The 54,200-nt window shown below is 40.2% G+C and overlaps 1 protein-coding gene across 1 annotated transcript; it reads left to right on the top strand.

Moving 5' to 3' along the window:
- Nucleotides 1-1,083: 1,083 nt before the first annotated feature.
- On the top strand, nucleotides 1,084-50,360 carry CARF (calcium responsive transcription factor). Its single transcript, XM_058664867.1, is given in 18 exon segments — nucleotides 1,084-1,135; nucleotides 4,448-4,619; nucleotides 9,928-10,046; nucleotides 16,146-16,260; nucleotides 16,717-16,944; nucleotides 22,944-23,064; nucleotides 24,054-24,180; nucleotides 26,437-26,521; nucleotides 33,142-33,331; nucleotides 35,938-36,058; nucleotides 37,436-37,579; nucleotides 39,953-40,186; nucleotides 41,243-41,405; nucleotides 44,059-44,122; nucleotides 46,185-46,315; nucleotides 46,690-47,047; nucleotides 49,961-50,040; nucleotides 50,042-50,360. Coding segments are annotated over 15 exon segments (2,223 nt in total). The 5' UTR covers nucleotides 1,084-1,135; nucleotides 4,448-4,619; nucleotides 9,928-10,046; nucleotides 16,146-16,185; the 3' UTR covers nucleotides 50,144-50,360.
- The last annotated feature ends 3,840 nt before the right edge of the window (nucleotides 50,361-54,200 follow it).

Consider the following 54,200-nt stretch of genomic DNA (forward strand, 5'->3'; position numbering starts at 1 on the left):
AAAGCAGCGCGCGCAACTCCGACGCTGTGATTCCTGGGAGTTGTAGTCTTTGGCCCCACAAGCAGCCCTGTCGATTCATTCATTTGTATTAAACCCGTTGCCTTCAGCTTGCCTGTTTCTCTTTTTGCACAATTATTTCTCAACCAGAATCTCACTGTCAAGACTTCTCCCCGGGCCGTCACCTGCGAGCTTCGGCTTGGAGAGCCTACGGAGAGGGTGCACACAGAAGGCGTCGGGAAGGGGAACGGGCGACGGTGGCCGAGAGGGGTCCCATCTCGTGGGACTGCGCCGCGCGCTCCCGGAGGGCTGCGCCTGCGCATTGTGCTGGTCTCCATGGCGGGGCCTCGGAGCCAAGACGAGGTTGAGTAGACTCGTTTTGAATTTTCTCCCCTCTGCTCGGGCGGACCTCCGTCCTTGCCTTGTGGGGGCTCTCGGCGGCAGCAGGGCGGAGGGAGGCGAAGGTTTGGCAGATTGTCTGAAGGCCCACGAGCCGGACGCTCCGTCCCAGCCTCCCAGCCTCCCCCTGCAGCCGCCTCCCGTCATCTCCCGACCCGCCGGGGCTCGCTGTGGCACCCGGCCGCCGGCCCCCTGCCTCAGTCCGGCCCGAGCGGCGCCTTACGCGGCCCGCAGCCACAGGGCTTTTTTTTTTTTCTTTTTTTTTTTCGGCCCTCCATGGCGAGGCCTACTACGACCCCCGGCCCGGGAGGGGGCACGCGGGGCCTGGGGAGGCAGGCTGGAAAAGGAAGGAGGTTAGGTGTCTTCAAGAGGGTTGCAAAGCCCGACGCTTGGCCATCGCTGCTGAGAAGCACCCTGACCCCTGGGTGGGAGCACCCAAGCTGCCCCGCGACCCGCTTTTTAGTTCCTCCCCTCCTCCCCTTTCATGAGCGCCTTTATCTCCCTTGCTTAGAATGGGGAAAAGCTTCCTTGCAGGCCTCCTCTCCCCCGGGGGTCTCTAGAACTAGCTCTGGCTTGGAATCTTCTCAGAGGGTGCGTGGATGGAGATGCACCATCCAGATTCCAGAGCCATTTTCTAAGACGTTCGCCCGAATACGCCCCAAGAGGGGGGGTCTCCGAAAGACCGCATGTAGAAGGTAGAACTGGATTGCAAAATTTGGGCAGAGCGGTATGTGTGCAGGTGAAGACAAGGAAAGCTTTCGTTCTTAATGTTGCTTGCGCTGCGGTGTTAGCCGTAGAAAATGAGGTCTGACCTACACAATTGGAAGCAAGAAAAAAAACCCAAAACTTTGATTAGAAAGCTGTGACCGTGTAGTAAGACCTTTTGCGATGGGTTTGCCTTTATACACTGTGAGCCCTGCAAGAATGATTCCTGGCGTCAAATGTTGCCATTGTTGCTTCGTTAACCTCACTGCCCATGAGAATTGAATAGCACATAGAAACCCAATAAAGGCTCCTTGTTAGCGTTTATAGTAGTTTTCAATAATTACAGGTTTTGCCCATGCAAGCAGATAAAGGAGATCAGCCATTTCGGTGGATAAATCAAGACCTCTGGGGGAAGTCCCAGAAAATCACCTTTGTTAGGACTAGGCCTGTTTATTTAAACATCTGATTCCCTTGAAAGGACAGGGGGTGGTACCTGAAACTTGAAACACTTTGTTAATCGAAGCATTGGTATTGATTCTGTGTGTTTTGGATAATATGTTGTTGGTTCAGATATCTTTTTGAAAATGTGTATATAATCACGTATTAATAATACATTGGAACTTATTACCATGAAATTTATTAAAATAATATACCTAGAGTCAGTTCTTCAAGCTTGATCGTAGTTTGAAATGTGATGTGGAGATGTAGACGCTGAATACGGTGTTTATGTCAGGGAACTTTGCAAAGGAGAGGCTTGAATTTGTCAAAAGGAATTTTTCACTTTACCAAAACCGTTAGTTGAGGGAAACTTCATTGATGTTCTAAAGTACTGAACACCCAGTATAAAGCTTTGAAAGCTTTTTTGCTACAGTGATTTGTTTGGGATTACCTCGAAGAAATATGTGATAGATAATGCTTTTACTTTCAGCACTTTTCTTAAGTTAGCATATTAACTACAAGGCTTTTGTTCTTGATGGTTTTCTGTAGCATTCATTTGCTACAATCCTCATAAAGACCCCGTGGCCTGAAGGAGTGTAGGAGTGTATTTCACTTACAGGTTGTTTGGTTGCTTGGTTTACAATGGCACAGCATGAGCTTTGGGATCCTGCTTTGTTGCTGTCCTTCCCCTTATTTGGTTTTGATTCTGAGCCTGAGGATCTCTGTGTTCTTAAGCAAGTCACAGTTGCCCGGCCTCATCACCGTTTTGCTCTCCTGGGTTAGTTATGAACAAAGAGTCTGAAAATAGTACAGGAACATTTCAAAGGTAAAGAGAATGGCATAGTGAAATTGTATGCTACCCAGTCAGACTTGAGTCATTCCTTTGTCCAGGAAATCAGCTGTGTTAGCCATCTTGTGGTTATCAGGTCATACGTGAAACTTGATAGTGACCCCACAGCACAAGACCCCAAAGGCATGCCGCTGAAGGACAGCCGCAGGTTCTTCCTTTAATTGGGAAGGTGAAAGTTATCAATGTGAGGAGAAAATAAAGAGCACTCTTTGCTGAAGTTACTAAGATATGAGCTCCGTACAGTAAGAGATTTTGAGAGAGGGACTACATTTGTAAGTTTTATTAAAGTTTATCATTGTCGTTGTCCTACTTTTGAAAAAATGTTGGAGATGCAGAAAGAGAATTGTTTTGTTCTTTTTAATCTCCCACTCTGCCTAATTCATGAATTAGCTTGTGACATCGGGATGCATAGATGGGAGGTAAGGTAGGATACAGAGGTTTGTGCCAGCTGAGGTTTTAGGCCTCCACAGAGGATCTTGGAGTGTGTCCCCTGGGGATGAGGGGAGGACTACTGTGTTTGACAACCTCCGCTGTCTAATCCATCAGCAGTCACAAAGCCTACCATAGCATTATTGGAAAAATTAAAGCCATTTATGGAAAGAGGTTAAAAGCAATGCATGTGCGCAGGGTAGAAAAGGGGTCGAGACTGCTTCTACGGATGTTTTAATTTTGACAGCTTTGATTCATAGTAATTTTGTACTTCCTATAAAAGCATATTATTTACCTACATCTAAAAAATAAATTTTCCCAGTTTTTAAAAAGGTTTAGTTATTAATTGAAAGGCAGAATTAACTGAGAAAGGGAAATACACCCACCCACCCATCTTGTGTCTGCTGTTTCGTGCCCACCCCAGTGGCTGGGCCAGGCTGAAGCCAGGAGCCTCGAGCTCCAACAAGGTCTGCTTTGTGAGTGGCAGGGCCTCAAGGCCTTGAGCCATCTCCTGCGTTCCCAGGTGCTTCAGCAGGGTGCTGGAGTGGAAGGGGTACAGCCAAACACAAACCAACATATTGCCACAATAGTAGCCCAAGAAGTCTTATTTTCTAAAGTATTTTTGAGCAGTATATATACCTGGCATTAAATGACCTCTTCACTTGTATTTGGAGATTTGTTCTCAGATCATGGGTTATTAACAGATACATTTTATCATACAGAAATTTATGGAGGGAATTCAGCATAATCAGATGTTAAGATACTTTTTTTTAGAAATATATTATGTGCGTATGTATATACACATACGTGTGTATGCCTGGGAAGTTACCTCTGAAATTTTTAACAGCTAGAACTGTTAACAAATAAAGCTAAAACAGCAGTAGCCCAAATATGGTCCTTCAGAGAGATGGGAAATTAGTACCTGGGTAGTCTCTTCCCCAGCTTGCATTCAATTTGTGTAAATTAGAAAAGCCCCTTTATTCTCTAAAACAGTGAAGCACGAGTTTTAGATTCTTTCTGATCTTTATTGTTGGTATAAAACCAACTTCGCTTTTGTAATGTGATGCCAAACATTCTAGAAAGCAATTATCTAGTAAATCCAAGCAGCTTAAGATATTTTCTGAAATCTAATTATTATTAATCATTTAAATGATGTTTTCCTGTTTTCTTTCTTTTTACTATTTTTTTTTTGAAATTGTATCCTAGTATTTCTTGTTAAGAAATGCTTGTCAGTTCTAGGATTTGTGAGGAGGTTGCAGAATAGAGTTTTTTATTTTCCAGCTTCTTGTGGATCCAAGAGAGGATAGCATGTTAGCAGATACTTCCAGCAAGTGGGGAAAATGCAGTTTGCCGTAGAGCTCTTTGTTTCAGTGGTAGTTATGGAATGTGAGAACCGAAACAAAGCCTTACTCCAGTTCTCTAATTTTACATTAGGAAACAGGCACAGAAAGGTTAAGTCACTGACCCCAAGACACATGCAGTTACCCATAAAGTTAGTTCTAGGCTTTAGTTCTCTTCAACTAAAGCGATCAGTTAGGTGATCATGAATAATTTTGAATGAAATATGAATAAAGAGATCTCATTTTCTTTATACATAGGAAAAGAAAATGTACATTTTTCTCTTTGCAGAAAAAAAAGGAATGTCGGTGTGAAGACACAGTTGTAGCTCTTGCATAAAAGAAGCTCCAGCTATCATGATTCAGTGCCCCCAACAGGAGGAACTTAAATGGGTAATAAAAGGCATTTAGGGGGCAGAAGAATGCTGTAGGCCTGCCATCTCAACTCAAGCCACTGCCTGAAGGTAATGATGTTGCTTTTAACTTCTTAAAAAGTAACAGCTTCATAAATCTAAGCTATTATCATTTATGAATGCAAAAGTCAAATTACACCTTGTATATGGATGGCTATTTTGTTCTATTTGTCAGTGCTAATTGAAAAGGGATGTATTTAATATTAATGTCTTAATCCTTCAAAACTTTATTTTGACAAAGTGAGTTGTGATTTAGGGATAATAGTTTATCACATGTATTGACATTTGAAGATAGATGAGAAAATTGGTTATCCTTCGTGACCCTGCAGTTACTTATTTGAAAGTGGGAAAGACAGACCTTCCATCTGCTGCTTTGTTCCTTAGATAGCCACAGTGACCAGGGCTGGCCCAGGCCAAAGCCAGGAGCCAGGAACTCCATCCTGGTCTGCCACGTGGGTTTCAGAGGCCCACGTTCTTGAGTCATGTGCTGCTGCTTTCCTAGGCACTTTTGGTTTTTGTTTTTAAAAAATATTATAGAGAATTTTGTATGAAACAGAATGGACCTGATGCTTTCTGATTTGGAATATTATTAATTACTGATTAGTTTATTTGATAGAAAGTCAGATTATGTCTTTCTCCTTGTAGGAATTGTTGGTTTAAGGTAACAATAAAGCTTGATTGCCTCCTTCCTTTTTCTTTAATTGTGCTGGTATGGCATATGGCTGCTTGTGCAGATATATTTTGAGTTTTGCCAGCTAAGTACATTCATAAAAGCAAATTCACATTTATCTAAACCTAAGGCACTCTTTTGGACTTTCTACAAAAGTGTTCTAGAATTCTTCAAATATCTGTAATTGTTTTTAAATGATATGACAAATTTACAGTTGTAAATACTGTAGTCACCACTTTTTTTATTTGCACCAATAGAGTTTTCAGTTCATCTGAATACCTCTTTCTTTGAACCAAATCCACAAGATTTTGCTTTATCCCATTGAGCTTTGAAATTTACTGTTTTAATGTTGTGTTACATCAGTTAAAAAAAGGAATAATCTTGTTACCAGTCTGTAGTCGAAATTGAATTTTTCTTTTTTTAATTCAAATTTTAATTTTTACTATTGCTTACATAGTTGAGAGAGATGTATGCCTATATGGCTCTCTGATTAAGGTGGTGAGGGTCAAGGTATGGAAGAAGGTGGGTGAGACGACTGTTTCTATTTTTTTTCTGCTGTGTCCACCGTGGCGGAATGGAAGAGGGCCACTCCTTGCTGACTACGTCAGCGCCTGGGTGTGGAGGGTGGTCATTTGATGATTCCTTAGAGGCCCTGATGTGGGGAAGAATTTTCTGAGGGTGTTTCTTGAGTAGTTTCAATAGTTCTGAGACATTGTTAGCATTATTGCACCAGCATTGAGGAAATTTTTCGAAGGTCTATTAGCTGACCAAGTCCACCTTAGTGCATCCACAGGCCCAGGCACCTGTTGCAAAACTTGGCCAGGAAAGTGGTCCAACCTATTCTGCTTTCCATCCTCTGATGAGGTACTTGCTAACTTCTGCTGACCTAAATGAGCTGGCTGTCATATCCCCTGTGTACATCTGGGTATGCATTGCATTGGGTGGGCATCAGCAACTGAGGAGGCCCAGTCCCGATACCTGCACTCCAAGTTAGGACCACATAGCTACGGTTTTCCCTGTGGCCAGGGTTTGAGTCTAGCAGTCTAGCGGAGGAGTTCCCCAAGAAACCTTGCCTGGGGTGACCTCAGACTTGACTTGTGTGCTCAAGCCAGTACAGGGCCAGATTTGGTCCATTACTCGTACCACCTGACACTCATACCATTGGATGCAGCTGCCTGGTTAGTTCTGCCCTCAGCTTCATCTCTCACATGAATCTATGGGTGCTGCGTCCTAGCTCAGCCTAGCCCATCACAGACCTGATATTCACACAGATCAGTGGATGCTGTGGCCTAGTTGGGGCAACCCACAGTAACCCCTACCAGCTTTTTGTTTGTTTGTTGTGCCTGTATGTACTGTGGCCTAACCTGGTCCATCCTGCATTCCATCTGTCTCTCATGAAAACCCATGGGTGCTGCAGCTTAGCTCAGCCTGCTCCATCCCTAGACCTAGCCCACACTTCAGATGACAGGTGCTGAGGCCTAACCTGGCTGGCCTGCCCCTATCCCTCGTTCTTGTGCTCACCAGTGGGAGCTGCAGCTCAGCAGTAGTGTCCACTCTCGCTTAGGAAGCCCATTCCCAACCCCAGATCATGTGCCTGCCAAGGGGTACCGTGGTCTAGCCTGACATGACTTGCACCCAGTCCCGGAACGTGCCAGTGGGGCTGCAGCCTTGGTAGCCCACCTTTCTCGTGCCAATGGGTGCAGCAGCCTACCCAGCATGGTCCACTCCCCAGACCCAGCCCACATGCAAGCTGACAGATGATGTAGCCCTGCCTGGACCAGCCTGCCCCTAGTCCCAGCTTTCACACTCACCAGGAGAGGAAGCATCCCAGCAGAGGATTCTCTGAGGTTCCCCTATCAGGCCCACTCCTAACCCTGGGTCTTGCATGTGCCAGTGGGTGCTGTGGCTGAGTCTGAGAAGACCCACGCCCAGTCTTGGCATTTGCCAGCAGATGCTACAACCTGGCTGAGCCCACCCCTCCCCTAGTCCCACCTGTTACTGATAAGTGCAGCAGCCTGGCCCAGCCTGGCCCAGCCTGGCCCAGCCCCAGCCTCAGCCCTCATGTGAATTGGCAGGTGTTGTGGTCCAGCATGTCCTGGCCCGCACCCTGTCTTGACTCTCATTCACACTAATGTGAGCTCTGGACTGGCCCAGCCTGGCCCAGCCTGGCCCACCCCCACACTTATGCAGTCAGGTACTGCAGCCCAGCCTCACCTGGTCAGCCCTCAGCCACAGCTCTTGTGCTTACTGTCAGAATCTGCAGCCTCACAGGGGAGTCCATAAATTCCTACCAGACATACTCCCATCCCTGGATCTTGACTGACTCCCAATGGGTACTGTGGCCTAGCCCAGCTGGCCTGTGCCCATACCGGCTTTCACCAATGGGTGCTAAAGCCTAGCCCAACCTGCCCATCCCCAAACCTGACTCTTATGTGGCCTGGCTGGTACCACAGCCTAGCCCAGCCTGTCCCACATCCGTTCTGGCTCTCATCCTCAGCAGGTACTAGAGCCTATCCCATTCTGGCCTACCAGGAGACTCGGCGCACCCACAAGCTGATGGCTGTTGCAGGCTTACCCAGCCCAGTCAACCCATAGCCCCAGCTCTTATCTCACCAATAGAGCTACAGCCCAGCAGGGGAGTCCCCAAAGTTCCCCTACTATATCTATTCCCAGCCCCTGGTCTTGTGCATGCTGGTGGGTGCTTTGGCTGCCCACTTGCTGTCTCAGCTCTTGCTGGTAGGTATTATACCCTGTCCCTGACTGGCATGGCCCACATGCTTTCCTGGCTCTTGTACATGCCAGTGTGTGCTGTGGACTGGCCCAAACCAACCTGCCCCCAGACTTGGCCCACACAAATGTTGTCAAGTGCTGAAACCTTGCCTGGCCTGGCCCTCCCCCAGTCCCAGCTATTTTGTTCCCCAGTGGTAGCTGTGGCCGAGCAAGGGAGTTCCCAAGCTCCCCTATGAGGCCCACTCCAACCCTGTGTCCCACATGCTCTGGCAGGTGCTGTGACCCTGCTTGGTATGGTCTGCCTCAATCCTGGCAGACCATCTTTTTTTTTAAGATTTATTTATTTTTTATTGCAAAGGCAGATCAGATTTATGGAGAAGGAGAAACAGAGAAAGATCTTTCATTCATTGATTCACTCCTCAAGTACTTGTAACAGCCAGAGCTGAGCCAATCCTATGCCAGGAGCCAGGAGCTTCTTCCAGGCTTTGGGCTGTCCTCTGCTGCTTTCCCAGGCGACAGGCAGGGAGCTGGAAGGGAAATGGAGCAGCCAGGACATGAACTGGCACCCATATGGGATCCCAGCATTTACACGGTGAAGATTTAGCTACTGAGCCGTTGTGCTGGGCCCACATTACTAAAATTTGCATATAAGGCATCTAGTTGTTCCATATCCTTGTCAGCAGTTGTTAAAATATTTTGCAAGTTTTATAAAAAAATTATTTATTAAAGAGTTAGAGAACCAGATACATGGAGAGCTCTCGTTTGCAGGTTCACCTCTTTTTGTTTTGTTTGATCGTATTATCATAAAAGTTTATTTTTTTATTTTTTAATTGTACATTTTTGTTTTATTTTATTTTTAACTTTATGATACAATTCCATGAGCTATGGAAAACAGGTTCACCTCTTAAATCCCACAGTGGAAATGAGGGAGAGGTGTCTGAAGCTTGGAATGTGGAGCTTAACCCAAGTCTCTCACAGGGTAGCAGAGGCCCTTGAACCCTGGCACTCTGAATTACAGGCATCCCAACCAGAAGTTCAGCTGCCAAGGCAAACTTTTTAATTTTAATTTTAATAGTAAGTAGATAGTTTTGCATTATTGTTTTAATTTCATTTCCCTAATGATTAATGCTAGCGTGATGAGGTTGTTTTTGTGTGCCTGTTTGTCATACATCTTTAGTGAAGTGTCTCTTCAAATAGTTTGCGTGTTTTTTTTTTAATTGGAGAGCACTTATTTAAAGTAGAAAAAAATTGGGGTGAGGTTGATGCCATGGTGTTGCAGGCTAAACCGCTATCTGCAGTGCTGGCATCCTGTATGGGCATTGGTTCAAGTCCCAGCTGCTCCACTTCCAATCCAGTTCCCTGTTAATGTAGCTGGAAAAGCAGCACAGGATAGCTGAAGTCCTTGGGCCCCTGCACCCACATGGGAGACCTAGAAGAAGCTCCTGGTTCCTGGTTTTGGAATGGCCTAGTTCCAGCCAGTTATGACCATTCACTTTGGAGAGTGAACTAGTAGATAGAAGATTCATTCTCTCTCTCTCTTTCTCCTCTTCTCTCCTTCCCTTCTACTCTCTTTCTCTCCCTTCCTCCCCCTTTCTCTCCCTCTCCAGAACTCAGTCTTTCAAATAAAAATTAATAAATCTTTTAGAAATCTTGGGTTGCAGAGGCTGGCACTGTGGTGTATAGGATTAAGTAGCTTCCTGCTGCACCACGTGCCATAATGATGTCAGTCCTGGCTCCTCCACTTGTAATCCAACTCCCTAATAGCCTAGAAAAGGAGCAATGGATGGTGGCCATTTGGGGAATAAACAATTGAATGGAAGCTTTCTTTCTCTATCGCTCCCTTTCTCTGTCAAAGCCTTTCAAGTAAATTGAGTTAATATTTCTTTAAAAATATTTAGTTAGGATTTTTGTATTTGTATGCTTATGAATGTTTTACAGGTCAATTTTATTTCTCTTCAGGTATGATGAGGCCTACAGATAAGGAGACGAATGCTATTGGAAAGATAGATTGTTCATCATAGTTCCTGGGAGGCGGGGAACATGCCACCCAATGCAGGGCCACACAAAAGAACCTCAAGGTAGGTGGTAGGCAGAGGGGCTAGGGTGCTGCAAGAGAGCCTTTTTGGTCATTTCCAGGGGAGGAATTGCCAAGACAGGGTAAGCAGGCTAGCAATGTTTAGGATTAGTTGGCTCCAATAATTCCAATGAATTTTTGGGGTGTATTGGCTGCTCTTAGTTGTCTGATACTCAGGAATAGTGGCCAAGGGGGCAAGAGACCTGCCCAGAGGTGATTGGAAAGAGGGGTATGGGGCTTGGATAGGATACTTGCATAAGAAATAAAGTTTCAGAGCATTGTGTCACAGCTAATAAGCTGCTGCCTGCAGCACTGGCATCCTGTATGGGTGCCAGGATATATTCAAGTCCCAGATGCTGCGCTTCGCATCCAGCCCCCAGCTAATGTGTCTGGGAAAGGAGCAGAGGAAGACTCAAGTACTTGGTCCACTTCTCCAACGAGGGAATCCTGGAAAAAGCTCCTGGGTACAAGCATTGGACTGGCCCAGCTCAGGTGATTGTAGTCATCTGGAGAATGAACCAATGGATGAAAATCTGTCTATAACAGAGAAAAGGAGTAAGAAAGAGAAACAGATCTTCCATCCACTGGTTCACTGTCCAAATGGCCACAATGGCTGGAACTGAGCTGATGTAAAGCCAGGCGGCAGGAATTTCTTCTGGGTCTGCCATGTGGGTGTCAAGTCCCAATACCTTGGGCCATCCTCTGCTGCTTTCCTAGGCCACCAGTGGGAGCTAAAAGGGAAGTGGAGCAGGTGGGACACGAATCATCGCCCAAATGAGATACCTGTGTTTGTAGGTGGAGGATTAGCCAATTGAGCTATTGTGCTGGCCTCATAAATAAATAAATAAATCTTAAAAGGAAGGAAAGGGAAGGGAAAAGAAAGGAAGAAAGAAAGGCAAGTCTATTGCAGGGACTTTATCGTCTCTAGGGTTGGTTCGTCTTTGAACATGCGGATGTCAAAGCATCATATACAAAACCTGCAGCATGATCAATATAATGATTATAAATGACCTGTAGTCATCTTTTTTTTTTTAAAGATTTATTTATTGGGCCTGGCGGCATGGCCTAGCGGCTAAAGATTTATTTATTTATTTTTGTTGGAAAGTCAGATATACAGAGAGGAGGAGAGACAGAAAGGATCTTCTGGTTCACTCCCCAAGCAGCAGCAGCGACCGGAGCTCTTCCAGGTCTCCCACATGGGTGCAGGGTCCCAAGGCTTTGGGCCGTCCTTGACTGCTTTCCCAGGCCACAAGCAGGGGGCTGGATGGGAAGCAAGGCTGCCAGGATTAGAATCAGTACCCATATGGGATCTCGGTGTGTGCAAGGTGAGGACTTTAGCCACTAGGCTACCGCAACCGGCCCTGTAGTCATCTTTCTAAAACTGTCCTTGTCAATTTTGGTATTCAACTTATATTTTCTTATAAATGAGTTGGAGTAAATCACAATCAAGAAGTTTATATAAAATGGAAATTTATTTAGTTTTTAAAAACTTGCTTATAACATGTCATGAGGTGGGAAGACTATGGAAAAATCTTTACTTTCCATTCAACTTCTTTAACATATATAGGACTATAGATCAGTTACATTTATTCTTTCATTTGTTTTGTTAGTTTTTAAAAAGATTTTTTTTTTTTAAAAGAAGAGTTACAGGGAGGAGAGACATCTTCTTCCCACTGGTTCACTCCCAGATGGCTCCAACGGCCAGAGCTGAGCTGATCCAAAGCCTTCTCCAGGTCTCCCACACAGGTGCAGGGTGCTAAGGCTTTGCACCATTCTCCACTGCCTTCCCAGGCTTCACGCAGGGAGCTGAATGGGAACTGGAGCATCCAGGATATGAACTGGTACCTGTATGGCATGCTAGGTCTGTACATGGAGGCTTAACTTACTATGCCATGGTGTTGATCATTTTTGTTGTCGTAGTTGTGGTTTGTAATTTTTTTTATTGGAAAAGCAGATATATAGAGAGGAGATACAGTGAGAAAGACCTTCTGTCTCCTGGTTCATGCTCCAAGTGGCTGCAATGGCTGGAGCTAAGCCTATCTGAAGCCAGGAGCTTCTTCTGGGTCTCCCACGTGGGTAGAGAGACCCATGAGTTTAGAGCATCCTCAACTGCTTTCCCAGGCCACAAGCAGTGGCTGGAAGGGAAGTAGAGAAGCTGGGACATGAACTAATGCCTTTATGGGATCCCAACCAATGCAAGGTGAGGGCTTTAGCCATTAGGCTGCTGTGCTAGGCCCGTGTTGGCCCATTTTGAATTTTTTTTTCTATTTTCATAAGTTATTGTTATTAAGAAGTTCTCTTTATTAGCTGGATTTTAAAAATAAGTTATTTACATTTTATTTGAAAGGCAGAGAGATACAGAGAGAAACGGTGGTAGCTATTCCATGCACTGGTTCCAGGATAGAGCAGGGAAATGCCAGGAACTCAGATCTCACTCTGGACCCACCACATGTGTGGCAGAAACCCAAGTATCTTGAGCAACCATTTTCTGCTTTACATGTGTGATTATCAGGAAGAATCTGGACTTGGAAATGGAGCAGGGACTTGAATTCAGTCACTCTGATATGGAATGGCACACGTCACACATGGTATCTTAATCACCATGCCAAATGCCCATCTTCAGTTGAATTGTTGGTAAAATGTGTCTGTCATATTCTTACCTTTTCATGATCTGTTTTTTAGTGAGTTCCATTTTTAATCCTAATATTTACTGTGCCTTTTCTTTTAAGGAAATTTTTAACGTATTTGAAAGGCAGAGTTAAAAAGAAAAAGATATGCTTTCCTTGCTTTGGTTCACTCTCTAAATGCCCGCCACAGCCAGTGCCAGCCCAGGCCAAGCCCAGGAGCCTGCAACTCCATCCACTTGAGCCATCTTCCATTGCTTTCAGAGGCACATTAGCAGGGAATTGGATAGGAAGTAGAGCAGCTGGGACTCAAAGCGATGTTAATGTGGGATGCCTTAATTTAAGTTTTATCTCACAGTTATGTCTGTATAGGAAAAACACACTATAAATATAGCATTTAGTACTATATGAGGTGTCAGACATCCATCTTGGAACGTAGCTTCCAGGGGGTAGCTTACTGTAAACATCACCCTTATATACTCCAAGACATCTTTACTAAAATTCTGTGTTAGGATAGAGAACACTCAACTCATAAATTTAAAGAAAACTTTATTGTATTATATCTTTGTATAATGGATGTTTTGGAAACATGGGATGGACATCGTGGCACTGAGGGTTTAGCTGCTGCTTGAACTACCTACATCCCATAGTGACATTCTGGTTTGAGTCCTGGCTATTCTACTTCCACTCCATCCTCTGGCTAATACAGCCAGGAAAGCAGCAGTTGATGGTACAAGTGCTTGAGTCCCTATGCCCACCTGTGGAAGGACAGGGAAGATTTCATGCCTTCTGGTGTTGGCCTGGCCAGGCCTGTTAGTTTAAGACATTTAAGGACAGAACCAGTGAATGGAAGATCTCTTTCTTTCCTGCCCTTTCTCTATCACTCTGCCTTTCAAGGAAAAGAAAATAAGCAAACATCTGGTCAGCACGGTGGCCTAGTGACTAAAGTCCTTGCCTTGAATGTACCTGGTATCCCATATGGGCGCCAGTTCTAATCCCGGCAGCCCCGCTTCCCATCCGGCTCTCTGCTTGTAGACTGGGAAAGCAGTCGAGGACCTCCCAATGCCTTGGGACCCTGCACCAACATGGGAGACCTGTAGGAAGTTCCCGGCTCCTGGCTTCAGATTGGCGTAGCACCGGCTGTTGCAGCCACTTGGGCAGTGAACCATCGGATGGAAGATCCTCCTCTCTGTCTCTCATCCTCTGTGTAAATCTGCCTTTCCAATAATAATTTTTAAAAAAGAAAATAAATAAACATTAAAATATAGAAATATATGAAAAGGTTTAAGAGTACCTTGTTACATGAAAGCACTTTAAAAAATTATTTGTTTTTTATTTTAAAGGCAGATTTACAGTGAGAAGGAGAGGCAGAGATCTTCCACCCACTGGTTCACTTCCCATATGGCTGCAGCATCTGGAGCTGGGCTGGTCTGAAGCCAGGAACCTGGCGCTTCTTCCAGGTCTCCCATTTGAATGCAGGGATCCAAGGACTTGAACCATCTTTTTGCTGTTTTCCCAGACAAATTAGCATGGAACTAGCTTGGGAGTGCAGTTCCTTGGACTTAAACTGACACCCGTGTGGCATGCTGGGGCCACAGGTAGAGGTTTTACCTATTTTTTTTTTAATTAAATAAAGCAAACATTTATTAAATTGTGATAAAAACATTCCATCAAATTACAAAACCTGAGTAAGAAAAAACAAACGGCACATGCTTAACTGTAGTTGACATTCAAAGAAAATTTGCATTCCCAAAATATTATACAGTAATTAGAAAATACCAGCCAAAGTAATATTAGGATACTTTTACGTGCGGTCTCAACAAATTTGAGTGTAAGTAAGCAAAGGTTTAAGATTTGATATAGTACCTGTCTGTTGAATACTTGAATATACTCTGGTGTTTTGGAAAGTCATGTAAATTTTTATTTTATTTGAAAGGCAGACAGAGGGAGATTCTCTATTTGCTGTTCACTTCCCAAACGCACAGCACAGCCAGGTTTGGGTCATGCCCAAGCTAGGAGCCCCAAAGCTTGTTCGTTCTGGGTAATCTGTCATGGGTGTCAGTGGCATCATCACTGCCTCCCGGAGAGTATATTAGCAGGAAGCTGGGTCAGAAGTAGCTGGGATTCAAGCCAGCACTCTTGAAACACTCCATCATGTGCCCATCCTTGACCAAGACACTTAATAAAAATGTTCATTTTCTTTCCTATGTAGAATAGAAATACTTTACCTAAATGGTACAGTAAGAAACCACATTAGGTGGAGAGATTTCTGTAGCACAAAACATCCCATAAAAATGCTAAGTGGCCTGTGCCAGTGTTGTGGCATAGCAGAGGTAAAGTAGACATCTATAACACTAGCATCCCATATATAGGTGCTAGTTCGTGTCCCAGCTGCTCCACTTATGATCTAGTCCCTTGCTAATGGTCCTGGAAAGCAGCAGCAGATGGCCCGAGTGTTTGGGAACTTGCTACTCATTTGGAAGACCCACATGAAAACCCTTGGTTTTGGGTTGGCCCATCCCTGACTGTTGCAGCCATCTGAGGATTGAACCAGTGAATAGAAGATTCTCTCTTTCTATCTCTCTCTCTCTTTCTCTCTTTCTTTCAGTCTCTGTCATTCTCTGCAACTCTTTCAAATAAATGCAATAAAAATCTTTAAAAAATGCTAAATGCTGGGGCTAGTGTTAAGACATAGCAAGTTTTGCTACTGCTTGGAATTTTTGCCTTCTGTGTTGGAGTGTTGGATTGAATCCTGGAGTCCCCGCCACTCTTCTGCCAATCCTGCATCCTGCTTGCGCACCTAGGAGGCAGCAAATGATGGTCCTGTTACCCACCTGGGAAACCCAGGTGGAGTTCCTGGCTCTTGGGTTTGGCCTGTTCTATCCCCAGCTGGGAAGCCATTTGGGAAGTAAATCAGCAGATGGATAGCCTGCCTCTCTGTCTTGTTTTATCTTTCTTTTCTTTCCTTTCTCCCTCCCTCCTCCTTCCCTTCTTTCCTTCCTTCCTTCTTTTCTCATCCCCTTTGCATTTTCCTTCCTCCCCCCCACTCTTAGTTATTCTACCTTAAATAAATAAATAAATAAATGAATGAATAAATAAATAAATATTTTTAAAAGATGCCACCTGAAGGACTGTGTTGTGGCACAGTGAGTTAAGCTGCATCCTGCAGTCCGAGCATCCATATGGGCACTTGTTCTAGTCTCAGATGCTTTATTTCCAATCAGACTCCCTGCTAATGTGCCTGGGAAAGTAACAGAAGATGACCCACGTGTCTGGGTCCCGGCACCCAAGAGGGAGACCTAGATGGAATTTCTGGCACCTGTCTCCAGCTTGGCCCAGCCCCAGCTGTTGTGGCCATTTGGAAAATGAACCAGCAGATGGAAAATTTGTCTTTCTCTGTAAATCCTTTTTAAGTGAATAAATGACTGCTTTTAGAAATTGTACACTTTTGATTGATCAAGTATTTAAACTCTTTTTAGCTATTAAATAGAAGAAAATGGAATTGAATAAGATGTCAGCATGGAACAGTGTAATGATTCATTACAAGTCAGTAACAATGTTGAAGATGCAAAAACGGATGTTCAAGAATTTGAGGTAGGAATTTGCTTGGGAACCCTTTTTCCATTCTAGAGAAAAGCAGCAAGCCATTCAGTAGCTTTTTGTGCTGTAACAATTGCTTTTATATTTAATGATTTAAGAATTTAATAATCATTTACATGTTCCATCAAATATTTAATTTTATAATACAGAGTTTAAAATAATGCTCAGGTGTATTAACACAAGTTTGCATACAAAGAAAATGTATCCTGAATTATACTTCATTATTTCAGGCTGCATTCTGTAGACAGGTTCGTTTTGATAAAATTAAGATTATAAAATAAAAATCAGTAATGCCACTTAAAAGCCTTCTGAATGAGAAGTGGTGACTCTTAGAAAAAGTGAAATGAATAATTAACTATAAAATAAATATCTTTATAAGTTTATTACACAAGCTCTACTAGAATGTCTTATAAAAACTAAAGTGATTTTTTTTTTTCTTCTTTGCAAAAGCAGCTAGCCTGCATGGACTCTGGGGCCCCTTCCTTTGGACACAATGATCCTCCCACAGCTTTGCCCATCACCACTCCTGAGACAAGTGGTTCTCCTGCACCACAGCCCGTCCCTGGGCCCCTGGCCCAGACTCAGGCTCTCTGTGCAGATGACTTCCATCTAGTGGACCAAAATGGTCAACCTGTTCAGTACGAACTTCAGTCATCAGGGGATTCTAATGCACAAATGGTGAGTACATTTTATGAAATAACCAATTTTATGCTATTTTTAGCATAACATATTTTAGCTTTTGTAGACGACCTTAACTTCTTGACACCAATTATTGCATTAATTATTGGCTTCCAGTGTGTTGAAAATATTGTTTCCATGACCTTTACATAAAGGTTTTAAAAGATTTATCTATTAGAAATACAAATAATAATATTCTTAGCCACTTATGCTTAGGTAGCATTAGTGTCTTGAGATCAGTTGAAGCTATGGCATAATCTCCAGTGCTCACGTGTGGAACTTTACATGTAAGTTAGATTGAATGATGTAAGTTGCTGGTTTATCAACATATCAGTCCTGACTTGTCTGTGAAATGCTAGTATGTCTTCTTAAATAAAAAGCAAAAGGGTACTCCTGGTATACTGGGAATTAGACATACCCTTCTTGTTCTTTGTAGTGGATATGCCTGTATCATATGAAAACAATGCATGAAGATGAGAAAAGAATGCTGCTTGAAACTGTAGGCTAAAAATGTTTTTGTCCAAGTTTATGGACTAGATGGGTGTTGTTTAAGTCTCTGCCTTTTGACATCAGCATTTGTATTGGAGTGCTCATTCAAATCCTGGCTCTGCACTTTCAATCCAGCTTCCTTCCAGTGTGCCTGGAAAAGCAGTAGAGAGTGGTCCAGTTCACAGGCCCTTGCCGCCTGCTGAGATGAACCAGATATACTTCCAGACTCGACTTTGGCAGGGTCCAGCCCCAGTTGTTATGGCCATTTATGAAGTGAACCTATGGACAGAAAATCTCTCTCTCTTTATGACTCTCCCCTTAACCCTTTGTCACTGTGCCTTTCAAATAAAGGAATAAAGTTAAAATCTTCTTAAAAATAATGAAAATTACTTGTTAATAATAATATACCTATAAAAGTATGTATAACAATCATATTTAAGTAATACCATAGAAAATTATTTTAGTTTTAAAATTTCTATTTGTCATAGATAAGTAACTGTTTCTCCTGGGGAAAAAAATCTTTGTTTCTATTTCCAGTCTGAAGTGTTCTAGAATTCCCCTGTGCTATGTTGCTGCATTATGATACGGTTGTTTTGAGTTACCAAGATTCTGGGCTTCAGTGTGATTGGATGAGAGGTGACTAAGTGTAGAGCAGTCTCTTCTGTTTATATTCAGGCTCAACATATTTCTGGGTCTGGATTGAAAAACAAGAAAAACGGTAAGCTACTGTGACCATGTTGCACCAACAGAGGTTACTGTGCAATAGAAAATCTAGATGTGAACAAACGGAATCTTCTTTTGAATGTCCAAGATTAAATGCTCCTGTAGTTTTTCCTAATAAGTGGCATTTGTTATGGATTCTTGACAGAACAGTGTGAGTATCTCCATTGGGGCTGCCACTGCAGCATAGCTGGTGAAACCACCTGCAACACTAGCATCCCATTTGAGCAACAGTCTGTGTCCCAGCCATTCTACTTTTAATCCAGCTCCCTTCTGATGGTCTGGGAAAAGCAGTGCAGGGATGGCCCAAGCGCTTGGCACCTGCTACCCATACTGGAGGCCTGAATAAAGCTCCTAGCTCCAGCCTATCCCAGCCCCAGCCAGTATGACCATCTAGGGAGTGAATCAATGGTTGGAAGATTGCTTTTCCTGTTTCTCTGTAACTGTGACTGTCAAATAAGTAGATAAATAAAGAAGTACCTGTATATTCTGACAAAGAATCAGGGAATCCAGATGTGTGAAGGGCAATCATCTTACATTTTTTTTAACCTTAAAACAAAGTTGTTATTTTGAGAAAAAAGTTGGTTACTATTGTCATTGTAATTGGATTGAGCATTCAATATAAATTCATTATAAAGACATTGAAGTAGGAGGTGGCTCAGAGAGTTTTTTTGAGGAAATATGTAGTATGAAGCTTAGAAATAAATTGATCAAACTGGGGCCCAGCACAAGTAGCCTAGTGGCTAGATCCTTGCCTTGCATCCCATACGGGCGCCAGTTCATATGCTAGCTGCTCCACTTTCCATCCGGCTCCCTGCTGTGGCCTGGGAAAGCAGTAGAGGATGGCCCGAAAGGAAGGCACAAACACAAGAGAATTTAAAAGGTTTTAGGAGATGTGTTACAACGCTTATCTAGATATTTGGCAGCATGCCTCATAAATTTGTTCCCACTGATGCTTGGTGCTGAACTGTCAGAACTACAAGCTGCTCTGGCATTAGGACCTAATTGCTTCCTGCACCCACACAGGTTAGATGCCACTGTATTTCTGGTTCTCTAGTGCACTAAACCAGTTGCTAGGTCCTCTTTTGGAAGGCCTTATGTCAATTTCAGGAACTTGATTCTTTTTTTTTTTAATTTATCTTATTGGAAAGGCAGATTTAAGAAAGGAGAGACAAAAAGATCTTCCATCCACTGGTCAACTTCCCACGTAGCCACAATGGCTGAAGCTGAACTGATCCAGAGCTTCTTTCGGGTCTCCCAGGCAGGTCAGCCGGGGCATGAACTGGCATGCATGTGGCATCCCGGTGCAAGCAAGACAAGGATTTAGCCACTGAGCCATTGTGCTGGGCCTAGGAACTTGATACTTAACATATTTAATTACTTTCAGTTTTGAATTCACTCAGGGAACATTCTGAAAACCCAGGAATATTTATTTTTCTCCCAATATGGGCATCATTTTATACTTCTTATTCTACCAATAATAGGCAGGTTATGAGAGAAGTGTAAATCTCCAACATATTTTTCATGATTTGCAGGTGAAAAATTGAAGTAATTACTCTGGGATTCTTGATTTAATAAATTTATGGCAAATTCATCCTGTTTGAATTCAAGATTCTGTATCTTTTGTCTGATTATGTAGTCTGCCTGGGGGGGCCTCAGAACTGTTGGGGGTAAAAGAACTATTCCTACCATAGTGTGATGATGTTTCTCTCCAGAGACAATTGACTGCTAAACTTTCCAATGTTATCCTCCCCTATTTTTTTCAAATTTAAAATCGTATATTTAAAAAGAGGTTTATTCATTTTTATTTTAAAGGCAGTGTTACAGAGAAAAATAAAGATCTTCCTTCTACTGTTCACTTCCCAAATGGCTGCAATAATCAGAACTGGGTTGGTCCAAAGCCAGGAGCCAGGAGCTTTTTTTCAGGTCTTTCACATGGGTGCCCAAGGACTTGGACCATCCTCTTCTGCTTTCCTAGGTAATTAGGGAGCTGGTTCAAAAGTAAAATAGCTGGGACTAGAACTGACACCCATGTAGGATGTTTTTCTTATTAATTTCCTCACTGACTCATAGGTCATACAATAATATCGTTTGCTTCAGGAAGGTCTTTGATGTTCATTTCTTCAGCGTCATTCGGTAGCATGTTATTTAACTTCATGTTGTTGTAAATTTTCTATTTCTCTTTATTGATTTATTTCATGGCTTTTCATTTAAGGGGATGTATAGTAACTGTAGTAGAGATTATCATATACAGATGTGAGGATACAATGTTCAGTGTGCATCTCTACTTCCAGATCAAAGATGGACTCCCAATGAAACTGTTGAATGTACCTTGACAATAGAGTGCTGGACTTCGCCATTTTTCATGCCTACAATATCAGGATACATTTAAATAGCAGAATGATTGACCTTTGTCTGATTGTAAAGGACCATACTGTTGTAATTAAATGGGGGAATTATTAGGGGAGTGGGAGTTTAGGGAGGACAGAAAGGATCCCGAATCCTATGGAAGTGTATCATGGAATAATAAAATAAATTTATTAATTAAAACAAAACAAAACAGCAAAATTGTTTCAGTAGGATAAGTGGTACCATAGGTAAAAACTTTATAGGTATCCAGAATGTCTGGGAACATTAGATAGACTTACCTTCAAATAATATATTGTATTTTCAAATAAGAATATTTTTCTTCAACTTCAGATGTCCTCTAAGCTTGAGACAGTGTCTTCAGTTTTTAAGCTGAAGATTACAGTAGATACACTATTTTTCCTTTGTTTTCACATTTTGCAGTTATTTTGTGGTGTTCTTTATAGACCATGCAGGTATATAAATACAAAGATGAAAAAAAATGCTGCTTGACTAGATATCTAGCAGGTTACTATTTTTAAACTAGTGAATGAAAATCACTTACGGGACTGGCGCAATGGTGTATCAGACTACTCCTCCACCCTGTAGTGCCAGCATCCTGTAAGGGTGCTGATTTGTGTACCAGCTGTTGCAGTTTCAGTACAACTTCCTGGTTGTGGCCTAGGAAAGCAACAGAGGAAGTCCCAAACCCTTGGACCCCTACACCTATGTGGGAAACCTGCAGGAAGCTCCTGGCTTTTGGCTCCAGATCACCTGAGCTCTGCCTGTGTAGCCATTTGGGAGTGAGTCAGCAGATGGAAGATCTGTCTTTTCTTCTCTATATAAATCTGCATTTGAAATAAAAACAGATTTTTAAAAAATTACTTAAAATATTATTGGACAGGGCCCGGCGGCGTGGCCTAGCGGCTAAAGTCCTCACCTTGAAAGCCCCGGGATCCCATATGGGCGCCGGTTCTAATCCCAGCAGCTCCACTTCCCATCCAGCTCCCTGCTTGTGGCCTGGGCAAGCAGTTGAGGACGGCCCAATGCATTGGGACCCTGCACCCACGTGGGAGACCCGGAGGAGGTTCCAGGTTCCCGGCTTCGGATTGGCGCGCATTGGCCCGTTGCGGCTCACTTGAGGAGTGAATCATCGGACGGAAGATCTTCCTCTCTGTCTCTCCTCCTCTGTGTATATCTGGCTGTAGTAAAAATGAATAAATCTTTAAAAAAAATATTGTTGGACAGATGATTGTCTCAGCGATACATCAAATATGTGTGAATAATAAATAACAAAAAGTATTAAGCCCGATCAAGATTTTGTTCAGATTTTTAAGTTAGGCTTCTTGGATATATAATTTTTTTTTAAAGATTTATTTTATTTTCATTACAAAGTCAGATATACTGAGAGGAGGAGAGGTAGAGAGGAAGTGGAGCTGCCGGGATTAGAACCAGCAGCCATATGGGATCAAGGCGAGGACCTTAGCCACTAGGCCACGCTGCCGAGCCCTGGATATATAATTTTTAAGACCATAGTTGATTCAGGGCCCGGCGGCGTGGCCTAGCAGCTAAAGTCCTCGCCTTGAACGCCCCAGGATCCCATATGGGTGCCGATTCTAATCCCAGCAGCTCCACTTTCCCATCCAGCTCCCTGCTTGTGGCCTGGGCAAGCAGTTGAGGACGGCCCAATGCTTTGGGACCCTGCGCCCACGTGGAGGACCTGGAAGAGGTTCCTGGTTCCTGGCTTTGGATCAGCGCAGCACCGGCCATTGCACTCACTTGGGGAGTGAACCATTGGATGGAAGATCTTCCTCTCTGTCTCTCCTCCTCTCTGTATATCTAACTTTGTAATAAAATTAATAAATAAATCTTTTTTTTAAAAAAAGACCATAGTTGATTCAGACAAGGGTCAAGCTGCTTGTTTTGAATCTTAGCTTCACCTTTTTTTAGTTGTGAGACCTTGGAAGCAACTTTTTATTAGAAGGTTTATTTATTTATTTGAAAGGCACCGTTACAGAGAGGGCGGAGCATATATGTAGAGAAGTATGTTCCTCACTGGTTTGCTCCGTAATGCAGCAACAGTGGGGGCTGAACCAGGCCAAAGTCAGGAAGCGCAAGCTTCCTCTGAGTCTCCCACATGGATGCAGGGGCCCAAGCACTTGGGCCGTCTTCTGTTGCCTTGCCAGGCTATCAGTAAGGAACTGAATCTGAAGTACAGCAGCTCATGCTGGAATTGGCACTTGTATGGGGGTGCTGGCAGTGCTTAACTTGCTACCCCACAGCACTGGCTCCTGGAAGCAATTTTTATGTGCCTTGATGCTTTCATCTGTAAAATGGAAAAGTAGTCATGTTTACTCTGAATAGGTATGTGTTTAATAGTTTGTTTAATAGTGTGTAAAATCAGCATAGGTGTATGCATTTGGTTTTCTTTTAATGCTCCCAAGATGCTTGTTGCCAGCCCATCAGAAAATGGACAAGTGCTTCGTGTGGTTCCATCTAGCCCGACAGGCATGGCGCAGGTGATTATACCTCAGAGACAGCTTGTGGATGTGAACAGTGCTCGGGGTGAGTAATAGTGAGATGTAAACAAGGCTTGATAGTGTCTGAGAAAAGAAATGCACGTTTCAGAGAATCACTGCCGAAACTGATCTTTTTACAGTGAGTGTAGACTAATTAGAAAAGTTCCTTAGGCCAAATAACTTTTAAGTTCATTTTTCAACTCCTGTCTAGGTTAGCTGTCTATTTCATTTTGGAATTCTGTGAAGCTGGTTGACTCCTGCTTCCTCCCAAATGACCAGTGAGCATAAAATAAATTATTAATTATAATAGCAGTAATAATAAAAATGGCAAGCATAGCAACCATATGGTACTAATAGCCTCAGAAGTTTGTTACGTCTGTATTTTCATCAGTTGTGTCAGCCATGTGACTCACTACATTTGTTAACTATCCTTTTGATTCCCTTGCTCTTTCCCCATTTCCTTTGTCCCTCCAGATGGAGAAAGGAAATGCATATTTCCCGTTTCTTTTTATATATTACCTACCTTTTTTGTACACTCTATTCAACTTCCTTTTGTTTTCCTCCCTTTTCCATCTATTTGTTTCTTTTCTCCAACATAATTGCCAAAACTATTTATTTTTTGCTCTTTCATAACCAATGATTTAAAATAGATATTTTTATCTTTGTGTTTAAATTCTTCATCATGGTTAATAATTATTAAAACTTATGAAAGATATATCCTGCAGAAAACATTATAAACATTGTATATAGAGTTTCACATTGTCCTATTGTGAAATTCTTAATTTATTTTTAAGTCCTTGCTGTTCAATGTAAGTTCCAAAAGCATAATTTACATAATTATTCTAGTAGTTATGATTTGAAAGTTGAAAAGTTTATCACAGCAGTTCTCAGTATTGCTTTATAAACTTTGTTATCTTTAGCTTCAAAGCTATTCCTTTTCTTAGTACAAATATACAAGTTCGGTTAGATATGTTTTTGTTTTGTTATTCAAGGCTCTGATTTGGCTTTGTTTTTGTTCCTGTTCTTCTGGTTAAGACATCCCTGAGGAGAAACCCGGTGACAGAAGCTTGCCAACTGTAGGAGCGGATGCCCTAGCAGACGATACCAGTTACGTTCTCCCTCCACAGGCAACTCTCCCAATGCCCAAAAAGTCAGGGGCCAGGTGAGTCAGTAGGAAGGTGGGTTCCATCTTTTGATATCACCATCACTGTTCTTATCTAAGGCTCTCCAACTATAGAAGAGGGCAAAATTTTAGAAAATAGAACAGCTGTCAACAAATACAACTTTGTTTTGTTTTAAAGATTTGTTTTATTATTTGAAAATTGTGGTTGACAGAAAGAAAGCGAGAGACAGAAAGTGAAAGAGGAATCATCTGCTGGTTCACTCCCCAAGTGGCTGCAATGATGTGGTCTGGACCAGGCCATAGCCAGAACCTAGAATCCCATCCAGATTTCCCACCTGGCTGACAGTGACCCAAGCACTTGAGCCATCATCTCCTGATCCTCAGTCACATTAGCAGGGAGCTGTATCAAAAACAGAGCAACAGGGGGGTCTAACATGACAACCTTGTAGCTAAATCCTCACCTTGCATGCATCGGGATCCCATACAGGCACCAGTTCTAATCCCGGCAGCTCCACTTCAATCCAGCTCCCTGCTTGTGGCCTAGGAAAGCAGTAGAGGATGGCCCAAAGCATTGGGATCCTGCACCTGGAAGGAAGAAGCTCCTGGCTCGTGGCTTCAGATCAACTCAGCTCAGGCTGTTGCAGCCACTTGGGGAGCAAACCAGTGGATGGAAGATCTTTCTGTATCATCTTCTCTCTGTAAATCTGCCTTTCCAATAAAAAATTAAAATAATTCTTAAAAAAAAAAAAACCACAGCACAGCAGCTGGGTCTTGAACTGGTGTTCTGAGATGCCTTTGTCACAGGAGGCTGCCCATCCACTGCGTCACAATGCTGGCCCCGCCCCGTCTTCAATTATTTTAGTGTTGTCGATCAGGAGGCTGCTCCAGAAGCTAGTAATGTCAAAATGTTAATTTTCCAAGTGGCAATAAAGTATGAAATTTTTGTTAGCCATGTGACTATTTTGAAGCAATATGAAATTTTTAACACCAAAAGAGTTTTTAGAACAAAAGCTTGCCTATACCAGTTACTAAATTTTTTATGATTTCATAATGATTTTATGCCCATAATCACTTTGTAATAAAAGTGATAGATAGAAGATTGTATGTGTTGAGTGTGAGAAATTCTCCCCATCAAGTAATAAACAAATGCATTTTAAAAAATGGTTTTTTTTAGCAATGTCTATTTAAGTTTTTATTTTTACTTTAAGATATGCTGATAATTTATGGACATATGTACTCTATTTGCATGTAATTTAGTTTTGAATTGTTCTACAAAAGTATTTTCAAATTAAGATAATATTTGACATTTGGTGTTAGAATTTATATAATGTTACCCTTAAGTTGCCTGAAGATGTTTTTATAGCTCATTTTAAAAATTTACTTATGGTCCCAGCATGGTAGCCTAGTGGCTAAAGTCTTCACCTTGCATGCACTGCAATCCCATATGGGTGCCGGTTCTAATCCTAGCAGCCTCACTTCCCGTCCAGCTTCCTGCTTGTGGCCTGGGAAAGCAGTCAAGGATGGCCCAGAACCTTGGGACCCTGCATCTACATGGGAGACCTTGAAGAGGCTCCAGGCTCCTGGCTTCGGATCAGCTCAGCTCTGGCCATTGCAGCCTCTTGGAGGAGTGAATCGACAGACAGAAGATCTTTCTCTCTCTCCTCCTCTCTGTATATTTCTGATTTTCCCATGAAAATAAAATAAATCTTTTAAAAAAGTTTATTTAAAATAAAATAAGTTTTCTTACTTATCTGAAAGACAGTGTGACACAGAGACAGGCAAACAGAGCTGCTGGTTGATTGCCCAAATGTGCAAAAGAGCTGAGATGGTTCTGGCCAAAGCCCAAAGTGGGGACTCTAATCTAGTATTCCCACACGCTTGGCGGGCATCTTATTACTTAAGTCATCCCTGCTACCTCACAGGGTCGGCACTGGCAGGAATTCGTGAGTGTCAGCTCTAGTAGCATCCAGGAACCTGAGATGGGAACTATACCCACCTTGTTTTTTGGTAAATGAAAGATAATCATGTAATAATAGTACACATAATTTTGGGAGAGAGTTCAGTTGCTTCTGACTATAGGTACCTTCAAGAAACAACTTAGGCCTTCAATTTTGCAGTTAATTAAAGAAAATTGTCATCAAGTTAAACTAGAACAATATAATTATTGTTAAAATTTCTTATTGGTGATGTCAGTATATGTCTTTGACATTGATTAAGAGCATGAAGCAATTGAAAGAATACCTTTTGTGTGTATATGTGGAGTGATGTTTTAAATATTTTCCTCCCCTATTCCAGAATGCTTGAAGAACCTTTTTTGGCTCCTCTTCAGCCACTTTCTTCTAATACACCTATCTGGGCCTGTCGTCTTAGGAGCTGTGAGGTGAAGTAAAAATAATCTTTGTCTAGAATTATATAATTGGGTATCATGATTCATCCCCAAAGCCCACTTTTGAGTATAATGAATAGACTGTATCTGTAAAATTTTGTGTCTTACTGAATCTGACCTCAATTTTTATTCCCTAGAGAATAAAAGCTCTCTTAGAGCACAGGTCCCATAAACTCCTTCATTTATCACCATCGTTTCTTCTCTTGCGACTCTTTTTTCCTTATTTGAAGCTTCACTTGTGCTGCTCTACTTTTTTCCCCTCGACATTTGTACTTCTTATATGCTTGCTCTTTTCATATTCTGAGTATAAGTTTTTTGGGGCAAGATTTATTTATAAGAAAAGCAGAATTACAGAGAGGAAGAGAGAGTTTTCATCTATTGGGTTGCTCTGCAAATTGCCACAAAATCTGGTGCTGGGCGAGACAAAGACCAGGAACCTAGAATTCCACCTGGGTCTCCCATGTGAGTGGCAGAGCCCAAGCACCTGAATCATCTTGTGCTACCCTCCCAGATGCATTAGCAAGGAGTTGGATCTGGCGTAGAGAAGGGTGAGAACCTGTGCTCATATGGGATCCTAGCCTCTGTGCCGTAATGCTGGCCTCCTCAACAGAAATTTTTTTTGACATTTGTCTTTTACTACATTTTATTTCTTGGATGGCTTACCTACTTTGTGAACTTTCAACTCTCATATTTATAAAACTAATTTCACCGTTAATGTCACTACTTTCTTAATTCTGCCCTTGCTGTTGTATCAGGTATCATTCCTTGAAGATTTGTTTGACTTTCACATCAAATTTACAGTATCCAGAAGCCAGCATTGTGGTATAGCAGGCTTTGCCACTAGTTGTGGACACGGGCTCAAGTCCTGGCTGCTAATTTTCCAGTACAGATCCCTGCTAATTCGCCATGGAAAGCAGTGGAGATGGTCCAAGTCTTGGACCTCTGCACGTACCTGGCGGACCCTGATGAAACTGGGCCCAGGACATTGTAGCCATTTAGGTAGAGATAGTGGATGAGGTTCACTTCTCCCCCTGCCCCTTTTCTGTCTTTAAAATATAGCAAATAAATGTTTCAAAAACTATATCATAATTAGTTCCACTTCTTGAATTCTTTGTCTGCATAGTGACAAATGCAATTTTATCACACACCACAAAATTTTAAGCTAATTTTGGGCCCGGTGGCGTGGCCTAGCGGCTAGAGTCCTCGCCTTGAACACACCGGGATCCCATATGGGCGCCGGTTCTAATCCCGGCAGCTCCACTTCCCATCCAGCTCCCTGCTTGTGGCCTGGGAAAGCAGTTGAGGACAGCCCAAAGCTTTGGGACACTGCACCCACGGGGAGGACCCGGAAGAGGTTCCAGGTTCCTGGCTTCGGATCGACGCAGCACCAGCCTGTTGCGGCTCACTTGGGGAGTGAATCATCGGACGGAAGATCTTCCTCTCTGTCTCTCCTCCTCTCTGTATATCTGACTTTGTAATGAAAATAAATAAATCTTTAAAAAAAAATTTTAAGCTAATTTTTTCCTTTGCTACATTTAAATAATCATGTGGATGATTTTGTTATTTAAAGTATTGCCTCTCCTTTTTTTTCTTGACCCCTTTCCCTTTCTGTAGTCTTTTTAAAACAGGCTTATGCTTGGTTACAATAATAGCTTTCCCTCTAATCTCTTTCATTCTTCCATTTCTGGTCCCTAATGTGTATTTTTCTAAAGCAGCTTTTCAGTAGACATGGCTTTCACCATCTTTTTTACATCACCCTTTTTTTTTTTCCTATTTTATTTCCAACCTTTATCTGACTTGCCTTTCCTTCTTAACATAGTCCTAATTTCTAAAAGCATTCAACAGTCTCTCTCTCTCTCTTTCTTTCTTTCCTTTTTTTTATTCTGTCTTTATTGTTTTTCAAATCGTAATGCTTGCCCCATGTATCTTTTCTGTGAATTGGTTAATGATGATTTTACCTGATACCTGTTTTTCTCTTTATTTTGTTTTTTTTTTTTTAATTGGAAATGTTTTTTTTTAATTGGAAAGGCAAATCTACAAAGAGAAGGAGAGACAGAGACAATGATCTTCTATCCACTGGTTCACTCCCATTTGGGGAGTGAACCAATCCAAAGCCAGGAGCCAGCAACTTCTTCCACGTCTCCCATGTGGGTACAGGGTCCCAAGTTTTTGGGCCGTCCTCCACTGCTTTCCCGGGCCATTAGCAGGGAGCTGGGTGGGAAGTGGAATGGCTGGGGCACAAACCAGTGCCTATATGGGATCCTGGCACTTACAGACAGATGATTTAGGCATTGAGCCGTCTTGTTAGCCCCCTATTTTATAATTCTTAATTATTTACTAACTTAAGGGTTTTTTTTTTGTTTTTTGGACTCTGCAATTAGCCTTTTGAGGGAATTGATCATGCCTCATCTGTGTGCAAATCACTGATTGTATGAAGTGTTTATTCAAATGCTTCATTGTTCTGAACAGATCTTAAAATGTAGAGAATATTTTTTGTTTTAATATTTTTTATGATTTATTTGAAAGACAGTGTTAAATACAGAGGGAGAGACAGAGCAACATCTTCCATCTGCTACTTCACTCCCCCGGTGATGGCAACAGCCAGGGCTGGGCCAGACTGAACCCAGGAACTTCTTCCTAGTGTCCCACGTGGATGTAGGGACCTAACACTTGGGGAATACTTTGCTGCTTTCCTGGGTACATTATCAAGGAGCTGGATTGGAAGTGGGGTAGCTGGGAGTAGAACCAGTGCTCATATGGATAACAGTGTTATAAGCAATGGCTATACCTGCTACACTACAATGCCAGCCTCTCAGTTTTAATATTTTTAAGAAAATTACAAATAGTAAGTTTTGTGATTTGCTATCTTACATTTTTGAAAATATTATCAGTGTTGTGGCTCATCTGAGCTGTATATGCATATACTTATATATCTATGTAAATATATCCCTCCATCACTTTTTGTTAGTCCTAGTTTGCAGTGGTATCTTATGGTGGTTGTGCTTCCTGTTTTGTTTTGTTTTTTTTTAATCACCATAAACTTCAAAGAATGCTGTGGATATTAGAATCCAATTATGTGGTCCCAACACCTTATTTTATAACTTGATCTGTTATGTGGCTTACTTAAAATATATCTTGCACGAAACTGATTAAAACTGTCCTGGGCTCAGTGCAATAGCATAGTGGTTAAATTCCTCGCCTTGAATGCACCAGGATCCCATTTGGGCACTGGTTCTAATCCCTGCAGCCTCGTTTCCCATCTTCCTCTGTCTCTTCTCTGTATACCTGCCTTTTCAATAGAAATAAATAAATCTTTTTTTTTTAAAGATTTATTTTTTTTTTTATTACAAAGTCAGATATACTGAGAGGAGGAGAGACAGAGAGGAAGTGGAGCTGCCGGGATTAGAACCAGCGGCCATATGGGATCAAGGTGGGAACCTTAGCCACTAGGCCACGCCGCCAAGCCCAGAAATAAATAAATCTTTAAAAAAACTGTCCTATAGACTGAATAATCTCTCCCAGTGAGATTTTTTTTCTATTCCAAGCTATATCAGTAATAAGAAACCAAAGTAACTTTTGCTGAATGACTGGAGAATATTTTCTGCATTTTTGCTTCATAATATTGTATAGTAGTTCCTTCATTTTAGTATATCTCATTTAATAACTTCATATTTTTTTCTGATTTGGCTAGAGTATTCATTGAGGAAATGTCAATACTCTATTTTTTTTTAAGATTTATTCATTTTATTACAGCCAGATATACAGAGAGGAGGAGAGACAGAGAGGAAGATCTTCCGTCCAATGTTTCACTCCCCAAGTAAGCCTCAACGAGCTGGTGTGCGCCGATCCAAAGCCAGGAACCAGGAACCTCTTCCAGGTCTCCAACGCAGGTGCAGGGTCCCAAAGCATTGGGCCATTCTCGACTGCTTTCCCAGGCCACAAGCAGGGAGCTAGATGGGAAGTGGAGCTGCCGGGATTAGAACCAGTGCCCATATGGGATCCCGGGGCTTTCACGGCGAGGACTTTAGCCGCTAGGCCACGCCGCCGGGCCCGTCAATACTCTATTAAACGTTTAGCTATAGGCCTGTCTGTAGGCTTGCTTATATTATAAACATTCTGAATTTTTCCCTTTATTGACATTATTCATTCTATTCATTTTATTTTATATAAAAGTAGTACAAGTAAACTTTATCTCCCTACTTTTATTAATAATAGATATTTTGATAAAGATATATCTAGGCAAGAATAATATTTATAAGCAATCATCTATTAGGGGAAATTGATTTTTTAAAAAGGTTTATTTTATTTTATTGGAAAGGCAGATTTACAGAGAGAGTAGGAGATACAAAAAGAAAGATCTTCCATCTACTGGTTCACTCACCAAGCGGCCACCACAAATAGAGTTGAGCCAATTCGAAGCCAGGAGCCAGGAGCCTCCTCTGGGTCTTCCGCACAGGTGCAGGGTCCCTTGCATCCTGTTACTGCTTTGCTAGACCACAATCAGGAAGCTGAACCAGTACCCATATATGATCCTGATGCATGCAAGGCAAGGATTTAGCCACTAAGCCATCATGCTGGTACCCTTTTAGAGGAAATTTTATTTATGCTTTGCCATGTTTCAGAAAAAAATATACAATAGCTTACAAAAAATATATGAAGTATACTAGCGAGATAGATATTAAGAGCGGGAGCTAAAGAACAAGAATGAGAATGTAAAATAACCGTAAGAAAGCTGGGACATGAAATGGCACCCAAATGGCGTCCCAGTGTTTGCATCATGAATATTTAGCCACCAAGCCATTGCGGTGAGCCCTCCAACCCCTATTCTTTTTTGTTTGTTTGTTTTTTGTTTTTTTTTTTTAGAATCATGCTGTATTTTTTTTTTATTAATTTCATTGCATTATGTGACACATTTAAGATGCTGGACTTTATGATTGGTCAAAACCTCCAATGAAAGCATCTCAACTGAATTCCAACTATGGAAATGCAACAAGGTGGAGCAATCCACCGTGGTGGGGGAGGGTTTGGGGAGGGCAGGGGGAATCCCAGTGCAACCCCTATTCTTTTTTAAAGATCATTTTTATTGGAAAGGCAGATTTGCAGAGAGGAGGGGAGGCAAAAAGAAAGATCTTCCATCTGCTGGTTCACTCTCCAGGTGGCCACAATGGCCAACACTAAGCCAGTCGGAAGCCAGGAGGCAGCAGATTCTTCTGGCTCTCCCATGGCGGGGGCAGGGTCCCAATGCTTTGGGTTATCCTCTAGTGCTTTCCCAGTAGGGACATGAACCAATGCCCATATGGGATATCCTGGTGGTTGCAAGTGAGGATTTGGCCACTGAGTCAACATGCTGGGTCCTTTAACCCCTATTATTTGGGGTTGCTGAGAGATGTAGCTTCTTCTCCTCTTCTGTAGCTACTTCCTGCTGATTAGGGATATAAGCATTACTTGTGCTGGGTTTGGAAATATCTCCCGGTCTCATCTACTGGATCCTTTTCATAAGCCATAGAAAGTGTAGCTGCTGCCAGTGGTTGTGTTCCCTGCATTGTTTATATGCACACATACCTGCTGCAGTCTATGGACATTTCAAAAGGGAAATCCTGGGCTCGGTGCAATGCCTCAGTGGCTAAATTCTCTCCTTGCAAGTGCCAGGATCCCGTACGGACATCAGTTCATGTCCCAGTGGCCCTGCTTCTTATCTGGCTCCCTGCTTATGGTCTGGGAAAGCTGTAGAGGATAGCCTAAAGTCTCAGGACCCTGCACTCACATGCAAGACTGGAGGAGAGGCTCCTGGCTCCTGAGTTTGGGTCATCTCATCTCCAGCCACTGTGACTGCTTGGAGAGTGAACCAGCAGATGAAAGATCTTTCTTTCTTTCTCACCTTTTCTCTATAGTTCTGCCTTTCCAATTAAAAAAAATAATTTATATATATATATGAAAATGGAAATCCTATTTGGTAACTAAATTGTGTGCCTATTAAATAAGAGAAATTAATGTTTACTTCCTGAAAGAATTGAATAAATTTTCATTTTTTTTAAGTGAGGTAAAAAGCAAACTCATTGTATGAACTCCAGACAGGATTTCCTTTTAAAGAAGAGCTATCATAAAAAGTATCTATTTAATCAGCCAGCTGTTTCATAATATTTTTATAAGAGATATAATCAAAGTTTTCATAGAGTTCAAGAAGACTCATGGCATTGTATCAAACACTATCTCAGCTCCAAGAAGCCTAGTGAGAACTAGTACTCTGGCTCATTTTATTACTGATCTGAAAATATTCCAAGGATAGAATTTTTAATATCTCAAAAAATGGATGCACTAAATGTTCTTGGAGTTATCCTCTTTAAAATTGTTTCTGTCAAACAAAATTTTGACGAAGCTATCAAGCTAGAGTTTGGTATTCACATTTCTTTAACACATACCTGGAGAATATCTATTTTATGATAACGGTTGACCTGAAACATCAAACTTACTGGTGGTGACAGACCAGTGATCTGATGGAATGATTTGTCCTCACATGAAAGCTGTTGAGTCTTTTTCTTGGACAGACATTTCATTAAATCTACTATGCAGTGAAGCATATTTGCTAATAATTTTTAAAATTTTATCATCTGCAGAAAATTGGAGATTCATACCGTGGCTACTGTGTAAGTGAGACTGAATTAGAAAGTGTGCTAACATTTCACAAGCAGCAAACTCAGAGTGTCTGGGGGACCCGCCAGTCTCCAAGTCCAGCCAAGCCTGCTACACGCTTGATGTGGAAATCCCAGTATGTCCCCTATGATGGAATCCCATTTGTCAATGCAGGTACTTTGTAAAGAATTATTTTAAAAGATTCAGCAGAAACCATAGTCCATAGTGGAAAGTGTTTATTTTTTATCTTAAAATGATATGTTTTCATTTTAGTAAATAACAACTGGTTGTTAATTGTGAAATTTTATATTAAAAAGAAAATGTATAGCAAATATAATTAATTTATAAAACTAGGTTTTACCATATATCAAAGTGAATCTGTAATAATACATTGATTATTATGCTGATAAATAGAAAACAAAAATATGTAAATTTTAATTAATCTAATTAAATATAAAAGGGAAAAAACATTTTTTAAATATGTGTATCTGCTGTGATTTTTTTCCTCTCTCTCCCACTTACTTTCTAATTTCCTTCCATCTTAATCTGTTTTGTGAAACAAATTTGTGTCTGTTTTATGTAGCTGGTAACTTTGGAGATACTGTGCAGAGTTCGTATTTGGTCAGGAGTTAATATATAAGACGCTAATGTTAAAGTTCTCAAGAATTATGTAAATTACTTATAGTATACCTAGACACTGGTTTAGTGTTTACTGAGACAGTAGTGTCTCAAGCAGGACCCAGAAAATATTACCTTTAGGCTAGTCAGACACCGGAGAACCTGCAAGTAAGTGATTGATGTGATTTGTTCCAGAACTGTTGGGGTGTTAATCTAGCTGGAAAAGTATCAGTTACTCTCAGTCCTGCACCTCTGAGGTTAACAAAAAGCAGTTTTTTTTTTGGGGGGGGGGATGTCAAGCTTATTTAAAAGGTGAGGAAATCACAGAAACTCCTTTAAGGATTAAGTGAACAGAGAGGGGAAATGTGTCAGATATTTCTGCTTTGATCTTGTGTCCACGTAGGAAAGGGCACCTGTACCCATTGCCAGGCTTCTCGTGAGCCTGGGAAGGGGAGTAGTTACAAGGTACCGCCCCCCAGTCCCGGGTGAGGGGCTGTACAGCCTGGGGAAGGGGTCATTTGATTGACAAGTAGGCAGACGGCATTACTTAGGACAGGGGGATATGGCTTCCAGTTTATGAGTCTCAGCTTGCAACCTGTCTGTGCTGTTTCATTCTCTCCTGAGATTTCTGACCCTTATTCTTTTTAAAATTTGTTTTGTTTTTGATGTGTACATAACTGAACTGTTGTGAGAGACCAGGAAGAAGCTCCTGGCTTTTGTCTGACTCAGCATTGCCATTTCATACATTTGGGGAATGAACTAGCAGAGAGATGGAGAAGAATATCTTTCTTTCTCTCTCTTTCTCCGTAGCTCTTTCAAACAGAAAGTATTTTCTAAAAAATGACTTTTGTGTTTGGAATGATGGTTCAACAGGTTAATCCTCCACCTTGCAGCTCCAGGATCCCATATATATGCCAATTCTAGTTGTGGCTGCTCCACTTCCAATCTAGTTCTCTGCTAATGGCCTGGGAAGAAAGCAAAGGATGGCCCAAAACCTTGGTTCCTGCTTCCATATTGGAGCCTTGAAGAAGCTCCTGGCTCCTGGCTCCGGATCGGCTCAGCTCTGGCCATTATAGCCATTTGGGGAGTGAATCAGCAGATGAAAGATCTCCCTCTCTCTGCTTCTTTCTGTAAATCTGAGTTTCAATTAAATATGAATAAATCTTTTTTTTTAAATTGTCCTTAGCTTTCGCCCATTTTTCTATTTAGTTAAAGAATATTTTGTGATTCTTTATGATATGATTCTTTATTTAAAAGATACTTTATGATTCTTTATATTCTCCAAAGAAATTCTCTATCATATGTATTATAATTCTGATTATATAATTGTTGCTTTTATCTTACCTTATTTATAATCTTTTAAATAAGTTTTGTTTTAATGTCAGATTTAATAATACTTTTGTGTTTTTTTATTTTAAAAGTTTTTAAGTTTGCTGTATTCTACAATATAATAGGAAATTCAGCTAAAATCTTGAGCTCTGAGGTTTTGTTTTTTTTTTATAAAAAGATCTATTATTTGAAAGAGTGGCATAGAGAGAGAGGCAGAAACAGAAAGAGATGTCATCTATCTACTTTTTTATTTCTCATATGGTCACAAGGCAGGGCATGGGGGTAGTTGACCAGAGCCAGGTCTCCATGTAGGTCTCAGGGACCCAGGAAATTAGGCCATGTTCTGCTGCTTTTCCAAGTTCATTAGCAATGACCTGGCTCTGAAGTAGAACAGCTGAGACTTGAATTGGCATGCATAAGGAATGCTGGCATCACAAGCAGTGGTATAACTTGCTAAGCCAAGACCCTGGGCCAGAAAATAAATGTTTAAATGGTATTAGTGTTTGTTAACTGAATGAAACATTTGCTCATTTCTATTTATAAAGTTGATTATTTTAAAACTTCAGGTATCTAAGTATCAGTAAGCATCCAATAAACATTATTTCTGTTAATTTCTTTACCAGTAATTTTATGGTGTATTTGGTATCTTTTTGTAATAAGCTTTCAAATTTACATGTTTATGTACCTTAGAAAATCCTAGAAATGTTCTCACTCCTTAAAGTTGTGTAACTGAAAATGTAAATTTTGCTATTGCTACAAACAAGTTGTTTTCATTCGAAAGCCTAAAGTAGCTGGATGTTTGAGTTAAAATCAACATTGCTTTTGACCCACAGGAAGCAGAGCCGTGGTAATGGAATGTCAGTATGGGCCAAGGAGAAAAGGTTTCCAGTTAAAAAAGATCAGTGAACAGGAAAGCAGGTCTTGTCAGCTCTACAAAGCTACTTGTCCAGCCCGGTAAGCTTTATGATTTATTTTCTGTAATTTGTTTATTTTTTAAATTACATTTTGATTTTTAAATGCAAATATATGCATTTTTATTATGTTTAAACATCACTGTAAACTACACAGTGAATTCTTTTCTTTGACCTGCTCCCTGTGCCCCTCTCTTCCTCCCTCCATTCTTCCCGCCCTTCCTTCTTGCTCTCAAGATGCATTTACTTATTTGGAAGACATAATGACCCTAAGCGAGGGCGGGACAGAGAAATCTTTTTTTTTTTTTTTTTGTAACATTTATCTATTTTTATTGAAAAGGCAGATTTACAAAGAGAAAGAAAGAAAGATCTTCCATCAGCTTGTTCATTCCCCAAATGGCAAAAATGGCCAGAGCTGAGCTGATCTGAAGCCATGAACCTCCTGCTGGTCTTCCATGTGGGTGCAGGGTCCCAAGGCTTTTGGGCCGTCCTCTGCTGCTTTCCCAGGCCGTAAGTAGGGAGCTGAATGGGAAGTGGAGCAGCTGGGACCATAACCAGCACCCATATGATACGTTGGTTCTTGCAAGTGGCGAATTAGCCAATAAAGCCATTGTACCAGTCCCTAGATAGAGAGAGATCTTTAATCTGGTGGTTCACTCTCCAAATGGCTGTAATGCATGGGAGTAGTCTCAGCCAAACCCAGGAGCCTGGATTTTCTGTCCAGGTCTTCCACATGAGTGGTAGGGCCCCAAGTACTTGGATCATGAACCAGTGGAAGGAGATCTTTCTGTATCTCCATCTCTTTGTAGATTTACCTTCCCAATAAAAGTAAATGGATCTTTTTTAAAAAAAATTCCACAAATATGATATTTTATTCAGGTTGTGACTATTGTTAATTTTGCTAAGTCGTATGCAGTGAACATGTGCAATAGGTTTCAGGTAAGCCTCCAAATACTTTCTTTTCTTTTTTTTTTTTTTTTTAAAGATTTATTCATTTTATTACAGCCAGATATACACAGAGGAGGAGAGACAGAGAGGAAGATCTTCCCTCCAATGAGTCACTCCCCAAGTGAGCCGCAACGGGCCAGTGCGCGTCGATCCAAAGCCGGAAACCTGGAACCTCTTCCAGGTCTCCCACGTGGGTGCAGGGTCCCAATGCATTGGGCCATCCTCAACTGCTTTCCCAGGCCACAAGCAGAGAGCTGGATGGGAAGTGGAGCTGCCGGGATTAGAACCGGCGCCCATATGGGATCCCGGGGCTTTCACAGCGAGGACTTTAGCCGCTAGGCCACGCCGCCGGGCCCCCAAATACTTTCTAGATGAGTTTTCTATGAAGTAAAATGCTTACAGTAAACTTCTGATTTATTTTATTTTTTGAGGGTTTATAATAAATGAAATAAATTATTTCTCTTATATAAAGGATTTATATTAAAAAGGTACAGAAGTTTCCTGAGTACCGAGTTCCTACAGACCCTAAAATTGACAGAAAAATAATCAGAATGGAGCAGGAAAAAGCTTTTAACATGCTAAAGAAGAACATGGTGGATGCTGGTGGTGTTCTGAGGTAAGACATTTAGTTTTTTTGTTTTACAAATTAATTAGAAAAATTGCCATGCAAAAGAAATTATTTCTAAGTATCTCATTAGGAAATCTTTTTGTAGAATAGATGCCTTACTAGTAGTTGCCTAGGTATGAAGTGATGGGCAACTTTTTATCAGCCAAAGCTTCTAGATAATTCTGAATAAATAATTACACATACTATATGCCATATATCATAAACCATATGGAAATTGTTTCACCAGATGAGAAATATGTATTTAACATGCATTTATTACACTCATAAATGTTTGCAGTTTGTTTCAGGTGCTTAGTGGGAGGAGGACGTGCACCCACCTATATCTTAACCCATCTGTGATTACTTAGGGAAGTCAGAAATAAATTCTAAGCCCTAAATAAGATTATTTTAATGCTTCAGTTTTAAATAGTAAGAAATACTTATTTTCCTATTTTCCTTTGAGTATCAGTCCAGGTGGAGAACTTGCTACTGTACACATATGAAGATTAAGTGTTTGGAAAATAATTTTTATATGACCTTTAGAAAAATTCCAGGTTTGCTTTAAAAAAAGAATGGTGTCATTAATAATTAAATCCTCCTGTTTGGAGAATATTTTTTCTTTATTTTTAAGTATGCTCCATTTTATGTAGTGTCAATCATTGTAAGAATGTTGTACATCAATATTAGTCAATTAAAAGAATTCTATCAGGTGAGTTCATTTTTGTTAGCTTCTTTCTTTCTCCACACTGCTATCCAGAAGACCAATATTTAACTTTTAATTGATTATCTTGCTATCTGGACCTGTGAGTAGTATAGAAGCAAGATGAGGAAGGTTTTCCTGTCTAGCTTAGTTTTGTTGGTCTCTGAATTATATACAATGTTTGGCTGAAAGAATGGTAGGCTCATCACAGAAATGTAATATGAGATAGCTATTTAATGAATGAGAAAGAAACATAATTCAAAACATGATTTAACTTGTCTATTTTGAGGTAAAATTTATTTAATTTGAAGCATAAAATACTACTTTCCAGGTTTTGGTTTTTTTTTTTTAAGGATTTCTTCAGTTTTTTCAAAAGGCAGAGTTACAGAGAGAGGGAGATGAAGGAGAGAGGGAAGAGAATTAGACGAGATCTTCATCTACTGGTTCATTCCCGAGATGGCCACGATAGCCAGCGCGGGGCCATGCCAGTGTTAGAAACTGGAAAATCCATCCGGGTCTTCCAGAGGAGTAGCAAGGGCCTAAGTACGTGAGTCATCGTCTGCTGCCCTCCCAGCTGTGTGAGCAGGAAGCTGACTCAGAAGTGGACATCAAGGCAGGCATTGTGGTTGTTGTTGAGGGTCAAGTTGCTGCTTGTAATGCTGACATCCCTATGGGTAGTACCAGTTCATGTTCCACATCTAATCCAGCTGTTCCACTTCCAGTCAAGCTCCCTGATAGTGGAGTAGGAAAAGCAGTGAAGATGGCCCAAGTATTTGGGTCACTGCCACTCACGTGGGAGATTTAAATGAAGCTCCTAGCTTTGGCCTGGCCTAGCCCAGGCTGTTTGGCCATGTGTGTCATGAACCAGCAGATAGAAGATCTGGCTCATTTTCTCTGTAACTGACTTTCAAATGAGTAAATAAATTAGAAGAAAAAGAAGTGGAGTAGGAGGGACAGCATTGCAGATAGTGGCTTTAACTTGTTTCATAATGACACTTGCCCCAACTGGCATGATTCTTAAATCCTGTATCATTTTACATTCTAGTGTCATAGTAAGTCAGGAAAGCTTTCTAAAGAATTTTATTTAATTCACTACAAAATGTATCTTAAAAGAATTAAGTAGAGTGCATTTTAACCTCTCTCTTTTTTTCAAAGATTTATTTTATTTTTTATTGAAAAGTCAGAGGAGGAAGATCTTCGATCTGTTGATTTACTCCCCAAGCAACCTCAATGGCTAGAGCTGCACTGATCTGAAGCCAGGAGCCTGGAGCCTCTTCTGGGTCTCCCACACAGGTGCAGGGTCCCAAGGCTTTGGGCTGTGTTCGACTGCTTTCCCAGGCCACAAGCAGTGAGCTGGTTGGGAAGCAGGGCCTCAGGGATTAGAATTGGTGCCCATATGGGATCTCAGCATATGTTAAACGAGGACTTAAGCCACTAGACTACTGTGCTGGGTCCCCACATTTTTTCTCTTTAAAAATTGCTTTTCACTTAACAGAAGTTTACTGAGTATACACTGTCTATAATGCTCCCTTTCTTTTTTTTAAGTAGATGTGCATGTAGGCTACCATCTGTTCCCCTCATGACTATTTATCCAAATGTGATTCTTGCTTTGTCTAACAATATTAAATAGCTTTAATATTTAGAGTTTAATGAGTTCATATTCAATTACTTTCTCTTGTCAGATGGTATGTACAGTTACCTACTCAGCAAGCTCATCAGTATCATGAATTGGAGACTCCCTGCCTCCCTCTGTCCCCTTCCACTTTTCCCGTGTCTTCTCTTGAAGAACAGGAAGCTGCAGTTAGAGATGAGAACTGCACATTACCCTCACGTCTGCACCCGCAAGTGGCACATAAAATTCAAGAATTAGTGTCACAGGGAATAGAACAAGTATATGCAGTAAGGAAACAGCTAAGGTACAATAGGAGCTAAGTATACCTCTGCATTTTTCATTTTTGTTTCAGTAAAATGCTTAGCATTATAAATATTTTCCAGGATATATAGTATCAAAGTAAATAAGAAATATGGTTTGGTTACTTATTAATGTAATCTTATTTATGGACTGATCACTTTCCAAAATAATATTTTACAAATCATGGTATAATTTGAGTTATTATTGCCTGTTTGAGATTTGAATATTTGCAATTCCCCATTTCAGATTAAGCAAACTGGTCTATTTCAAAATGATGTGTGAATTGAATTACATAATAAAATCTTTGATAGAATCAAAGATTTGAAAATCTGGGCCAATATCTTTTTCTCAAGTTTTTTGAAATGTAATTTAAGCTTTTATTACTACAAAAGAATTTAGATAGCTTTTTGACTACTGAAATTTTGTTTATAGTACTCTTTTTATTGATACTTAGAATAATAAAAATTATTACTGGTAGGTATCTTCTGTGGGTGTGTCAGGTATTTTCCTAAGCTCTTTGCATGAGTATTCTTATTTCATATTACCACAACTCTATCAAGTTGGTATATTTATCCCAAATAAGGTTGATATGCATATCTTATTCTAAATATGAGAATATGGGGTCTCAAAACAACTGAATAATTAACTAAAAGGAAGAGATAAGGCAAGCATTTAATGCAGCACTTAAAACATGTCTTGCCAGCTTGGCAGGTGGAGCCCTAGCTTAATATACCACCACATTGGACCCCACAGTAAACATTAAAAAGAATTATTATAATTAAATGGAAAATAATAGTTCCTTTAAATTAAGTTCACAGAAATACCAATGCTTGCTCTCATATAAGAAGGTAATTAACCCATGAAAATATTTTCTTTATTTAATCTGTATAAATTCTATGATTTAGTGCATGGAAAAAATTTAAAATGAGAAAGTATAAATTGCTGAAAGCTATAAATAAAATTCTATCGAAGTTTATGCTGACAGAGAATCTTTGTCTTTTGGTCTACAAGCTTATTGCCAGATGGCTTACGTTTTTATTCTGTTTTATTTTCTGTACAGAAAATTTGTGGAGAGGGAGCTGTTCAAACCTGATGAGATACCTGAAAGACACAATTTATCTTTTTTTCCAACTGTAAATGATATAAAAAATCACATCCATGAAGTACAGAAATCTTTGGGAAATGGAGATATGGTGTTTAATTCAGAAATCATTCCAGCAACGGTATGATTTTAACCACAGTTCTTTGTTTGATTACATACTCTTCCTCAGCTTCTATTAATACTCACCCTAATCAAGATGACCACTGTTAGGATATCTGAACAATTGAGATGTAAAACAAAACAGTGGCATGTTCTATTAACATGTAAACACTAAATTCTCAGGTGAGGATATGACTAAATATTTTTGTCACTTCCCAAGAACAAAATTTCATAATTCAACTATAATAAAAATATTGTAGCCATCATACTTTTAAAGATTTATTTATTTTTATTGGAAAGTCAGACATGCAGCGAGGAGGAGAGACAGAAGATTTTCCATCCGTTGAGCCACTCTGTAAGTGGCTGCACTAGCTACAGCTACACCAATCCGAAGCCAGGAGCCTGGAGACTCTTTGGAGTCTCCCATATGGATGCAGGGTCTCAAGGCTTTGGGCTGTCCTTGACTGCTTTCCCAGCCCACAAGCAAGGAGCTGGATGGGAAGTGGCGCTGCCAGGATTGGAATTGGTGTCCGTATGGGATCCCAGCGTGTGCAAGGCAAGGACTTTAACCACTAGACGACCATGCCAAGCCCTGTAGTCATCATTTTTAAAGTCAACATTTTCTCTTTTTTTCTTCTTCTTCTTCTTTTTTTTTTTTTTTAGTTTTTATTGGTAAGTCAGATATACAGAGAGGAGGAGAGACAGAAAGATCTTCCATTAAGAAGCTAGCTATAAAGTATAGGGGTAAATAGAGAAGTGATTATGTCTTGAAAAAAGTTGGGAAGTCTTGTCTTCTAGAGATCATTTTTAACCTGATTGTTGGAAGAATTAGGGACTTGCCAGATGGAAAAGTCCAGGCAGAATGTAACACAAAGTGAAAAGGCCAAAATCTAGGAATGACAGAGTGTGTTCCTAGTTTGTTTGTTTGATTGTACTGCCTTTGTTTCAGGAAGAATTTAAGGTAATTTATGTTCCAGTCTTTTCATACTGGAGTGGTTAGAGATGAGACTCAAAGATGGCAGGAAGTATATTATCAAGAGTTTTGTAATTGATGCTTGAATATGAATTTTATATAATGGAAAACGAACCCAAGAGGACTGATAATCAGATTTGTTGTGAATTTTCTGTATATTGAATGAATGAAGATAGAAATTGAAGATTAATATGTACATTTACATGATTTCATTTTTGTAAAAGGCAAAAGTGCATTTATGTGTGTTTATATATACTTGTATATACAAAGGAAAATGTTCCAAAGGATATACTTTAACTTGTTCACAGTGATAACCTCTGGGGAATGGGATTAGAGGGAAGGGGATTTATGTGGCTGTCTGTATACTGGGTGGGATATTGTGCTTTTATTTCTGTATTTGAATTTTTAATAAATATGTATTATTAAAAAAAAAAAGATCTTCCATCGGATGATTCTCTCCCCATGCGACTGCTAGAGCTGCACTGATATGAAGCCAGGAGCCTGGAGCCTCTTCTGGGTCTCCCACACAGGTGCAGGGTTCCAAGGCTTTGGGCTGTCCTCAACTGCTTTCCCAGGCCACAAGCAGGGAGCTGGATGGGAAGCAGGGCAACAGGGATTAGAACCAGCACCTATATGGGATCCTGGCACATGCAAGACAAGGACTTTAGCCACTAGGCTACTGTGCTGGGTCCCCACATTTTTGTCTTTAAAAATTGCTTTTCGGGCCTGGCGGCGTGGCCTAGCAGCTAAAGTCCTCGCCTTGAACATGCCGGGATCTCATACGGGCGCCGGTTCTAATCCCTGCAGCTCCACTTCCCATCCAGCTCTCTGCTTGGGGCCTGGGAAAGCAGTTGAGGACAGCCCAATGCATTGGGACCCTGCACCCGCATGGGAGACCTGGAAGAGGTTCCTGGTTCCTGGCTTCGGATCGGCACAGCACCGGCCGTTGCGACTCACTTAGGGAGTGAACCATCAGATGGAAGATCTTCCTCTCTGTCTCTCCTCCTCTCTGTATATCCGACTTTGTAATAAAAACGTATAAATCTTTAAAAAAATGCTTTTCACTTAAGAGAAACTTGCTGAGTATACATTGTCTAATGCTCCCTTTTTTTACGTAGATGTGCACGTTAGAATAGTTCAAGCTACACAATGAAATGATTTTGGTTCTATATCTGATAAATGAATACATTGAGACTGTAATTTCCATCTGAATTTTATTCACTGCTATGAAAATTTTTCCTACTCTGAAGAAATAACCTGAAATAATCATAATAACCTGAAAACTACTAATCATAATACACACTATGATTATGGCATTAAAATTCATGTGCCAATATCTGTTGTGTTTGGTTTCCTTTTACTGTATGACTTAAATAATGGAATAGATTTGCATTTCTTTTTTTTAAAGCTATAACTGACATTTCTTGCTATCCAAAACATGTAATTAGTGCATAGCCAAAAATTCAGGAACTAACTAAAGCAGATGTGGTTAGCAGTTGTCCTTTCCAACTATACTTGTTATGCTAATCCTCATCTCTGAACTTGGAAAACTAATGTATTTAGATGCTTGTGCTTTCAGAATATCAACAGGTGAGCAGAGTAACTACAAGACAAAGTATAATGTAACTGAATAAAATTTGACAGTTGTGGTTTTTTCAGCAGAGCTGCTTTATTTGTACTGAAGTCAGTGCTGTCATTTCAGCTTCAGTGGACCACAGACAGTGGGAATATTCTCCGAGAGACTGTGACCGTCACCTTGGCAGAAGGTGAGCTTATCTTGAGTACTGTAAAGTATAAAATCATACTGTGTTAAAACTGGAAGCAACTTAAGATGGTAAACCATCTAGCCCAAATTTGTAGATGTGACCTATAGAAGCTAAGAGCAACTGTGTGCGTCCTAGTACTTTCAGATACTTAAATTCCTTCCTGTATTGCCTATTAAAACTGGAAAGAATTTAACATATTAAAACATGTAGCCAATTTTTATAGATGTGCACTCAAGGAAGCTAAGAGCAGCTACATTCATAAAGGTATTTCCAGGTATTTAAATTTCTTCCCTTATTACAGTTTTAAGCTTACTTTTGACTGAAACTTTGGATGTGGTTACCAGTACATTGTAGTGGAAGGCTGCCTAATTCCAATAGAAATAACCCTGAGATAATGTGATCTGAGGACTGCTGTGTTTTGTATGATTTACTTTCTCTCATAGGTTCTTATTCCCATGGTCTCTCAACTTGCCAAACATGTGTTCTCTGCCCTCTAAATGTCTATTCTCTTTTTCATGACAAATCCCTCTTATTATTCACACAGCAGTTTGAGATTGTAACTGCTCTCTTAATAATTTCTTTAAATACTGTTAACAATTGATTCTTTTATTTTTAACCTCTAAATTTAGCTGATGCCTTTCTTTTTTTTTTTCTTTTTATTGTATTGTTGTTGACAATCTTTACATAGTTAATTACAGTTAAAGGAAAAAGAAGAAAAAAAAAAGAAAAAAAGAAAAAAAGGTTCAGGGGGATAGGAAAGTGGGCAATGCCATTATGTCCATATTGGATGCCTTTCTTTAAAAATTGATTTTATGGGCCCAGCGCAATAGAGTAGTCCAGCAGTTAAAGTCCTCGCCTTGAACGTGCCAGGATCCCATATGGGCACCAGTTCTAATACCACAGCCCCACTTCCCATCCAGCTCCCTGCTTGTGGCCAGGGAATGCTGTTGAGGACAACCCAAAGCTTTGGGACCCTGCACCCACATGGAAGACCAGGAGGAAGCTCCTAGCTTCTAGCTTCAGATTGGCTCAGTTCCGGCCTTTGCGGCCACTTGGGGAGTAAACCATTGGACAGAAGATCTTCCTCTCTGTCTCTCCTCCTCTCTGTGTATCTGACTTACCAATAAAAATAAATAAATCTTTAAAAAATTGATTTTGTAACTTTTATTATGATTTGAGTTCTTCAGAGGCAAAGATTGTTTTATTTATAACAGCCTATCTAGTACCTCAGCACAATGCCTGCTAAAGTTAACACCTAAATAAATGCCTTAGACCCATTAATGAAAACTAATAACCACAGTGGCCAACACGGAGCTGGGCTGAAGCCAAGAGCCAAGAGCTTTATTCAGGTCTTACTTCCAGGTGACAAGGACCCGAATGGTTGGGCCATCTTCAGTTGCCTTCCCAGGCCATAAACAGGAGTGGGACAGCTGGGACATGAAGCAGTGCTGTTACAAGGTGTCAGCATCACAGGTAGTAGCTTAGCACACTGTACACAATGCTGGCCCCTGAATCAATGTATTTTTGTTTAGATTTATTTATTTATCTTTATTGGAAAATCAGATATACAGGGAGGAGGAGAGACAGAGAGAAAGATCTTCTATCCATTGATTCACTCTCTAAGCAGCCGGGACTGTGCCAATCTGAAGCCTGGAGCTAGGAGCTGCTTCTGGGTCGCTTATGTGGGTGCAGGGTCCCAAGGCTTTGGGCCGTCCCAGGGCACAAGTAGGGAGGTGGCCACAAGTAGGTGGATGGGAAGTGGGGCTGCCGGGACATGAACCAGTACCCCATGTGTGATCCTGGCAAGTGCAAGGCGAGGACTTCAGCTGCTAGGCTACCATGCTGGACTGAATCTATGTATTTTTAAAGTTTCCTTAGAGCTTCTAATAATCCACATGTTTTGTAAATAGAGGGCTAAGTAACTTTTTTTTTAATGACTTCTTGAAATCCTTTGCGTATCTTTCATAATACTGGCTCTTCCAGTTTGGCTAGAGTTATAATTACATTTTTAGTCTTAGAAAACATAAAATTTGAATTGATCATTATATTTTATATAATTTAGGAAATTCATCAGGAGAATCAGTTACTTCGAAAGTGGAAACAATTCAGACAGGGAGTTGTTTGTCTCCAGATCCAACCCCCTTGCTCGCCTCACTTTCCTCATTTCAGCCCAAATTATTTACACAACTACAGGTAAGTGTATAGTAAAAAGTAGAACTTGAGGTACCACTTTTTCAGTTTCTTTTCTACTCCTAGGGACTTTAGGAATTATTATAGAACTATAAAAATGACCAGATACATTGTGTTGTTAATTCCCTGGCTTTTTTGTGTCTTGATTTAAAGTAATTTAAGCAGTATGTTTTGACAAAGTTTGAAATTGACTGTGATTGCAGAAAAACATAATTGTATTACTTTTCCCTTGGTTCTAGTTTCTGTCATCATTTAATATTTTTTTGCTATATTCTTAACTTATTTGTTCAGTTTTTTTTGTCAAAAATAATATATCCCATGAAAATGTCATGCATAATGAATTCGCACCTTTTGACATAATTCTTTCTGATCGAAAGGGATTGCAGTTACAATCGAGCATCACCACTCCTGACACATCCCCAGCTCTGGTCCCAGAAAATGACCATCCATCCTGCGGTCCCTCAGGACTGCTGGGCTCAATAGGAAGTACTGTAATGAATCATAATTCTCTCCTGCTTGGTCAAAGTCTCAGTCTTCAAACAGAACAATGCCTAACCCCGGATAACAGCACTGCCTCTGCCATTGATAACCTCCCAGAACCAGATCAAAATCTACTTGAAGTCGATCAGCTGGCAGAAGTAGGAGATGCTGAGGGTACTGGGAATCTGGAAGGAAGTGTTCATCAGATTCTCTTGGGAGACGTACAGACCCTTCCGATACGGATTATGGACAACTGTAAGTTCAAACAACCTGATGTTATTTTTTCTTTTTGCACGTCTGTTTTTTGTTTTGTTTTGTTTTTGCCTTCATGGGCTGTCACCACTATCTATTATGTTGTTGGGAAAAAACCTTTATAATTTCTTCCTTATCTTCTTATTTTTGATTATTTAGTCCCTTTGAAGTTTCTCCATTCCATAATTAACTAATTTTCCATGGAGAATCTCTGTCACCAGGAAAGTCATTTAGGAATGCATGAAGAAAACTTTATAGAAGTAAATAAAACAAGGAAAAGTATTTTAATGTCTAGTTTATCATGGAAAATTTGTTTATGCACATATAGAAAATGGGCAAAATATAAAGGACTAAAGGAAGATTGTTTTAAAGATTTGTTTTTTTATTGGAAAATCATATTTACAGTGAGAAAAGACAGAAAAATCTTCCATCCATTGGTTCACTCTGCAAGCGGCCGCAACAGCTGGAGCTGAGCCAATCTGAAGCCAGGAGCCAGAAGCTTCCTCCAGGTCTCCCACGTGAATGCAGGCTCCCAAGGCTTTGAGTTGTCCTCTGTTGCCTTCCCAGGCCACAAGCAGGGAGCTGGAAGGAAAGTAGAGCAGCTGGGACAGGGTCTGTCACCCATATGGGATCCTAGCACATGCAAGGCAATGATTGAGCCACTAGGCTACTGTGCCAGGCCCTAAAAGAAGATTTTGAGTTATAAACTTAATTTTTTTCTCTGGAAGTTGAAAAGCAACTGCTAAGACTTGGACGCTTGTTTTTATTAAATGATCTTACTTTCTTCACTTCATTGCTTACCCAGTCAGTAGAGTAGTAAACTGTTAAATCCTGTTTGATCTAGCTGTATCACACAAACTGTTCTGGATTGGGCAGTTGTGTAGGGAAAGGTTTACAGTTTCATTTGAAGAATAAAACTCCTCCCAGCAGTTTTTCTTAGAATATGTGTTGTTCATTCCATCTGAATCATAATTCTTCTAGGTATCAGCCTTTTTTTTTTTTTAAAGATTTATTTATTTCCATTACAAAGTCGGATATACACAGAGGAGGAGAGACAGAGAGGAAGATCTTCCGTCCGATGATTCACTCCCCAAGTGAGCCGCAATGGGCCGGTGCTGCGCCGATCCGATGCCAGGAACCAGGAACCTCTTCCAGGTCTCCCACGCAGGTGCAGTGTCCCAATGCATTGGGCCATCCTCAACTGCTTTCCCAGGCCACAAGCAGGGAGCTGGATGGGAAGTGGAGCTGCCGGGATTAGAACCGGCGCCCATATGGGATCCTGGCACGTTCAAGGCGAGGACTCTAGTTGCTGGGCCATGCTGCTGGGCCCAAGATCATTGTCTTTTAAATTTAGAAAAACTGCTTTTAAGAAAGTGTTTCAGAATTCTGTGGCAATTGTAAGTATGCCACACTTTAGTATCCAGAGAAAAAGGGAAATATTTGTTGATTAATGCTTGCAATTCCGTGAAATAAAAAGTGGTTTCTCCATTCGATAGATGAGGGAACCAAGACTCCAGGAAATTTTCACAGCCTGAAATTCACATCTGGTAAATGACAGAGCCAGATCTGTCTGGCTTCCAAAGCTTTTTTCTAATATTCTTCCTCCCTCTGTGTTATGCGATGATATTCCTGGAAATTCTAATCTAGATTGCTTTAAGGGAGTCCCTTTTTGGATCCAGATTTGGGTAATTTTATCAAATTAAGTCTTAATGTGAGGAATTTTTTCACCTGGGTGAGTCTGCAGGGTGACGTGGGTCAGTCCTGTATTTTTTTTGTCTCAGGCTAAATCCTGATGCACTTGTACGTGAGAATCTTTAGGTGGCTTCAAGAAATTCTGTGAGCAAGTAACAGTGCTGTTATGCATTATTTTTTTATTACTCCTGAAAAACTAGTATTCCTGAGAAAGAGAAATGAAGATTTGATTTTAGACATCCCATTTCACAGTAGTGCTTCTGACATTTCACACGTATATTAATCTGATATAAATGTTTTGAGATCAGGATGATTTTTGAAATATTTTCAGTAAGTAAACACATGGCTCACAAAGCTGAGACCTATCATTTAAGATACAACATACTGGGCCCGGCACAATAGTGTAGTGGTTAAAGTCCTTGCCTTGAACACGCCAGGATCCCATATGGTCGCTGATTCTAATCCCGGCCGACCTTCTTCCCATCCAGCTTCCTGCCTGCTTGTAGCCTGGGAAAGCAGTCGCGGACAGCCCAAAGCTTTGGGACTCTGCATCCGTCTGGGAGACCTGGAAGAAACTCCTGGCTCCTGACTTCGGCTTGGGTCAGCTCCAGCCATTGCGGCCTCTTGGGGAGTGAACCATTGGACAGAAGATCTTCCTCTCTGTGTCTCCTCCTCTCTGTGTATCTGACTTTCTAAATAAAAATAAATAAATCTTAAAAAAAAAAAAGATACAACATACTTCTTTCCAAAGTACTTAAGGTACTTCAGGGAGGAGAGTTATCCCTTTATTATATGATCACATATGGATTAATGTAACTGTGAATGGGTATGTGTCTCCTGTTTGTAAGATAAATGATTTTCAGATGACAGGAAGGTTCCTTTTATTGACATGCTTGAAACACGATTAAATCTAAATGTGAGTTGTTTCTCATGATTTCATCAAATGATAGCCATGATTGTTTTTCTAAGAATATCTGTGGAAAACAACATTATAATGTTCTTGTTGTCTTTTTTCATTACTAGAATACTGAAGAAATTTAATAAATGACTGTTAAGCTGCCCAAAACACGTTTATATATACCAACTGCTTTTCCTCAATTGCAGCTTCATTTTTCTGAATTATATTTTTGTTTTGCTTTCAGATTCATACAATTACTAAAAATCCCATTGTCCTAAGACAATGTACTAACCTTTAGGATTTTCCTTTTGTTTTTGTTTTTAAAGTTGAAGAAAATACAGTCGGTACTGTTTCTGTGAGCCAAGTAAAGCAAGAACCCAAAGAGCAAACATTATCTGTGGAAACAAAAAAGCAAATTGGACTGTAAGAAATTGGCTGCTATACAAATTAAAGAAGTTTTTCAGAATCTACAACTCTGGTGGCTTCTGATGGCCTGTAAAAGAAGGTGAATGTTGTCAAGGCCCAGCACCGTGGTAACCGGACTGAGGACTGGTTTGATGAGCAGCTTTGATTTTAAACTGATGTATTTATTGTCAATTCCATATTTTTACCTTCCTTACAAGATAATTTACTCTTTTTATTTTGTACAATTCTCATGTTTTTTGATGATCAAGTAAGGTTAGTAGTTCAAAAGATCATGTGATTTGAATACAATCTGAACTGATATAGCTAACCTAACTCATTCCTGGAATGTAGAAGACAAAGAACAGCAAAACTGAATGAGTGAGTGAGTGTATGTGTGAATTATTGTAAGTCCTGAAAGAGCTTACCGTCTCTGTAAAGTATGAAGGAAATTTTAATTGGTAGACAAGTGAGAATATTTGTGGTCTGTCTCATTTAGGAAAATAAAGCAGTAGCTTTCATATCACAACATAAAGCCCCAGAACAGCTGAAGAAACCCTGTAGTTTCATTTTGGCCTCTTCCCTTCTGATTTTTATACTTTCAAGTACCATGGAGAATTAACAGTCATCTAATAGAAATTTAAGGTGTCTTGGTTAGTACTGAGAAGTTTAGTGTAAGTGAATCAGTTAAGCAACAGAAATCAGTATGTATCATGGAGTTAAACAGTATTGGAGGTAAAACACTTTAGGAATAGGGAAATTGAGAGAATTTTGAAATAATAACAGAATTCCCTAATGTTTACAGAAAATTTGGGCAACTATTTGATTACAGCAGAGGATTTTTTTTTTTTTGGTATTGGAGATTCAGCTCTAATTAGAAAAGAATTTGAGTTGTATTTACATTTTTCTATTCCAGAATTCTTACTGAATTGATAATATTAGGATCTATAGTATCTAAGTATAATTCAAAATTTAGTTCATATTTAAAACTTTATGTGATCTAATCTGATGTATTTGCTTGTTAAATAAGTATATTCAAGTATAAATAAGCATATTTATTATAAGCTTTTGTTTTCTGGAAGATTAGTAAACAAGAAATATCAAATAGATTTGTCCAGAAACCAACCTAAAGGTTTTTGTTTTCCCCAAGACCATATGTGAGTATGTTTTCAATTTTACTTATTAAACAACATTTCAGATAGCCCTTGAAATCAAGAAAGATTCCAAATATCTATTCGAAGCTTACGTAATACAATGTAAAATTTAACCATAATACCTAACATGAATATGAGTCACTTTTGTCTTTTTAAAATCCAGTTTTCCATTTCTTAAATTCTCTTTGTTTTAGGTACAAATATGTATCTAAATATAAGGCACTGCTATATTAGAAATAGGTGGATTTCTACCTTGCTCTTTAGTTTATATCCTATTTATCATATAAATTATTTATATCCTATTTAATGTAAAGTTAATAGTTGTGTTATTTTTAATAAGAATTGCTTTTATTTTCCTAAGAAGTAAAAATACTTGATGTAAGCATTTATAGGGGCAAGCTGCTAAATTTGATTGTATTACTCTGAGTTTGACACAACGTTTAGTTACCTCAATCTCAGATTTTACTTATTCTGATTTCTCAAAATGAATAAGTCCAAATTAATTTATAGAATAGTGTTGCAATATAGACAATATTCTTTTCATTTTTATTTCTGCTTTTTATTGAAACTTTTTTGAAAATTTAATAGATCTTTACCTCTCAATAATGTTAATGGTCTGTTATTATGTTTTATATATGTTACCTACTGAACTATATTCTTTTGGAAACATTCCTTTTGTTTGCTTTATTTTTTGATGTTGAGTTGCTAAGGAGAAATGCTTAATACATTGATTTTAGTAGGTTACCTGTGAGAATGAGGGCTGGCAGAAGGCTTTAGTACTCAATCAAGAATAAAGCATACTGAGAAGATATTTCTCTCACTGCATTATGGTGAATGTCTCTTCTGATAGCAGTTTTTAATCATGAGGGTGGACAGTTACAGCACATCTTTCCTGCAAGAAAACAGAAACAATCACCTAAAGACCAAGAGCATGAAGGAAAATTTAAATTCCTAATGAGCTGTTCTTGGAGCTATCAGTGTTCCATATTACGTATTCAGATGAGTAGCATGTTCAAAATGGTTTCTAAATGAGTTTTTAAAAATCCATTTGTCCTCTAAATGCGTGTTTAGTCACAACTTGTAAGTACTGTGTTTAAAGGTGCTTGGCGTCATTTTTCAAGAGCTATGTTTACATATTTAAAATGTTTAATCATCTTCTAAGTGCACAAGCTGTTCAATACGAGTGCATAAAATTTTCACTTACTATGTCTGGCATTCTCCTAACAGCTCTACAGCAAAATTTGACCTTTGTTCTTTTGTATAATGTATTACAAGGTGTAGTATCTCTAGTAATGATTTGTGCATTCAAAGTAAGCGCTTAGAAATTGGTAATTACAGCTCAGCTTATTTCCTTATTGTAGTTTTCCTGTTTCGGATTTTGCTCGTGAATTTTACATATACCACAGTCACTTAAAATTATGGATAAATATAGAGCCACAGTGGACACTCCTCTCCATAGCAGTATGTGAATAGGTAATATAATTAAAAGAAAAAGCTTTTGTATTTCATGTAAGTTCTCCTAAAAGTCACAAAAGTTATAGAAAACACAGGTTTGGGGATCTGGTCCTATGAGAGTTTCTGATGTTCAGCTCCACTAACTTGTGTTTTGTCTGGTTTATACCCTGTCAAAATATGTGCTCAATCATGTCGATACAAGAAATACATTATTTAATTCAGACTAAGTTTAAAAATTGATAAAAACAAAAGTATGTGTGTATATATTATAACTATGTATAGTGTCCTTGTTATAATGTAATTTTTTTCATTAAAAATATCTTGTGGTTTTTTTCTAACACTGTTTGTTTTTGTGGTTTTTTTTTTAATAAAAAACACATATGTACTTTTCCCAGTAATAATATCAGTTTTCCTCATCTTGAATGGTGAATGAATACTACTTGACAATTTGGAGTAGAGATTTATGTTCAGTTTAGAACCTGGAAGTTTTTAAGCATAACTACTTTAGTCACTTTATTAGCATTACACTTAATAGTCTGCATTTGATACTATACTCCTCAACCAAGTATTAACATTGTACTTGCAGCGGTTTTTGGTTTTGGAGGCTTTTTTTACACTTTTTTTAAAGCTAGAAAAAGGATTAACAGCAAAAACAACCCAAATCTATGGAGAGAGTGAGAGCTGCCATCTGCTGGTTCATTTTCAAAATGCCTACAGCATTCCCAATTGGGGCCGAAAATCTAGATCCAGGAACTCTGTTGTGCTCTTCCATACAGATGGGAACCAGCCTTGTTGTCTGCCTAGATTTGCATTAGTTGAAACCTGGAATCCGGAGCAGAGCCCAGTTTTGACCCCTGGCACTCTGACATAGGAAGCCAAATGCCTGCCCCAACATCAATATTTTAAAATAGTATGTTTTGATAATTTGTAAGTAATTCTTTTCCTCATGTTTTGGTACCATTATCCCAGCTTTATGTTTCAAAGTAATGACAGATACGGACCTGGTATGATGGCTCGTTTGGCTGATCCTCCCCTTGCAAAAGCCAGGATGTCGTACGGGCACGGGTTTGTGTTCCGACTTCCCATCCAGCTTCCTGCTTGTGACCTGGGAAAACAGTAGAGAATGTCCTAAAGCCTTGGGACCCTGCACCCACGTGGGAGTCCTGGAGAGGCTTCTGGTTTTGGATCATCTCAGCTCTGGGCATTGTGGCCATTTGGGGAGTGAACCAGAAGATGGAAGATCTCTCCTTCTCTCTGTGAATCTCCATACATTGTGTTTTTAAAAAATGATGACAGATACATGATTGTTTCCCCCCCTCTTTGTACTTTTCTCTTGCTTCTCTGCTGTTTTTTAAGACTACAGAAAAATTTTAATCTCTAGAAGGTGGGGTGCTGACAGTCTGCATTGGCTTTTCCCTCTTAGCTTATTTAGTTTTTAGACATATAGTGAACTTTTTGGTATCTAAATCTCTGTCATTCTACTTTATTAATTTAGTCATAATGATAAAGCCTCAGAATACTTTTTTAAAACTATTTTCATTGGAAAGTCAGATTT

Source organism: Ochotona princeps, chromosome 5 (assembly GCF_030435755.1).
Source record: "Ochotona princeps isolate mOchPri1 chromosome 5, mOchPri1.hap1, whole genome shotgun sequence".
Taxonomy (NCBI): Eukaryota; Metazoa; Chordata; class Mammalia; order Lagomorpha; family Ochotonidae; genus Ochotona; species Ochotona princeps.